At 43.5% G+C, this 72,089-nt stretch overlaps 1 protein-coding gene and 1 pseudogene across 1 annotated transcript; one reads left to right on the top strand and one right to left on the bottom strand.

Annotated features, from left to right (window-relative positions):
* Positions 1 to 7,777: 7,777 nt before the first annotated feature.
* XCR1 (X-C motif chemokine receptor 1) lies at positions 7,778 to 9,338 on the top strand. Its single transcript, XM_030190058.1, has 2 exons — positions 7,778 to 7,811; positions 7,911 to 9,338. The coding sequence occupies exon 2, from the start codon at positions 7,950 to 7,952 to the stop codon at positions 8,952 to 8,954; it is 1,005 nt and encodes a 334-aa protein (XP_030045918.1). The 5' UTR covers positions 7,778 to 7,811; positions 7,911 to 7,949; the 3' UTR covers positions 8,955 to 9,338.
* A 13,959-nt stretch (positions 9,339 to 23,297) lies between these two features.
* LOC115479091 lies at positions 23,298 to 61,385 on the bottom strand (annotated as a pseudogene).
* Between the last annotated feature and the right edge of the window lie 10,704 nt (positions 61,386 to 72,089).

Raw genomic sequence — 72,089 nt, 5'->3', positions numbered from 1 at the left:
GATTTGGGCACCCACAAGAGAAAGACGTCCATCTCCCGATTTAGGTCGGAATTTGGGCGTTTTTCTCTTTCGAAAATAAGCCTCTAGGTTTTTCCCATGATCCTAGAGGGCTCATACTCTAATTTCTTTAATTAAAGCAATGGAAGGTTAAGTGACTTACCCAAGATCACAAGGAGCAGCTGTGGGAGTTGAACCAGGCACCTCTTGAGGGCAAGTCCAGTACTCTAATCACTAGGCTAATCTGTATCACATCCTGTTTTCTAGCAGCTAATTTTATAGCCACAAAAGTGCTCTAATATTGAATAAGCTTTAGGGAAATGCTGCAAGTTTTTTTACAGCTAAATGTTGTATTCAGAAAAATCTGTTGAGATTCTGTGAATTCTCTTTTCCATAAATGTAGGCAGCTATCGGGGCTTCCGGTGACGTCAGCAACCTCGATGGCAGCCTGAACTCATCGCTCCGGCTCAGCCCCGCTAAAATCGCTACTTTTTTGCTATATAACCGGTGAACTTTACCGCGAAACGAAGGCAGGAAGAATATACAAGTGGTACTTACAGGAAAGAAATGTCACAGAAATCGAAAATCGCAGAGGCCAAAGCAGGAGTACGAGGCAGCCTCCGTAATGCTAAAACTGCTAACAGTCATGCGTCATCTCGGGAAGAGGAGGCCTCAGATTTTGATTCGAATCACTCCGACGAAGATACTGGCAACAATAAGGACTCACAGTTCACCAAAGTGCTTTGAGAACCCCGCAAAGACTTAGCTCGCATGAAATCAGACATTGTGGAACGCATTGAAAATTTGCGAGGTGAGATCAAGGAAATTGGTAATCGAGTGGAGGATCTTGAAGGCCGGGTGGACGAACACGTGGATCTGATGAACCAAATGAAAGAGAAGGAGGTGGACTTTGCTAATCAAATGGAGAAATTACAATACAAACTTGATGACATCGAGAACAGAGGGAGACAAAATAATTTAAGGTTTCGAGGCATTTCAGAGGCTGGAGATCAAGAAGATGTTCCCAAACTGGTACATGAACTGTGTAAGCATATTTTGAAGGGAGATCCAGATCAACAGGTCCCGGAAATTGAACGAGCCCATAGAGCGCTAGGCAAGTCGCTCCCTAATGACATTATGGTCCGCTTCTGGAAATACTCAGAGAAAGAACATCTATATGGCCTGGCTAGGCAACAAAAGGATTTGTGCTTTCAAGACACACCTATTTCGGTATTCCAGGACTTATCAGCCTATACTTTACGACAAAATATGAAACCGATACTGGAGGTACTGGGGCAAAATAACATAAAATACCGATGGGCTTTTCCCTTTGCAGTATGCTTTACTATTACTGGAAAGCTACACAAAGTTCGCTCCCCAGAGGTAGCACAGCAGATTCTACAAGCAGCGGGCATGATGGGACCGACTACTGAACTACACTTGGAGACTACTGTTGACAAGAGAGACAAAGTGCGACAATGGCAACAAGTTTTTAATAAGGCAAAAAAACCACGGCTGCGCAACACCTGACTGTAATTGTACTCTAAAGTGAGGTTGCTGAAAGAGTACACGAAGCCTGACATTTTCTGCTTTATTTCCTTAGGATCTACATTTATGGTGGAGATAAGTCTGTCGGGTATATGGAGGATGTCATGCAGGGTTGGGCGGAGGTGGTGTGGTTGGGTTGTATACTGCGGGGGTTGATCTTGCTAGGAAGCGAGTGAGTAGACTCCTCTGGGGAATTCTATTTCCGGTGGAAGTTTGCTACTCTACTTATGAAGGGGAAAGGGGAGGAAGGGAGATGGGAGACTAGGGGGGGATGGGTTCAGGGGAAACGGGAGGGAAGGGTACTACAGTGTCTGCAGATGATATCTAGATATGCAAATGAATGTTCATTATCTTTCTGTTAAGTATACTCTATGGCAGCTACTTTAAAGATTATGACTCTCAATGTCAAAGGCCTAAATGCTCCTAGAAAGCGACAGTTGATTTGGCAAGAGATAAATAGACATAAACCCCAGGTGGTTATGTTGCAAGAAACTCATTTGAAAAGGGAGCATGAATATTTGTTTAGACATGTTTATTACTCTAAGATTTATTTTGCCTCAGACATATCTGATAAGAAACAAAGAGGGGTAGCGATATTGCTCCAGTCTGACCTGCCAATACAAATCCATCAGGTGAAAAGAGATCCAAAGGGCAGATATCTTCTACTCAGGGGGACATTTGAAAATCAGGAGGTTACTCTGGGATCTATATATGGGCCAAATACTAATCAACCATCTTTCTTTCAATTACTTAAGAAACAAATACACACAGTGCTGGGAGGTCAGCTTATACTGGGTGGTGATTTCAATGCCACTCTTTGCCCTGAAGTAGATAAATCGGGACGCAACTCTGGTAATGACAAAGTCTTGGCCAAACATTTTAACACTTTTGTTAGGGATATGGGACTTTTTGACTCTTGGAGAGACATGCACCCCACTGAGTGTGATTACTCTTTTTATTCTCCAGTACATTCTACATACTCACGGATTGACTACTTGTTGATTGATAAGCTATTAGGAGATCAACTCACAAAAGCACATATAAATAATATTACTGTATCTGATCATGCTCCTTGTGTGATACAACTAGATTGGCAGACAGGAAAACAGCGGGTAGGGCACTGGACATTAAATAATGGGCTGTTAAAACAGGAAGCAGTATGTCAGGAATATGTAAAGGTCCTGAAGGAATACCTGTCTTTTAATGTAACCTGAGGGCCCTCAATTGCTGTAGTGTGGGAAGCCCTTAAAGCGGTGTCCAGAGGTCACTTTATTAAGGTTGCTGGAAAGCTTAAGAAACAGAGGTTGCAAGCTACCTTGCAGCTAAGAGAGAAAATTGGGATATTAGAAAGTAAACATAAAGCCACAGGCTCTCTTAAGATATATAGAGCTTTACAAGCTGCCAGAATACAACTAGAAGCCCTGCTAGCTCAAGATCTTGAGTATATTAACGAAAGACTAAAGCTTCACACATATACCACCAAAAATAAGATAAGTAGGCAGTTAGCTATTAAATTGCGAAAACTAAGAGCAGATCGTAATATTTATCGTATTAAGGGATCCAAAGGAGAAGTGCTCCGAACATCTCCAGAGATTAGAATCCGTTTCAATGAATATTATGCTAAGCTTTATGCCGGAGATGGGGGTATACAGGAGGAGAGTATTTGATCATACTTGCAAAAAATGGCTCTACCTTCCTTAACACAAGATCAACAACAAATGCTAGATGCACCTATTGACATGCGTGAGGAACTAGCAGCTATAAAAACTTTGAAAACCGCCAAATCACCGGGATTGGACGGCTATACGGCTGAATTCTACAAAAAATTTGCCCCCTACTTGGCACCTGTATTGACAGATGTGCTTAATGCTGTAGTGAAAGGAGATAATCTCCCGCCAACTATGAAAGAGGCATGGATTGCAGTGATCCTGAAGCCTAAAAAGGAGATGACTGAATGCTCTTCTTACCGCCCCATCTCTGTACTTAATGTGGATGTTCGCATCCTGGCTAAGGTATTAGCAAGTAGATTAACAGAAATTCTGCCAACCTTAATACATCCAGATCAGGTGGGTTTTGTCGCCAATAGACAGGCCTCGGACAATATTAGACGAACTCTGAATGCTATGTATATTGCCCGGCAGAGTAAAACACCGTATTGTCTACTGAGTGTGGACGCTGAAAAAGCATTCGATAGGGTGCATTGGCCATTCCTGCACCAGGTTTTACAACAGTTTGGATTTGGTTCTAATTTTAGGGACTGGATTAAAGAACTATACACTCAGCCGAAAGCAGGGGTAAAAATTAATTGGCAGATATCCGCCTTCTTTGAGCTGAATAGAGGGACACATCAAGGGTGCCCTCTATCGCCACTTTTATTTGCTTTAGTAATGGAACCATTGGCATGGGCTATTAGGAATCATCCAGGGATAAAGGGAGTGAGGGTGAAAGACTGGGAATCAAAGGTGGCATTGTTTGCAGATGATGTCCTTTTGACCCTTACCTCGCCTTTAGATTCTATACCCCAGGTTATAAGTGAATTGGAAACTTATGGGCAGGTGTCAGGATTTAAGATTAATTATGAGAAAACAGAAGCAATGGCAGGGGGTATGACAGAGGAGCAATATCACCGTTGTAAGCAATTATATCCTTTGAGGTGGGTAACTAAGGGTCTTAAATATTTGGGAGTTTTCCTCACTGCTAAATTGCAAGACATTAATGAGGCTAACTATACTCCGTTACTGAAAGACATTAGGGAGGACTTGGAAAGATGGGAGCCCCTTGGTTTATCTTGGTTTGGGAGAATAACCACAGTGAAAATGAATATATTACCGCGATTACTGTATCTTTTCCAGGCTTTGCCACTCCATATTAGTGACCATGTGCTTCACTCCCTGCAGAAACGATTAGAGAAGTTCATCTGGAAAGGAGGCAAATCTAGAATCCACCCCTCCATAATGTATACAGACCGTAAGACCAAAGGTGGTTTAGGGATCCCTAAAGTGGACTTATATCATAGAGCGGCTCAGGTTAAATCCGCAGTGGAATGGTTTCAAGAAGCCCCTCACAGACTTTGGGTAAAGATGGAACAATATATACTACATAGCCCTTTGAAATTAGGCCACTTACTCTGGTTGCCGCCTAAACATCGTCGCTTGGGGGAGGAGGTGAGCCCGATCATTGAGTTCACTTTGTCATGCTGGGATAAAATGGAACGCTTAAAACGAATCTATTGCTCTCGGTTATCACCTATTGTTTGTAATTTAGCATTCCCATTAGGCTGCACACGCTCAGTTTTCACTAGATGGAAAAAGCAAGGGTTAGATCTAAGGGGGAAATTGATTAATAAAGATACCTTCATATCATTCCAGGAATTGGCAGATACATACAGGTTACCCTCTACAGATCAATATGCCTACACTCAATTGATTCATTTTTTGTCATCAGAAGGCAGACGTGCCTATTTAATGGGTGACGTGACCTTTTTAGAAGAACTCTGTGTTCGAGAGCAAGGGACACGTGGCCTTATTACTTTGATCTAAGGGCACTTGCGAGATAACATGTATGTTAGCCATAAGCACAGGGTGCTGTGGGAGAAAGAATTAGGGGTCAGTTACTCAGCTGAGGAGTGGCAGAGAATGGAGAGGCGTTCCGTACGCATTTCTCCAGCTGTTAATGTTCAAGAAAATTTAACAAAAGTACTATACTGTTGGTATCTAACCCCGGTAAGGTTAAATCATATGTTTGGAACAGCTTCCTCGACTTGTTGGCGTAGATGTGGCCAGCGTGGTACATTGGGCCATATTTGGTGGACATGTTACAAAGTAAAAGCCTTCTGGAAAGCTGTCCAAGCCCAGATTAGATACTGGGTGGGAGTTGAGATACCATATGACCCTGCTGTATTTCTGTTTCATAAAACTATCTTGGGGGTAAATGACTTTGGTCAAGTGTTAATCAAACATTGCTTATGTGCGGGAAGATTGCTTATTGCTCGCTCATGGAAGCAAAAAAATAGCCCGTCTGTTGTCCAATGGATGACCCTATTGCGGAACATTGCAGAGAGAGAAAGACTGATGGCAAAAGAGAGACACCAGTTGTCGAAATGGACTAAGATCTGGGAACCTTTGGATATACCGAAGACGTAATGAGCTATAGAGAAACATTTGATATGTTGAATCACTGTTGTTACCTTAGACACTGTAAGGGGAAGGGGGATTTGGAGGGTATTTTGACCAATAACGTGGAAATGTTTTGTTGCAGTTTGTTTAGGGGGAAGAAGGGGGGAAAAAAATATGTAAAACACCAAGAATATTGAATGTTTTATTACTCAATGAATGAGTATTGAAGAAACAAGTTCCAGGTTTTGCAGTATGTACTAAAGCCTGGAAGTTTACTGTTGTGCCTGTATTTACATTTTGTCTTACTTATTCAATAAAGATTCTTGTTTAAATCAAAAAAAAAATGTAGGCAGCTATCATGCTCATTTTCGAAAGAAATGGACGTCCATCTTTTGACATAAATCGGTACTTGGACATCATCTCTCAGAGACGTCCAAATCGGTATAATCGAAACCCGATTTTGGACATCTCTATCAGAAGTCCGTCGCAAGGACGTCCAACTCTCAAGGGGGTGTATCGGAGGCATGGTGGAGGCGGGACTTGGGTGTTCCTAAGACTTGGATATCTTTGAGCCATAATGGAAAAAAGCAAAGACGTCCATGACTAAAACTTGGATGTTTTCACCTGGACCTGTTTTTATTACGGATAAGGCACAAAGAGGCACCCGAAATGACCAGATTACCACTGGAGGGAATCGGGGATGACCTCCCATTACTCCCCCAGTGGTCACTAACCCCCTCCCACCCTCAAAAAACATCATAAAAAATATTACGTGCCAGCCTCAGATGTCATACTCAGGTCCATGACAACGCATGCAGATCCCTGGAGTAGTTTCGTAGTAGGTACAGTGCACTTTAGACAGGCAGACTCAGACCCATACCCCCCCCCCCCTATCTGTTACATTTGTGGAGGAAACAGTGAGCCCTCCAAAACCCACCAGAAACCCTCTGTACCCACATATAGGTGCCCCCTTCACCGGTAAGGGCTATGGTAGTGGTGTACAGTTGGGGGTAGGTGTTTTTGGGGGGCTCAGCACAGAAGGTAAGGGAGATATGTACCTGGGAGCATTTTATGAAGTCTACTGCAGTACCCCCTAGGGTGCCCAATTGCTGTCCTGGCATGTCGGGGGAACCAGTGTACTACAAATGCTGGCTCCTCCCGCATCCAAATGGCTTGCATTTGGACGTTTTAAACTTGGACGTCTTTGGTTTCAAAAATCACCAAAAATCAAAGACATCCAAATCCAAGGACTTCCATGGAGGAGTGGCCTAGTGGTTAGGGTGGTGGACTTTGGTCCTGGGGAACTGAGTTCAATTCCCACTTCAGGCACAGGCAGCTCCTTGTGACTCTGGGCAAGTCACTTAACCCTCCATTGCCCCATGTAAGCCGCATTGAGCCTGCCATGAGTGGGAAAGCGCAGGGTACAAATGTAATAAAAATAAATTTTTGAAACCAAAGATGAGCGTCAATCTTTTTTCGAAAATGACCTTCTCCCCGCCTCTGAATTTGGACGTTTTATAAAGATGTCCGAATTCCAACTTAGATGTTTCGTTCGAAAATGCCCCTCTATGTAAGATAAAACATGGATATGCATTTATGTTCACCTTATTCATCACCTTCAGAAGGGAAATGGAAATGGGACTTGATATACTGCCTTTCTGTGGTATTTTGCAACTACATTCAAAGCGGTTTATATATATTGTACCTGGGGCAATGGAGGGTTACGTGACTTGCCCACAGTCACAAGGAGCTGCAGTGGGAATCAAACCCAGTTCCCCAGGATCAAAATCTGCTGCACTAACCACTAGGCTACTCCTCCACTCATAGTTCCAAAATTGTTTACATTTCTATGGCATCTTTATAGTTTTACTGTTTATGGAATGGTATACAGCATGTCTGGTTAAAACAAATTATATAGAAAAAGGGCAATATCACCTAGATGTATTAAAGAGATGAATATAGTACAACTTTTATACAGTACTGTACAGCTGTCATTTTCAAGACCTCAGGCCTGTGGTTCTCTATCCTCAGTTTCAACCAATATAATTTAGAGAAGTGCAAGTGTATCTGAAGGTATATAGGGAGAAGGGAACTTTAAAGAAAAAACTACTTTCACTGTTTCCTTTGCAACTCCCAGGCTACTAAAATCAGGTGAGAATTCTTCTGTGCTGAAGCATTTCATTCACTATTACTTTTCCTATATGTTTTGAACAAAGCAGATTAACTTTTTAAGAACATTCTTTTCTCCAGGGAGCACACCGATAACAGCGTGCATAGGCCGCAAATGAGATGGCTGACTTCACAAGTTCTAGTCCAGTAAACTACAGTTCATTTGACTATTATGGAGATTTTAGTAAGCCATGCGTCAAAAAGCAGCTCTTTGCCTTTGGTTCTCTCCTTGCAGTCATCTGGAATTCCTTGCTGTTCTTCTTCAGTCTCCTAGGAAACAGCCTGGTTCTGTGGATCCTGATGAAGTATGAGAACCTCTCTTCCTTAACCAACACCTTCATCTTTAATCTCTCCATGAGTGATCTTCTTTTCTCCTGCTTGCTTCCATTTTTTACTGCCCACCATTATATGGGGTGGATTTTTGGGGAGATGCTCTGCAAAGCCATAAGTGCCATGTTCGCCATTGGTTTTTACAGCAGCATTATCTTCATAACCCTGATGACTATCCATCGGTATCGTGCGGTGGTGAACCCCTTGTCTGTTCTGAAAACTCAAAACCACCAATACAATGTCCTTGTGAGCCTGAGCATCTGGATGATCAGTATAGTGGTTACAGTACCTGTGATCACCTCCACTAAGGTCATGTTAGTGGAAGATGAACGCTTCGCATGTGAATTTGATGGCATGACCTGGGAAGCTGTGAACAGCTATCAGCATAACTTGATCTTTCTGATCTCCTTCTCAGTCATTGTGTTCTGTTACTTTAAAATACTAAAGACCCTGTGCAGGTCTAGGTCTCACAGGTTGCACAGGACAGTCAAGCTGATCCTTGTCATTGTGGTGGTATACTTTCTGAGCTGGGCACCCTATAACATTATCATATTTCTGCATTCTTTACCCCATGACTGTGAGGAAAGCAAGCTTCTTGACTATGCTATGTATATCAGTGAAAAGGTGGCATTTTCTCACTGTTGCCTCAACCCCATCTTCTATGCCTTTGTAGGGATTAAATTCAGAAGGCATTTGATGCATATGTTCAATTGCTACCGGCTTTGTCACTATGGTGAGTCAAGCACCAGAATGAGAAATAACTCTCGTGACTATGAAGATGGCTCTCTTTACTAAAGCCTTGTGCATGCCATGCTCAGTTTGGAAGCTGATTATTGATCTCTAACTTTGTGGGAACAGTACAGCTAGAAGAAGATATATATGTCACAACTCAGCAAGAAGTAGTCACCTCTGAGCATGGTATTTTGCTTATAAGAATGAATCACTGAACTTTCTCAGTGTCACTGTCTGAGCTCACTTTAGGGTTAAAGACTTCTCTAAAGACAAAGGAAAAAAATCTTTCAAGCTGACATTCAGCCTGTGGTAGTCAGTATTTTAAGCTGCTGACAGCTATGGGCAGATTTAAGCCCGGATATTCAATGCTGGGCCATATTCCAGGGTCAGGCACATTTTATGTTCAACTTACAAATAAAGGGGTCAATATTCAGTGTGTTAAGTGAGCAAGAGAGGTTCCAGCCTGCTTAAGCCATGCAGAATATCAACTCCTTTATCCGAAGGTTGTATATAAAATGCAAGAAGACGACAGATAAAGTGAATGCAATAGAGGAAAAAAATTAATTTTCAATTGAGCATTTGGAGTGATGTAAAGGATGCATATTATTGAATCTATGTACATTAACATTTACAAAATAATAATTGACATATAGCATTGCTCTGTTGTGGGTGCTCTATATTCTGTACTCTAAATTTACATATTTATAGATAGCTTTGGCATATATTTTGTGGTGAGGAGAAGAAGAGATGTTTCTATGCACTTGTTTCTCATCACCACTGCTGCCTTGAATAACAAAGGTAGCATTTTTCATTTGGCACAAATGCCTTTATATAGCAGATGAACCCTTAGTGGTGGTATAGAGAGTACCACTAGAGGTCATTGGTGCCATATTGAACCCAGAGCAGTGCTGGCATGGGAGCAGAGGGGAACTGCACCCATCCTGGCCCACCAGGCTATCAGGGAAGCCCCTATGTGAGGGTCAAGGTATGGGGGGCAACAGCTCAGAGGGGCTTCCTGTGGGGTCTGTGCTTTGGAGGGGCTTTATTGATGAGGTGTGCCTTGATTAAGAGGGTTGGAATGTGGGGGGCTTTGTAGGGTGGGTTGCTGTTAGGAGTAAATTGTGATGGAGGAAGCTTGATCAGGGAGGCAGGTATATATGTGTGTTTGGGGGGGGGGGATCAGATCAGGAGTGCATTTGTATTGCACTACTGTGGCTGTATCTTCCATTTTTGTTACATACAGTGGCAATGCAAATACACTCAATGCTTCTGCGAATACATGCAATGAAGAGCTGGTGAGGTAAGTGTCTTCCCTTTGTGGTAAATGCAGGCAGATAGTAAGCAAGCCCCCTGCATTTAACACACAAGCTTTGTATTTACCATACTTTACCTTTTGCAATCTGCTCACTGTTCTTACTATTGTCATCTACATGTGTTTTATAATTTAATTATTTTACAAAGATTGCCTATGCAAGCAAATTATCTGATTATCCCATCAGTAGCCACATGAAGAACATAGATCTTGTAGCACAACATTTAGTTGTCTGGCCCCTTCACTCTGGATCTGGACTGCACTTCTAGTAAATTTCCACTTGGAAAGATTGCACAAGAATTTCAAGGTTGGGCTTAAGATTTGGCTTTTTAACCAAGCTTTTGCATTATAATGTATTTTGATTGCTTGGTTTTAACCCTTTGGCTATCATTTGACGGATGTTTAAGTTTTACCCTTGTTACACGTGTTTGTCTCATCATGGGAAAATTGTTGTGTTATACATTTCCTTCATGGGTTGCCTGATGTCCTGTCCTTGCTTTATTATTTACTTTTGCCTTGTGAGATGCTGATTATCTGCTTGCTTGACTGTTTGGTTTCTAAACCATTCTGATGTTGTGTTTAAAAAATGGTCTATTAAATCCTGATAAATAAATAAGTTGTGGTAACTGCAAAAACTTAATGCATTTTATGTAAACAGTCCTCTTAATGTGTCCCCTTTTTTTAGCCTAATTTGGAAGCCTATCTAGCTGATATTCAACCTGTGGAGACAGGCAGAATTAGCCCTGGATATCCAGTGTCAGGCCATGTCTGATACCAGCACTGAATATCCAGGGCTAATTCTAATTACAGTAGCCACCGGAGCTTATAAAAGTCCCAGCCAATATTTAGTCAGAACCCACATAAGACACTTACATGGGCCTGACTGAATATCCTGCAGAACCAAAATTCTAAAAAACAAAACCACTTACAGGGAAAACACAATAAATGAAATAAGGAAAAAAAACATTCTTGTGCTAGATAAGTAGAGGATATAACACTCCTAAACTATAAAATGTTTGTAAAGATAATAATTACTCACAGTTATCTAAACCATGGTGCTCCTATGGGCCTACCATACAGGGCTTTCATTTAGTGCCCAGATATATCCCAGAGCAAACCAGAGCAAATATTTGTGCAAAACAATTATTTAACAAAAAGTGTATACATCCACTACTGTTAATAAAATCTGATGTCCCCAACAAAAATAGAAGACTCTGTTACTCCAATTTATGTTGCAAAAGTCATTCCTGTACATAAAGTAACATTCATTCAAAAGATGACACTTATCTGAAACCAGAACAAAAGTTCATAGCAGGTAACAAAGTCTTGAACCGCTGGCTCTACAGAGCTACGTTTTGGAACTAATCCTTCATCAGGAACCCCGGTGTTAAAGAAAGCAGCAGGAAAGCTGCAACAGGAGGGGTGGGAGGGAGAAAGGGGGGGATCAGAAGGGATACAGGCACACTTAGGCCAGGACCCAGCAGCTATGTGGGTGCTGACACTGAATATTGCTGGCATCTGGCTTTAACTACCAGCTACTCCCCAACAACACTTCCATAGCGCCCCTCTGAGGCCTGGCTCTAAAATGACCATTTAGGGCTGATATTCAACAGCACTGCCAAGTTAAGTGCGCTGAATATCGGTGGCTGGGCTGCAGAGTGTGATTTAAGTGGGCAGGAGCTTCTCTGAAAGTTAGGCTCTTACATTTAGACCTGCCATTCATTGGACCAGATTTAGGAACCTTATTTGTCATGCTAAAAGACAGTTCTAAGCTCCTAACATTTTCCCTTGCTCTAAATTTACCCCTGTTGGCACCTACTTTTTAGGCTCCTAAATTTAGGAGCCTAGTGAAATTCAGAGTATCAACATCGACACCATCATTAGGTTTTATACCACTTTTGCAGACAAATACATTCAAAATGGCTCACATCATAAAATAAAATACAGCTTTACTGAATTTACAAAGAGACCAATTTAGGAGCCTAAACTGTTTGAATATCGACTTCTATAATTTCAAGTGCCAACAGGTAAATAGCAGGTGTAACTTTAAATAGATGCATATGTTATCCATTTTTCAGCAGCAGCACTTATACATTTGGGGGACAGTTCTATAACAGTGAACATTTTTTTAGGTGCCCCCAGGCCACGAAGTAGGAACCTATTTCTGTATTGAAAGCAAGGCACATAGGTTCTGTTATACAATCCTAGCATAACCTGGTATGGATGCACTTAACATGTACGTACTTTCTGTTGTGCCAGTCATAGAGCTGCTGTAAGTGCATGCACCTAAATGTGTTAAAAAATGCACCAGTCAGTGGGAACCCCGCCTATGGCCTGCCCATATTTTGCCCCTGTGTGTGCCCCCTTGCAAATATGCAGCAGGTAAGTTAAGCGGGCATTTGAAGAATAGCACTTAGGTGCCCTAGCACTTATGCAGGTATAAGCACACATTGGCAGCCCTACTATTAGGCCAACTGAGGCTGGGACCTCAGGCAGTATTCTTTGTGGAGTGGCATCCCCTTGGCCCACACCAGCCACAGTCTGGCATCTCCCCCTGTCCTTCTTTTCTCAAACTCCTTTCCCGAATTTACCTTCTTTTAGTTTTCCATAAGTTGGCAGCAGCAGCAGCGATTCCCATAGGCTGCCTTCCACTGGCATGGCCTCCTCTCTACTGTGGCCCACCTCTGAGGAAACAGGAAGTTACGTCAGAGCGGTGGGCCACAGTAGAGAGAAGAGGTCAGTGGCAGGGCAGCCTACCGGAATTGCTGCTGCTGCCAATTTTTGGAAAACAAGAAAAGAAGGTAGATTAGGGGAAGGGGGTTGAGAAAGGAACGGAGGAAATGCCAGATTGTGACCTGAAGGGGGGGGGGGGGGGAGAGGAGGAAGTTGGGAAAGAAAGAGAGAGTGTGAACGGAGAGATGCTGGACTCAGGGGGTTGGGGGTCTGAGAGTGCATCTCATCCCTTGCCTCAGGCACCAGAGCGCCCTGGGCCACCCCTGTATGCGCATATATGCATGAAAGTGCTCGTATTATAAAGATTTACACAAGAACATAAGAGTTGTCATACTGAGGCAGACTGAAGGTCCATCAAGCGCAGTATCCTGTTTTCAACAATGGCTAATCCAGGTTGCAAGTACATAAGTACATAAGTACATAAGTAGTGCCATACTGGGAAAGACCAAAGGTCCATCTAGCCCAGCATCCTGTCACCGACAGTGGCCAATCCAGGTCAAGGGCACCTGGCACGCTCCCCAAACGTAAAAACATTCCAGACAAGTTATACCTAAAACAGTAAAACAGATTTTATGCTGCTTATCCTAGAATATGCAGAGGATATTTTCCAAGTTCATCTTAATAAAGGCTTGTGGACTTTTCTTTTAGGAAAGTAACCAAACCTTTTTAAAACCCTGCTAAGCTAACTGCTTTTAACACAGTATCTAGCAATGAATTCCAGAGTTTAATTACATGTTAAGTGAAGAAATATTTTCTCCAGTTTGTTCTAAATTTACTACTTAGTAGCTTCATTACGTACCCTATAGTCCCTGTAAGGCATTGACATACTGGTCACTATAGCACCGTACTCTTGATGGCTGCTTTACAATCTTTAGCTATATGCTTGAAGAGCAACACTTGTAACAAATTCTGTACTTTTTCAACAGTTCTTTACATTTTCTCAAGGGTTTCTTCCTAAACCCTCGACATTTCCTGAGAGGATGAAGTTTCTTATGTATAGGACAATGTCGGTCTGGATCATCTGCTTTCTCTGTAGTAGGAGGATGATCAGACGGTGGGGTTGCTGTATCAGGTGTACAGCTATAGGCTTCTTGGTGTTGCTGTACTTCTTGACTTCTTTCATTCAGGAAGTAGTCTGTCTTGCCTGCTTCAGGTACATTAAGCCTGAAGATGGGATCATTTCATCTTGGATAAACTTCACAAAGACTGTAAAAGGAGTAAACTTCTCTTGGCTATCTTCTTTGTACTTTTCACCTAATGATGACCATTTTTCACTTATGTCATACAGCAACTTTCATATAATCTCAAGTATGCCCCATACTGTATCCAAATACAGTGGCGTACCTAGCATATTTGACACCCGGGGCTGATCATTTTTTAACACCCCCTCCTCTATATGAAAATATTATTTTTACTAATAATCCATGAGTCACACAAGGGTGTACCTAGGAAAGGCAGCATCTTAAACATTGCAGTGAGCACTAGAACATCAATACACCCATTGTAAAACTAAACCAGACATTAGTAAAAATGATCCTGCGAACAGAAAACCATGTATTTTTCACAAACATAGAACACAGATACATCCTCACCAAGTATAGAATAAGTAACCAAAAATTAAAATAGAAATATGTAGACAAAAATTAAACTGATCCCCCAAGAGGCCAGATTCCACATACAATGCAACACCACAGAAACAGTGATGCATGTCCCCTAGTACTGTGCAAAATATAAAGATAGCAGCAGTAAATTTGAAAAAACTGACAAATACCAATCACCACTTTACAAATTAAAAATTAGAAATAAAACAAAACAGAGAAAATAAGAGAATGCCATTTCATTGGACTAATTTGTAAGCCCTCTCAGGCAGTTCAGATCTGATGAAGTGAATCAGAGCACTTTATATCAGTAGCCGTGCCAGTGACTCTGAATCTCCTGCCAGAGCAGGGTGAGGGATACAAAAAAACTTATCTCCTTACTCACCTTAAGAAGGTAGGGAAGGAAATTAAACTCAATCCTTTTCCAATTTAACTCAGTTCTCCAACTCTTTAAAGGAGCAAGCCTTCAAGGTAACATGTAAAACTTGTTTTTATTTCTATATTCTCAAATAGAGATAAGTATTTAACTATGCTAACTTTAAAACAATTCTTCTCCCCTTAACAAAACTTCTGTTTTTCCTTTACATGTAATTGTACATATTAACCCTTTGTCTGTTCCGTATATCAACAGGTAAATTCTACTTTTCAAACACAGAAAACCCAAATGTCAGATAAGTATTTTCTCTGATATTGTCACTTAGCTGCAACCGCTCAGTCCATGACCAGTTGAAGCCAACTCTTTCTTGCGTGGGGGCCCTTGCAGAAGTCTTTGGAGGCAGGATGTTTCACCGGTTTCTTCTTCCTAAACCTCACTCAAAAGGAAATCAACAGGAAGGCAAAACCCTGAACTCCCTATGCTTGCTCAGGAACTGACCCCTCACTCATGGCATTTAATTAGCTCCAAATACTGTGGCCACTCTTACTAATGAAAACCAATAAATTGTAGGGTTTCTTACTTTAAAGCCTAGTTCTCACTGTTATGTCCTTAGTCTAAAGTATTGCAGAAGGTTGCACTGCATTCACAAACATCACAAAGTACCACATTCTAGATGCAACATTCCACCCATAAACTTCATATGAATACCTAACACCACCCACTATAGCTAGCAGATAAGTTTTGGGAATACAGCATATTTTTGAATAGGCAGTGCTGAATATTCCTGAACCTGCAGTCAGATTCCAATTCCCTATCTCAGATCCCTACCACACAGCACACCTCACATACAGATACAGCTCTCAGACTTCCTTTCCCAAACATCAGACTTCCCTAAATAACCCTCTGGAACCTGTCACATTATTTCCCTGCCATCCTCATGACACATCTCATTTAATATAACTTTGAGCAGAAAACTCAGTCTCTCACACTCCTGCCAGTCACTCACAATCAGCCTCAGCCGTCCTCCTCAGCACTTACACTTTTTCTAAATAAAATCTTCAACTTTTCTCTCTCTTTCTCCCAGCCACCATCAACACATCCTCTCACTCTCAGTGTTTTCCCCTTCTTCTTCTGGCCACTCTCACACCCAAACATACATACGTATATCCTCTTCATCTGGTTTCTTCCAACTTCCAACTGACCAGCCAGCTGTCGCCAAAACAACCAGGTCTCAGCTGCTGACCCAGAGTGATGTCACTTTAGAACCTGTATTTTCTTCCCTGGAGGAGCCCAGTCAAGATTATTTTAACCCTAGAGTTACAAATACTTTTTCAATTAGCTTTCAGAGGCCAGGTCAGTACAGTATACTGCTGTTACAGTTCTGTCCTGACCTAAAGATGGAGGTTTTGGTCTCTGAAAGTTGGTCAAAAATGTATTAAAATTAGTCCAACAAAAAGATCACCTTATTTTCATTTTCTATTAATCTCCACAGCTACAATACTACTTTATTCTAAAGCAAATAATTAAATCAATCTTTTTTTTCTACCTTTGTTGTCTCTGGTTTCTTCTTTCTTTGTCTTCTCTTCACTCTCTCCCTTCCATCCAGCATCTGTTCTCTTTCTCTCTCCCTTTCATCCAGCGTGTCTGCTTTCTCTGCCCCTTCCATCCACTCTGCCAGCTTTCTCTGCCTCCTCAATCCACTGCCTGCCTTTTTCCCTTCTATCCTGCCTGTCTCCCTCTCTCATTTTTACATGATGCATTCCAGTATCTCCCCCCTCTCCATCTTTATCTCTCCTCTCTCTGTACTCCAGCCATATCCATCTTCTGCTTATCTCCTGTCTATTTGACTTTTTTCTCTCCATGTCCACTGTCATTCCCTCTGACTCACTATCTCTCCTATCCATAACCCCCCTCTGTGTCCCTGTCCCTATTCCCCCATGTTCAGCATTTGCTCTCTGTGATCCCTATCCCTGTTCCCCCCCATGTTCAGCATCTGCCCTCTGTGTCCCCTTTCCATGTTCCTCACCCTTCTTTCTTTCTCCCTCTCTCCTGCACTCCCACCCCGGGACCAGTATCTCTCTCCTGCTTCATAGTACTGCATCTCGTTCTTCCCCTCCCCAGATCCAGCTTTTTCCCAGTCTCCTCTCCCTTATGCGTCCCACCTTTCTCTCCCGTCCCCCTCTTGCTTCCCTTTGGCATCACTCTCACTCCTTCCTCCACCCCCCCTTTTTCCCATTCCCCCGTCATTGCTTTCCTTCTTCTCTCCTCCACTCTTTTCCCTTGGGTCTGGCATCCCTCTCTCCACCCCCTCTTCTCTTAGAGCTGGCATCACATCCCATCCTCCTCACTCCTCCCCCCTTTCCCTTTGGTCTGGCTGTAAATCGCTCTCCCTCCATCCCCCCCCCCCCCGCCCAACTAGTGCAGTATTGCAGTCCCCCTCCTCACTTTACGCCCACTCTGCTCCTGCATGCCTCCAAGCTCCAGGCCCGACAGCAGCGTCTCAGCAATGAAAGTGCTGCCTTCTGCCTGCCCCGGAATCCTCCTCTATACAGCTTCCCATGTAGGCAGGATGTTGTATAGAGAATGCTTCCAGGGCTGGCCGAAGGCAGTGCTCACATTGCTGATGCTGCCGGAGGCCTCGAAGTTTAAAGACCAGCAGAGTGGGGTGAGCTAGGAGGTGGGAGAGCGATATCGCACTAGTCAGGGGGGGAAGACTGGACACCCCATGCAGCACCACACCAGTAGGGGGGGGGTGAAGACATATACAGCAACACCACAACAGTTGGATGGCAGCACCCCCTAACGACCTGCACCTGGGGCAGACTGCTCCCACCGCCCTGCCCTTGGTATGCCAGTGTCCAAATAGCACAGGCCTGGAAAGTTCAAATCAACTTTGATGGCTTCCAGTTCCTGGAGAAGATCTCCCAATTCATGTAACTTGTCATTACCCCTATTTGTAACTTATGGGTAACTCCTTATTCTCTTCATCAGTTCCTGTTGGATAGCTTCTGGGCTGCCATAGTGCTGGTCAAGTCTTTTCCATATTTCTTTCAAATCTCTGGAGGGATCGTGCAAAAGGCAAAGAGGGGCTTTGACAAAAAAAGATTGTGTTGAAGGCAAAAACACATAGTAAAATTTTTTTTAGGTATATTAAAAGCAAGAAGCCAGCAAAATAATCGGTTGGACCACTAGATGACCGAGGGGTAAAGGGGGCGATCAGGGAAGACAACGCCATAGCAGAGAGATTAAATAAATTCTTTGCTTTGGTCTTTACCGAGGAAGATTTGAGAGAGATACCTAAACCTAGAAGATGTAATGGAGCAATTTGACAAATTGAAGAGTAGCAAATCTCCTGTACTGGATGGCATCATTCATCCCAGAGTACTGATAGAAATTAAAAATGAACTGGCAGAACTATTGTTAGTAAAATGTAATTTATCTTTAAAATTGAGCGTAGTAATAGAAAATTGGAGGGTAGCCCATGTAACACCAATATTTTAAAAAAGGTTCCAGAGGGGATCCGGGAAATTATAGACCGGCGAGCATGACGTCAGTGCTGGGCAAAATGGTACAGACTATTATAAAGAACAAAATTACAGAGCATATTCAAAAGCATGGATTAATGAGACAAAGCCAACGTGGATTTAGTGAAGGGAAATCTTGCCTCACCAATCTATTACATTTCTTTGATGGGGTGAACAAACATGTGACTAAAGGCAAGCTGGTTGATATTGTGTATCTGGATTTTCAAAAGGTGTTTGACAAAGTAGCTCATGAAAGGCTCCAGAAACAATTGGAGAGTCATGGGATAGGAAGTAGTGTCCTATTGTGGATTAAAAACTGGTTAAAGGATAGAAAACAGACAGTAGGGTTAAATGCTCAGTATTCTCAATGGAGAAGGGTAGATAGTGGGGTTCTTCAGGGGTCTGTGCTGGGACCGCTGCTTTTTAACATATTTATAAATGATCTAGAGATGGAAGTAACTAGTGAGGTAATTAAATTTGCTGATGACACAAAGTTATTCAAAGTTGTTAAATCACGAGAGGATTGTGAAAAATTAAAAGAGAACCTTACAAGACTGGGAGGCTGGGCGTCTAAATGGCAGATGACATTTAATGTGAGCAAGTGCAAAGTGATGCATGTGGGAAAGAGGAACCCGAACTATAGCTACATAATGCAAGGTTCCACGTTAGGAGTCACTGACCAAGAAAGGGATCTCGGCGTCCTTGTTGATGATACGTTGAAATCCTCTGCTCAGTGTGCTGCAGCAGCTAAGAAAGCAAATGGAATGTTAGGTAGTATTAGGAAAGGAATGGAAAACAACAGTGAGGATGTTATAATGCCTTTGTATCGCTCCATAGTGCTACAGCACCTTGAATATTGTGTTCAATTCTGGTCGCCGCATCTCAAAAAAGATGTGGAGGGGCATAATCGAATGGAAATGCCTATCTCCATGGGCGTTTATCTCCGAGAACGGGTCCGTGAAGGGGCGGATCGAACCGTATTTTTGAAAAAATGGACGTTTTTGAGCTGGGCATTTCTTTTTTTTAGCGATAATGGAAACTAAAAAAGCCCAGCTCAAAAACGTCCTAATCCGAGCCATTTGGTCGTGGGAGGGGCCACGATTCGTAGTACACTCACCCCCTGATATGCCAGGACACCAACTGGGCACCCTAGGTCAGTGCGGTGGACTTCAGAAAAAGCTCCCACATGCATAGCTCCCTTACCACGGGTGCTGATCTCCCAACCTCCCTCCCCCAAAACCCACTACCCACAAATGTACAACACTACCATAGCTCTTAGGGGTGAAGGGGGAACCTACATATGGGTACAGTGGGTTTTGGAGGCCTCCCATTTACCAGCACAAGTGTTACAGGTGGGGGGGGATGGGCCTGGGTCCACCTGGCTGAAGTGCACTGCGGTACCCACTAAAAGTGCTCCAGGGACCTGCATACACGCAAGCCTCTAGGACTTGTTACTGCTGTATAACATTGGCACACCAGTTTACACCTGAAGACTAATCTCTCCGAAAACGTCCTTTATTGGAATAAGCACGCTTACTCACAGTTAACTGCAGATCAGAGGTTGTGCCCCACCACTGGCAACGACTCTCCCTGGTAGTGAGATTAGCAGGTCAGAGCTGGCAGAATGTTGTACAATGCCCTCTTTCAGCCACATTCAAGGTAAGAACTAAGTTCTCTATCGTGGCTAACACATGGAAGGGATCTAAAACTGGCTTACAAAAATGGCCACTACCTCATGGACTACCGGAAACACAACAGGGCACACTCTGACCCAGTAGGCAGGGGGAAAAGCACCATGGGAGAAGAGCCTACCAACTACCAACATCGTGAGACTGTAACAGAAGCTAATGAAATCACGGAGCCCAATACCCTACACCCACCACAATGCAATGCTGATGTGACCCTGTAGTGCACCCGAGAGCCACATCTGACCCAGGGAAAGGCTGTGACAGGATCGAACATATTCTGCTGTCATGGAGGTGGGTACGGCATTTGAGGCTGGCATAGAGGCTGGAAAAAAAGTTTTTAAAGTGGGGGGTTTTTTGGTGGGAGGGGGTTAGTGACTACTGGGGGAGTCCGGGGAGGTCATCCTCGATTCCCTCCAGTGGTCACCTGGGCAGTTGGGGCACTTTTTTGGGACTTGTTCATGAAAAAAAAGGGTCCAAAAAAAGTGACCCAAAATCACGGTAAAAACGCCTTTTTTTTCTATTATCAGCTAAAGACGCCCATCTCTCCTTGGCTGATAACCACGCCCCAGTCCCACCTCCACCACGCCTCCGACACGCCCCCGTCAACTTTATTCATTTCCGCGACGGAGTGCAGTTGGAAACGCCCATAATCGGCTTTCGATTATACCGATTTGGGTGCCTTTGCGAGAAAAACGCCCATCTCCCGATTTGGGTCGAAATATAGGCGTTTTTCTCTTTTGATTATAAGCTGGATAGTGTACAGGGAAGGGCAACAAAAAAGATAAAGGAGATGGGACAACTTCCCTATGAGGAAAGGCTGAAGCATCTAGGGCTCTTCAGCTTCAAGAAAAGATGGCTGAGGGGAGATATGATAGAGGTCTATAAAATAATGAGTGGAGTGGAATGGGCAGACGTGAATCATTTGTTTACTCTTTCCAAAAATACTAGGACTAGGGGGCATGCGATGAAGCTACAAAGTAGTAAATTTAATATGAATTAGAGAAATCTTTTTCTTCACTCAACATGTAATTAAACTCTGGAATTTGTTGCCAGAGAATGTGGTAAAGGTGGTTACCTTAGCGGGGTTTAAAAAGTGTCTGGATGGCTTCCTAAAGGAAAAGTCCATAGACCATTATTAGATTGACTTGGGGAAAATCCACTGCTTATTTCTGGGATAAGCAGCATAAAATGTATTGAGCTTTTCTGGGATCTTGCCAGGTATTTGTGACCTGGAATGGCCACTGTTGGAAACAGGATGCTGGACTTGATGGTCCTTTGGTCTGTCCCAGTGTGGCAATCCTTATGTATGTTAATCTCTTTAACATGGTTGGCTGACTCAGTTCCCAGCCATTTTATTATCAAGTTCATCTCTTGCTTTGGAGTGAGCTTCAAAATTGCTGTGGCATCCTTAAAGTCAGATTTCCACCCTCTATACTTTTGGGGGCAGTCATTGAACTGGGTAAGCCCCACATTCATCATCTTTTGCATGCTATATATATTGCCAGATCTCCTCTCTCTGAAGTTTCCAGCATGATGGCAGTAGGTATCTGTGGCTGACGGTTTTTCCTGGAGTTTGTCTAGAGTCAGGCGTGGAGTGTGGCTGGTTGGGTGCCTCTTGCTTAATCACAGTGGGCCTGATATTCAGACCACAGGAGTTAGTCTGGCTGACTCCCATGGTCGGTGCTAAGCATTGTTTCCTCTAAGGAGTGGCCTGGTGTGTGCAATTTTTTCTTCATGTGATCAGCAAGTTTTGAAAGCTAACAATTTTTGAACGCCAGTATTAGCCATGCATTTCTGTATATAGTACAAAAAAAAAATTTTGTGAGTAACCATATAACATCTGTGAGCAACACTCCTAAAATGTATGAGCAATTGCTCATGCACTCCGCTTAGAGGGAACATTGGTGCTGAGCCCAGATATTCAATGTCAGGCCATTTCCGGTGACCAGCAATGAATATCCAGGGGGGTTTTTTTGGCCAGTTTTAACTTAACTGGCCAAACCGATATTCAGTGCTGGCCGGTTAAGTTTAAATCATCCAAAGATAGGCCTGCTATTTAGGCAGTCAAATTTCTCCACTTAACTTTGTGCTGAATATTAGTAGATAGCTGATTATATCATGCGATATAACCAGTTATTGAGTAAGCACTAACCAGCAATATTCAATGGGAGATAACCAGCTATCTCCTGTTGAATATTGCCAGATAGCCGGTTAAGTACCATCTAACTGTCCAGGAGCTGTTCCTGGCCAGTGAAATGGCTTTAAATTTTGGGAGGAGTATGTTTCACTGGGTGTAACTGCTCAACCTTTATCTGAGCCCAGTTTGTTGTTGAAACAAAATGCTTTCACTTTCCAGGTGTGAAAGCCCATGGTAGTGTATGAGTCAGACTGTGAACCTTCATGTGCTGGGGCATTAGCCTTCACATAGGCTGCTGTGTGCTGGGCAGAATCTTCTGTGATAATGTGACTAAGCTGACTCTCCCCACCATCCTGCCTTGTTGCTTCTTCAAGTACCTTAACTGGGGCCTCAATGCCAGCTGCTTCTTTCTCTTTTTAGAGCATCTCCAAGGCAATGTCAAACTCAATTTCTTTGCATGCAGCTTTCTGCTTCTTTTCTTCTAGTTTAAGTTTCTCAGTTTTTATGGCTGCTTCTTTTTTACTATTAAGAACTCATGATTTAGCAGGTTGTGCTTCTATTTGCAATTTAATAGCAATAGAGCCCATAGCGGACTTGCTAGAATGGCTTGACCTGTGTGATTTTGAAGTTCTAAGCCTAAGGCTATGCCTAGAGGTGCCAGAATATTGGGATTCACTCTGTGTGCTTCTGTGCCTTTAATTGGCTCTCTGTTACCATGGCTTGGCATGTGATATCTGTTGCTTTCTCTCTCTCTCTCTCTCTCTCTCTCTATCTGTCTTTGGGCTAAAGCACCTTCTGTGTTTGTGCTTCCTAGAAATTGTTAATATTCTTCTGACTTTTGCTGGTATTGCTTATAGATTGTACTTGTTCTATATGGAGGCTATAAGCTTTGCCTTTTTCTTGAAACCACACTTATCTCCTGCACTACTTTGATCCAGAGTCTTTCCAGGAGAAGGAGGTACCTGTGTACTCCTCTTTCACTGTCAGCATATGTATTCTTTTGGATCTTTCAGAACCTTTATCACTTTCAAGACTGGCTTATGCAGTATTCCCAGTACCATCTGATTCATCATGGATATTCTGTGCAATCAGATCAATCACTTCACTTTCCCCACTGACTTTTGATTGGGCCATAGCCTCTACAATTATACTGGCAGGAATAAAACATTTCTTCCTTTCCAACTGTGTGACTGCAAACTTTGGCTCTGTGTCAAATGCTACTTTGTTGGAACAGCAGGTGGGGGAAGGGTGCAAGCATCTCTTGGTTCCTCTGTTACACACAGCAACTTATATCACTGGACTGAGACTGAAGGGAGCTAGAAAGTGTTTATATGGTTAATTACTTTTTGACTTTTCTCTGAATTTCTTTGCAGGCAGTGTGTGTGCTTTGGGTCAGTACTCAAATGGATACTTTGTTTATCCTATAGCAATAAAGAGGGATGTGCAACAGCTCTGTCCTCTGTTAATGCTCAGCACCTGGTGACTTTAAGTATGCAGCCTGAGCTCTCTGCACACAGGCACTGGCTCCTTGCAGGTGGAATTTATTAACAAATACTTCTGATTGCTACCTTGACCAGAAACAATTCCACAAATGTCAGCTTTCTAATATTCTTATAGCAATGCAATACTCAATGCTATTCCAGATAGTTCACTATAATTTCTTTGACACCTGAGAGGTGCCTGAAGCAATAGAAATGCTTGGAGTAAATGTGCTGAGATTTTATTAAACCAAAGCCCTGTCTAGTTGCACCCTTGAAATTTTACCAAATTTTTCACTGTTCTGCTCTCTCACCAGAGAAAGCAGTCTAAACTAGAGTGTAGAACATCACTAGGATAAGACTCAGAACTCTTGAACCAAAATATTCTTTAATGCAGTAATCAAACAAAGAAAAATAACTTAGAGTTCAGATGTGCTAGACAAGAGTTTTGCCTTGCAAACTGGATTCTGTTTTCAACCCACTCTCTCTCCATGCATGAGAGAAGCTGGGAATAATTCAACAACAAGCTGAGAACGAGGGTATATATACTTTTACACTGTGGTGAAAAACTTGATGGAGTTACAAAGGCACGGTAGGGCTCATGCAACAGACACTAACAGCTAGATCATAGAAGAAGCATGCTAAAGACAGCTTAACAGATCTGGTGGAGAGGGAAGAGAGGGGACTTCTAGCCCAGCATGCTTCGAGAACTAAGCAAACCACTAGGAAGAGTCCCATAAGACACTGGGATCTGGGACATGTGCTCTGAAAGAGCCTATTACAGAGTGAGGCAGCATGGGCAGAGAAATTATATGGTATTTAATTTTTCAGTTTTGCAAGTGGTGGAGGAATGCCATCTGGTTTAGATTATTTAGAAGTCTAACTTTTGCTAGGCTACAGGTTAGAAAGGTCAGAGAGAAATGGAACTTTCACTGTCCCTTTTTGGGGTTAATGTTAGTTCAAAGGTATTATTTACCACATCTGTATACCATTATCAGTAAGGCATACTGAACGGCTTTGTAGGCAGATTAAAGGATTAGTTTAAAGTGCTTAGAAGAAAATAGTTAGATTTTAGAAGTTCTTGATATGTAGATTTTGTCTTATAAGGAATTCTGATTTCTGTTTATTTTAGACTATGTTTTATTCTGTGTAATTAATAAGTTCTATTTCTATGTAGAATATCTTTTCAATTCAGTGTTACATCAGTGTCTGACTTTCAAGTAAGACTGCAGTTGAAAAGGTCATTATCTGGTTTGAATTATCCACAGTCCTAGCGAATTCTGTGAAGGAAGCTAATAGGTGAAAGAGGTTAGGAAAAGTCAACTTACTTCCTTGATGGATTATAGCAAAATGTAGAACTGTATGCCATTAAGCAAGACTGGCCCCTTAGCCCCTAAATGAACCCAGTTTAAGCTATGACTGGGATTATGTGAATAATAATAAAATGCAAGAGATAGGTGCCCTATTGTCTAGTGTGAGAGGCCCCAGGTCATAGGTTAGTTTGGGAAATATCTCAAACCTATGTAACTGATATTTTTGAATATATGTGTAGAGATGATTGGTTCAGACAGGGTAATCAATCTATTCTTTACCATCTGGAAAGTAAGGGGGGCTAGAGGGGTTTAAAACTGTATATAACTGGGAGCAGAAGCAGTTTACGTCAGAAGAGAGCTGAAGAGGACAGACAGAAGCCACAAGACACAGAGAGCTGAGAAAGAGAAGAAGAGAGCTAGAGCTGATGTCCTACTTTGTTTGCTGGCAAATAAAGAAGATTTCTCTCTCATTCTGGTGTGTGGTGTCTGACTTCTGAAGTACCACAGATTCTGCTAACAATAGTGGTAATTCCTGCAACAAGAGACCTACAAGATTACCAGGATTTGTAGTCCAAGGGCACAACTGTCAGTCTTTCTTAAAGATACAGGAATGGAGAACTGCACAGGCAATGCAATCTGGAGTGAACAATGTCTAATACATATACAAAAACAACAACAACCTACTTCATGCAAGGTAAGTGGACACTTATGCTTGTAAGTGACAGCAAAACACCTAAATACCTAAGCGCTATTCAGTAAAATCATGTGTGAATGGCATAGTGCATATGTGCAAGGGGGGGAGCATTCACATGGATGGAGCATGATAGGAGCATGGGCAAGACTGACAATTACACACACAACTTACAGTATACAGTAAGTGGAGCACACCTTTTCTGGGCACTCAAAGTTCACCAGGTCTATGGCTAGTGTCACTGCGTGTGCTTAAATGTAAGACGTGCCAATACTAGGTTATAATAGTGTTCTGTTACTGAATCTGGGCACCCACTACACAGCATCAGGAAACATAACTGCAGGTGCCTACTTGTAGAATTGCCCCCATAGAATTTAGGGATAACTTCATACATCAGCCGTAGATTTAATGTATTTGTACCTAAATGCTAGAAATACGTGAATAACTTATAGTCCCACCCATTCCTTGCCTAAATTCCACCCCTGTGTAGGCCCACTTGTAAAATATGTTCTATGTAAATTCTCCTATATGACCCACTGAAAATTTGCGGTTAGCAGCTAGTCAGTTAAATCACAAGATATAACTGGCTATCCGTCAATTTTCAGCGCAAGTTTGGCAGCCATACTTGCCTGCATGAATGCCAGGCCTATATCTGAACGGTTCAAACGTAACTGGCTAGCGCTGAATATCTGCTTGGCTTGTTAAGTTTGAACTGGCCAAAAATAAACCAGATATTCAGAATATCCAGACTCAGCGCCACAGTCAGAATATCGGGCTCATTGTGCAATTTTGATTTTTGTCAGTGCACACATAGTATTTTTTGGATCCCTCACATTTTATGTTTCAATTTGACATACCAACCTAACAAAAGGAGTTTGATTAATATATATAAAGATAGTTTGGAGGTGTCCCTTTAAATTGGTGGAAAACAAATTCTTTCACCCCATATGCAATTTAAATCTTAACAAATGGAACCTCAAACCTGCTAACAAGGAACAATACCAGAGTATTACCAATCCCTTGTATACACAGGAGTAGGTTAATATCATAGGTTCTATTTAAGGAAGAAAAAGAGAAAAAGAGAAAAAAACCCCAACGCAAAAACTCATGCTACATGAGAAAACCGTATGGGATAAAAAACTCTCCTTCCCTCTTAAAAAATATATATAAATTGTAAATTAAACGGACACCAGAAAACCAAAGCGTTTTTTTCGCCGCTGCAGAAATTTTGTAAGGCTCCGGAGTCCTTTTGGGGGGGATTTTTGATCGAAATTTTCCTGAAGCTGTTATGCCTGGATTAAGTTAAGTAAACTTGGTTTGCTATATATTTTGGTTGGATAGAGAAGGTTCCTCTAAATATTTATCTTAGGCTTTATGTTATCTTTAATTGAACTTCAGGCTTTTCTCCTCCCAGGGGGGCTTCTTTAGGTAGTCTTTTACTGGCTAGGGTCAGTTTTGGGTAGTTTGGTTTTCTGGTGTCTGATTAATTTACAATTTATATATTTTTTTTAAGAGGGAAGGAGAGTTTTTTTATCCCATACGGTTTTCTCATGTAGCATGAGTTTTTGCGTTGGGGTTTTTTTTCTCTTTTTCTTCCTTAAATAGAACCTATGATATTAACCTACTCCTGTGTATACAAGGGATTGGTAATACTCTGGTATTGTTCCTTGTTAGGAGGTTTGAGGTTCCATATGTTAAGATTTAAATTGTATATGGGGTGAAAGAATTTGTTTTCCACCAATTTAAAGGGACACCTCCAAACTATCTTTATATATATTAATCAAACTCCTTTTGTTAGGTTGGTATATTTTCTACAGAGTTTGTATTCTCCTATAGTAGTTAGAGAATGTTTCAATTTGAGTCATTTATTTTATGTAATTTCTGTATTATATGTTTTTCAACTATTGTGTTAGCTACATACCCCTGAGGCAGCCCTTGTTGGGCGAAACGTGAACTATGTTGGGTTCTGTTTTAATAAAGTTGTTGGATCATTATTCTAAACATTTACACACATAATTAGCATGTAAATGTGACCATCTGCTTTATAGAGTTTTCCCCTTAGAGGGCAATTCTATAAGTCGGCACCTCCATTTAGGTGCCCTGATGCCACACAGTAAGAGCCTATTCTATAATGCACTTAGGCACCCAGGCTCCATTATAGAATAATAGCAAAACCCAGTATCAGTGCACCTGGCCAGTTAAATACACTTTAGCCAGCTATCCGCTGATATTCAGTGGGAGATAACTGGCTATCTCCTGCTGACTATCCTGCGTGACATAGAGGGGCATTTTCGATCAGGGACACCCATCTCTAAGGGCACCTATCTCAGAGGACGGCGCTGTGAAGGGGCGGGGCCGACTGTATTTTCGAAACGAGATGGCTGGCCATCTTTTGTTTAAATAATACGGTTGGGGCCACCCAAATGTCAGAGATGGCCGGCCTCGGTTTTCGCCCATAATGGAAACAGAGGCCAGCGATCTCAAACCCGGCCAAATCCAAGGCATTTGGTCATGGAAGGGGCCAGCATTTGTAGTGCACTGGTCCCCCTCACATGCCAGGACACCAACCGGGCACCCTAGGGGGCACTGCAGTGGACTTCAAAAAATTGCTCCCAGATGCATACCTCCCTTACCTTGGGTGCTGAGCCCCCCAAATCCCCCCCAAAATCCACTCCCCACAATTGTACGCCATTACCATAGCCCTTAGGGGTGAAGGGGGGCACCTACATGTGGGTACAGTGGGTACAGTGGGTTTTGGGAGGTTTTGGAGGGCTTAACATTTACCAGCACAAGTGTAACATGTGGTGGGGCTGGGTCCACCTCCCTGAAGTGCACTGCACCCACTAAATACTGCTCCAGGGACCTGCATACTGCTGTCAGGGAGCTGGGTATGACATTTGAGGCTGGCATAGAGTCTGGCAAAAAATATATATTTTTTATTTTCTTTTGGGTGGGAGGGGGTTGGTGACCACTGGGGGAGTAAGGGGAGGTCATCCCCGATTCCCTCTGGTGGTCATCTGGGCAGTTCAGGCACTTTTTTGGGACTTGGACCTAAAAAAAAGGGACCAAATAAAGCGGACCAAATTCTCACCAGGGACGCCCTTCTTTTTTCCATTATCGGGCGAAGCCGACCATCTCAAAGCACGCCCTCGTTCCACCTTCACTACGCTACCAAAACGCCCCCTTGAAGTTTGGCCGGCTCCGCGACGGAAAGCAGTTGGCGCCGCCAAAATCGGCTTTCGATTATACTGATTTGGCCGGTTTCAGGAGATTGCCGGCCATCTCCCGATTTGTGTCGGAAGATGGCCAGCGATCTCCTTTGAAAATAAGCTGGATAGCCAGTTACCACTGAATTTCAGTGGCTGACCAGTTAAGTTTAGCAGCCAGATAGACCCATTTAAATAGCAGATATATCTTTGGCTGCTAGAACTTAGCTGATCAATTGATGAATATCAGCTTAACTGGCTATTTTTGAGGCGCAAAAAATATCCCCCGGAGATTCAATGCTGGTGGCCAAATACGGCCCCGGCATTGAATTTCAGGGTTCTCTGGTGAAAGCAGGAGTTAACCAGTCTAACTTCCGCTGTCTCAATATTGTGATATTTATTTATTTATTAGGATTTATTTACCGCCTTTTTGAAGGAATTCACTCAAGGCGGTGTACAGTAAGAATAGATCAAACATTAGCAGGAGGCAATTAGAACAGTAAAAATATTCAAACATGGTATACTACTTGCAATGAAAACACAATCCAGCTTATTTTCGATGGAGATCGCTGGCCATCTTCCGACACAAATCGGGAGATGGCCGGCGATCTCCTGAACCCGGCCAATTCGGTATAATTGAAAGCCAATTTTGGCCAGCGCCAACTGCTTTCCATTGCGGAGCCGGCCAAACTTCAAGGGGGTGTGTTGGTAGGGTAGCAAAGGCGGGACGGGGGTGTAGTCACGAGATGTCTGGCTTCGCCCGATAATGGAAAAAAGAAAGCCAGCCCTGACGAGCATTTTGCCGGCTTCACTTGGTCCCCTTTTTTTCAGGACCAAACTTCAAAAAGGTGCCCCAACTGACCAAATGGCCACCGGAGGAAATCGGGGATGACCTCCCCTTACTCCCCCAGTGGTCACCAACCCCCTCCCACCCCACACCCCCAATTTCTTTTTTTGCCAGTCTCTATCCAAGCCTCAAATGTCATACCCAGCTCCCTGACAGCAGTATACAGGTCCCTGGAGCAGTTTTTTGTGGGTGCAGTGCACTTCAGGTAGGTAGACCCAGGCCCATCCCCCCTACCTGTTACACTTATGGTGGTAAATGGGAATCCTTCAACCCCCCCCCCCCCCACAAAATAAAAAAACCTGACTGTACCCACATGTAGGTGCCCCCCTTCACCCCTAAGAGCTATGGTAATGGTGTAGAGTTGTATGGAGTGGAGAGTGGGTTTTGGGGGGATTTGGGGGCTCAGCACACAAGGTAAGGGAGGTATGCATCTGGGAGCAATTTTTGAAGTCCAATGCAGTGCTTCCAGGGTGCCAGGTTGGTGTCCTGGCATGTGAGGGGGACCAGTGCACCACAAATGCTGGCCCCCTCCCATGACCAAATGCCTTGGATTTGGCCGGGTTTGAGATGGCCAGCATCGGTTTCCATTATCGGCTAAAACCGATGCTGGCCATCTCAAACCCTTACATCTCTGATATTTGGCCGGCCCCAACCATATTATCGAAACGAAAGATGGCCAGCCATCTTTTTCGATAATACGGTTCGGGACTGCTCTTTGCGGCGCCGGCCATATAGATGGCCGCCCATATTGATGACCGGTGCCGTTTGATTATGCCCCTCAATATGTACTAGAACATTATAATTGGTAGTGAAGGGTAGGGCAAAGTTGTAACATATAGATGAGTAAGAAAATAGGAAGAGTTAGTAAGGTGATTGATTTGAAGAAAGTTGCACATGAGGTCAGAGAGATGGTTAAATATTATCTTAGCTAGGGTAGGAGTGGATAAACATGTCCCGCTGCAGTATGTGCAGCCCGAGTCAATCCTTGTGTGTGTGAGTGCGACTAACAAGTTAGTTACTTCTTCCGTTAAAGGCTTGGTTGAAGAGCCAAGCTTTCACCTGCTTCCTGAAGTAGAAGTAGTCTTGTGTTAAGCAGAGCCTTTCAGGAAATGCATTCCAGAGTGTGGGGGCTACTCCGGAAAAGGCTCGCTTGCGGGTATCACATCATGTAATGTATTTTGGAGAGGGTGTAGTTAGTGAAAGTCCTTTGGATGACCTTAGTGTCCTTGGCGGTGTGTGGAGGATTATCCTATTCTTCAGATACTCGGGGCTATTTCCTTTCAGCGCCTTGAAGATCAGACCGAGAGTTTTAAATTTAGCCCTGTATTGTACTAGTAGCCAATGAAGTTTTTGCAAAAATGGTGTGATGTGGTCATGTCGCTTGCAACCTTCTATGAGTCTTGCTGCTGCATTCTGAATCAAGTGGAGCTGGTGCAGGCCCTTTGTAGTCAGACCATTGTATAGTGCATTGCAGTAATCCAGTTTTGATGTTACCATGGCATGCACAACTGGGATAAGATTTACCTTCTCGGTTTAAGGAGAGAGGCAGCGTAGCTGTCGCAAATAGTAGAAGCAGCTCTTGAAGGTTGATTGGATTTGGGGAATCAGAGTAAGTGTTGAATCCTTGGGGTCATCTTTGACTCTTCTCTCTCCTTCTCTGCTCATATCCAGCAGACCGCCAAGACCTGTCGTTTCTTTCTTTACAACATCCGTAAAATCCGCCCCTTTCTTTCCGAGCACTCTACCAAAACCCTCATCCACACCCTTGTCACCTCTCGTTTAGACTACTGTAATCTGCTTCTTGCTGGCCTCCCACTTAGTCACCTCTCCCCTCTCCAGTCGGTTCAAAACTCTGCTGCCCGTCTCATCTTCCGCCAGGGTCGCTTTACTCATACTACCCCTCTCCTCAAGACCCTTCACTGGCTCCCTATCCGTTTTCGCATCCTGTTCAAACTTCTTCTACTAACCTATAAATGTATTCACTCTGCTGCTCCCCAGTATCTCTCCACACTCGTCCTTCCCTACACCCCTTCTCGTGCACTCCGCTCCATGGATAAATCCTTCTTATCTGTTCCCTTCTCCACTACTGCCAACTCCAGACTTCGCGCCTTCTATCTCGCTGCACCCTACGCCTGGAATAAACTTCCTGAGCCCCTACGTCTTGCCCCATCCTTGGCCACCTTTAAATCTAGACTGAAAGCCCACCTCTTTAACATTGCTTTTGACTCGTAACCACTTGTAACCACTCGCCTCCACCTACCCTCCTCTCTTCCTTCCCGTTCACATTAATTATTTGATTTGCTTACTTTATTTATTTTTTGTCTATTAGATTGTAAGCTCTTTGAGCAGGGACTGTCTTTCTTCTATGTTTGTGCAGCGCTGCGTATGCCTTGTAGCGCTATAGAAATGCTAAATAGTAGTAGTAGTAGTAGTAACTGTATTCCAAGGTTCCTGACTTGTGATTTGAGGTGGAGTTCATATTTCCCAAAAGGGATTTTGATGTCAGGTATGTATCCACTTGTGTTAGGGACCCAGAGAAGCTTGGTTTTACTTGGGTTCAGGCAAAGTTTGTTGTGTTTAGCCCATTCTTGAATTGATGTTAGACAAGTGATCAGTTTATTGAAGGCTGTAGGTAAGTCAGGTTCAATGGGTATGAGTAGCTGCACATCATTCGCATAGATGTAGAACTGAGTGTCCATTGACCGAATCGGCTCAGCTAGTGGCTTGAGGTAGATATTGATAAGAATAGGTGACAGTATCGATCCTTGTGGTACCCCCTAGGTCAGTGTCCAAGGTGGTGATGAGTTGCTGCCAGTCATTATGGATTGTTGCCTGTCTGATAGATAGGATCTGAACCAGGCAAGTACTGTTCCATTGATACCCGTTTCTGTCAGTCGTGCTAGCAAGATATCATGATCCACAGTGTCAAAAGCTGTTGAAAAATCTAGCAGTACTAACATCGAGGCAAATCCCCTGTCTCGGTTTCTGTGAAGATCATCTAGCAGTGACACGAGGACCGTTCCTGTTCCATAACCAGGTCTGAATCCAGATTGACATGGATCTAGCCAGTTACTCTTCTAGCCATTCATTAAGTTGAACACAGACTGTTTGTTCTGTGAGTTTCCCTAGAAACGGGATGTTGGATACTGGCCTGTAACTTTCAAGTTTGTCCTGGTCAAGGTTGTTTTTCTTCAGCAGAGGGCGAACCACTGCCCTTTTTAATGCTGTTGGTAATTGCCCATTAGAAAGAGAGGTGTTCACAATTTTTGTAGCGCCTTCTATAAGGCCCATACTTGCCTGCTGCACTATCTTTGATGGGCAGGGATCGAGGGAGCAGGTAGTTGGTCGAAGGTCTCTTAGGTTTTTGTGAAGGCTCTCCTCTGTCATTAGGTTAAAAGTGTTCCATCTATTATGCCCTTTCCCTAGGGGCGAAAAACTTGAGTGAAGATGTGCAGGATATTCTTTCCACGGCACTCACGTTGGGGTCACAAAATGTGGTACCATTACGCTTTCATCATAGGTACCTCCTTGACTCCAGAGAGGATATTGACTGTCGGAAGATAGCGAAGAGCTGGGCACAGGAGCTGGCAATGGAGTTTACTGAAGATATGTTACAGAGTTTTATGCACTCAATTTTAAACAGATTGCCCTTTGTACGACATTGGGAACAACAATATAAATTTGCTTTGAGGGCCTACATCGCACTGGCTAGAGCGTGGAAAGCAGGCTTTGGCTCAGGGGAGTTCCCAAAATGTGGAACAGACCTGGCAACACTGGGACATATGTTTTGGCTCTGCCCACAAATCAGACAGTTTTGGTCTTCTATCATGGCAGAGATCAGACGATATTGGGGGAGACAGGTGTGTGATAACCCACTGATTCTGTTTGACATTTTTAATAATATAAAGCCTGTCCCCTCAGGATTCTTGGGCTTTCTGCAGAGAGCTTTATTGATTGGGAAGAAAGTAATCCTGCTCAACTGGCGAGAAGCACACGCACCATCCAGAGACCTGTGGAGATCAAAGATGACAGAACTACTACACATAGAGCTGTGTGGAGCAGGTACTTCCAAAGAAAAAGACTCCAGTACTGGAACACATTACAACCGCAGGCGAGAAAGAAAATACTTCACAGACTGAAGTGGAGTGTCCGAAACCCGTCCACCTGAGGATTCTATAATAGTCCTGCCTGGCTGAAAGGACAAATAAGGAAGTGGGGGAGGGGGAGGGGGAGGGGAAAGGGGGTGGAGGTAGGGGCAGAAGTTGTGAAAGGGCGGGAAGAGTAAAATTATGTAATGAGAAAAGTTTTGCTGATGTTTGGCAGCGCAGCTCCCTTTCTCTGGGGAAGTGGCTGATATTTGTCTTTGTCCTTTAATAAAGATGATTTAAACATAAAAGTGTTCCATTTGTCTCTGATAGGAGGGGGTGAGTTTGTGCACCCCTGGTTGACTGGTTGGGCACTGGGTGAGATTGCCTGTAAATCCTGGTGGAGACTTTTAATTTTGTTAGCAAAGTATGCAGCATTGCATAATCATAGTTTTCTGAATCCTGCTTCTTGACTTAGTTCATTCTTTTTAATAGTAGGTTTATTTATTTATTTATAGCATTTATATCCCACAATTTCCCACCCACGGGCAGGCCCAATGTGGCTTACAATAGTCTATATAAACATACATCAAGTCAGCAAACAAACAATCAATGGCTTAGAAGCGTAAGAGAGAGAGGGTAAAAGCAAGGAAGGGAAAAGAGAAAGAGTAGTGGTGATCAATATGACGCCGTGACAGAGACAGTCAAAAGTAAGAGATGCTAGGCAGGTTTTGAGCGTAAGCTTTGCCAAATAAAAAGGTCTTGCGGCACTTTTTGAAGGTTGGGTGATCAGGAGTAAGTTTCACCAATTTAGGCAGACCATTCCACAAATGAGCACTAGTATAGGAGAAGGTGATTGCGTAGGTGGTCTTGTACTTGAGGCCACTATGTGCTGGGTAATGGAGATTTAGGTACGAATGAGCTGATCTGTGAGAGTTCCTAGGTGGCAAGTTGATTAGGGTGTCCACGTATGCTGGGGCTTCACCATAGATGATTTTATGCACTAGCGTGCAAATTTTAAAAGTGATGCGGTCCTTGACAGGAAGCCAGTGCAGTTTCTCACGAAGTGGTCTTGAACTTTCGAATCTTGATGTACCATAAATTAGCCTGGCAGCTGTATTCTGAGCAGTTTGTAGCTCTTTTAGAAGCATATCTTTGCACCCTGAATATATTCCATTGCAGTAATCAAGGCTTATGTATTTCAGCTCCCATGTGTGGGTTTCTTCTTCTTGTTGTTGTTTTTAGGCTTGTGCATATTTCAAATTCCTTTTAATCAAAAATTATGGATGTGTATTTATTGTATACATTTGGTTCTACTTTTAACACATGAAAAAAGAATGCATAATCAATTTAATATGCATAAAGCCTATGAAGAAATGTATACAAAAGTCAGTTTCTGCATAGAAATGCTTTTAATTAGGTTTATGGTTCTGAAACTGTGAATTTATGGTGACTCATTCCTGCACAGGGTTCATTTGACCTCATAATTCCTCTACATTCAATATCATTCAAGCTAAATTTTGTGTAAAATGAGGTATACCACATTTGTTGAGTTGCAAGCAAACTCAGGTGTAGTCACAAAACTTTGTTCTATGATGTTCGTGTGGTGGTTTCAGCACATATGTGGCTGCAGAATTTTGCATTGCTTGAAGTTGCAGGATGCTATTCTTGAGTTGCTTAAGTTTTTTTTTTACTAATGAAAAGTTTATCTTGTTGGGCAGACTGGATGGACCGTGCACGTCTTTTTCTGCCGTCATCTACTATGTTACTATGTATGTAATTAAAAATTTGGTAGGGTTTGGATATTGTATATAGACTGCAATGGGCAATGCAACTAAGATTATCATCGCACAGAGCATGACAGGCAGACCGCACTTTACTAGAGATTATTAACATAGGGGGTAATTTTATAAGGCTTTTATGATTGTAAAACCATAAGGAGAGGGAATCCAAAAGCATAAAGGCAAAAATAGAAAACAGAGAAGCACAAGGAGCCTTCAAGTTAGGAGCATCTCAGCTGTGCTTTATTGATCAGACCCAACACAGTCCATGTTTCGGCAAGAAATGTCTGTGTTAGAGGTCACTCTAGGCAAATAAACATGAATATAAAATATTAGATGTGAACCATAATTACAAACAAATATAAACATATATGATTGATAAAACATATGTAAAAAGAAACAAATGTCATAAACATTTATTAAAAGAACAAAACAATAGTAAATAAATACATTATTGAATAAATGAACCACATTGCTGGGCAAATATAAATAATGTTTAAACATTCAAAATTACAGCTTTACCACATAACTTAAGCATGGAAACAACATTAACATATGAGAATGAAATAAAAACTGTATGTGCTTCATACCTAATATTGGTCGTTGTTGCCAAGGATATCAATCATCCGTTTTTCTATACGCACCTTTAGTCTTGAATAAGACAACTGTGCTGAAAACTAGAGTGACAGAAAAAAATATGAAGTAACAGGAAAAATAATCTTAAGAAATGATAATAGATTAGAGCACCATGCATACGTTATGTGGTTAAAAGATAGAAAAGAGAGTAGGATTAAATGGTCAGTATTCTCAATGGAGAAGGGTAGTTAGAGGGGTACCCCAGGGGTCTGTTCTGGGACCGCTGCTTTTTAACATATTTATAAATGGCCTAGAGATGGGAGTAACTAGTGAAGTCATTAATTTTGCTGATGACACAAAGTTATTCAAAGTTGTTAAATCGTGGAAGGATTGTGAAAAATTACAAGAGGACCTTACGAGACTGGGAGACTGGGCGTCTAAATGGCAGATGACGTTTAATGTGAGCAAGTGCAAAGTGATGCATGTTAGGAGTCACCGACCAAGAAAGGGATCTAGGTGTCATAGTTGATGATACATTGGAACCTTCTGCTCATTGTGCTGCGGCAGCTAAGAAAGCAAATAGAATATTAGGTATTATTAGGAAAGGAATGGAAAACAAAAGTGAGGACATTATAATGCCTTTGTATCGCTCCATTGTGCTACCGCACCTTGAATATTGTGTTAAATTCTGGTCACTGCATCTCAAAAAAGATATAGTGGAATTAGAAAAGGTGCAGAGAAGGGCAACAAAAATGATAAAGGGGATGGGACGACGTCTCTATGAGGAAAGGCTAAAGCGGCTGAGGCTAGATGTGATAGAGGTCTATAAAATAATGAGTGGAGTGGAACGGGTAGATGTGAAGTATCTGTTTACACTTTCCAAAAATACTAGGACTAGGGGGCATGTGATGAAGCTACAAAGTAGTACATTTAAAACAAATCGGAGAAAACCTTTCTTCACTCAACATGTAATTCAACTCTGGAATTCGTTGCCAGAAAATGTGGTAAAGGTTTAGCAGAGTTTAAAAAAGGTTTGGACGGCTTCCTAATGGAAAATTCCATAGACCACTATTAAATTGGACTTGGGGAAAATCCACTATTTCTGGGATAAGCAGCATAAGATGGGTTTTTTTGTACTTTTTGGGGGATCTTGCCAGGTATTTGTGACCTGGATTTGCCACTGTTGGAAACAGGATGTTGGGCTTGATGGACCTTTGGTCTGTCCCAGTATGGCAATATTTATGTACTTATTACCTATTTTAACTTTGAATAAATGGATAATTTTGGTTTAACCAGCTAATTTTCTTTCCTTAAGTCCTCCAGACATTCTAGAACCAACAAGTTATGCCTGTCAGCCAACAGACAGAGATGGAGAAAAATGTCTTGTATGCCCTGTCCTATGAAGGGCACTATTTAGCTGCCACTGACCAGTGTTTCTGTAACAAAGCAAAGAAATAACTCCCCCCTACATCCCTTCGGAAGAGCAGAATCCAGGATATCTAACTGGAATAACCGCAACCTCAAGAGAATCACAGAAGAATTCCCAGAAATGGCTCCATTCCAGTTTAAAACATAATCTCCCTAATTCTTTAAGAAAAAAATTGATGCCCAACGTTGGCACCAATCGGCAATTTTGGTGCCAAAAAGAGGGAAACGCAGTAAGCATAACTTGCCCATCACACCTGTTTTTCTGCGCTGAAACAGGAGAGTGGGCGGAGTAGAGAAAATCAGCATGGAAAATGTATTCTGCAAATGGCATGGATCCTGATGCCTTTAAAGATCTGAGCCAGTTTTTGTACCTGCTATAAATTGTCCAAATCCAGCTACATTTGATTTTTTTGGGACTCAGAGAGTGTGTTGGAATCCTCTACTGTGTTTTTGCGATTTTGGTGAGTGGTTAGACCCTGCCTTATAACCAATTCACCTGCATTCTGTCCTTACTATTCCTGTCTACTCTCTTCTTGCCTATTCTTGCTTCAGCTCTATCCCTTCCCACTGATATGCTGTCCCTTACACCCCGCCCCCTTTGCTGTCTCTTTCCTCCACCCCGGCCCCCTCCCTGATCCAAACAATTCCGCACTGAATTAGTGTTTTATAATATTATGCTTAATTGGAGGGTGACCAGGTGTAGAAATATCACCTGATCACGCACTCAACTTTCGGCAGCAAAATTATCGGAATAAAAAACATAGTTGTGTGATCAACTATGTTCCGTGCCCATAATTGGGCATGGAATATGATGTCACACATCATTTCTCACTTTCTGTAATGTTTCTTTTACAATTTGTTTATTATATTATACAAACACAGTTGTTTCTTATCGTGATCTCTGCTTCTGTAGGATAGTTCACCCTTTTTAGAGGACCTTTAACTGTAGCTGTTCCCTGCAATGAGGGTGAATTTCCTGTCTCACTTGTGCTGGCATGTTCAATTGAGCTGGCAGGTTACGGGTAGAGAATTCCAAGCTTATATGAGTGATGAGCACTATTTCCTGTTCCTATATGCAGCCTCACTAGCTGATGGCGTCTGAGAACAATGTGGGTTCTGATGTATTATGGAACTGGCAGTGCTAATCTCAATCAGGTGATGGGGGCATGTTATAAAAATGTGCTGGACTCTGTATAGCACTTCACATCCCATACCAGGGTGGTTTGTGGTTGGCCAGAGATATTGGATATCTAACCTATGCAGTGCTATGGGTCCCTCATAGTCAAACTTTGAAGCACAGCCTGGACCAGTAGCCAAATGGTTACAGCAGTGACCATGAAGCTGGGGGAACTGCTGACCCACTCACCTAACCCCATACTGTGTTAGCTTTGGCAAAGTTAAGATTCAGTCCACCAGGGGCAGAGATGATCCATTTATAAAAGAATGTCTGGAGACTTTGTACCTTGTACCATAGAAGAATCCCATTGAGAGTGTATGTTTACGTAAAACCAGACAGTTGGATCTGTCTTCTGGCTGTGGGCGATGGGGGACAATTGTGTGCTGAGCATCATTGTCCTTTTCTCAAGCTGGATTCTGTATTAGTGGCCCAGTTGGGCTGTATTGATATAAGCCTTATAACATTTGATGAGCTTCATAGAGTGTCTCGTATCAATGCATGTTCTGTTCAATGTGATCATGCTAATAAAGCCTTTCACTCTTACTCAGTGTCCGCTCTAACATTTTCTGGGAATATGCTATAGGAGGGTGAGAGCCGATTGTAACCAGATATTGTGGCTCGTACGTGACATGGGTTCACAGCAGCCCTCGGAATAGTAGGTGTTGCAAATAAGTCCCCAACTTATACCCTAGTTGCAGGTGACACTTGCATCAGATAGAACATAAGAATAGCCATACTGGATCAGACCAATGGTCCATCTAGCCCAGTTTCCTGCTTCCAACAGTGGCCAATTCCAAGTCTCAAGTACCTGGCAGAAAACTAATAGGTTGCAACATTCCATGATACCAATACCAGGGCAAGCAGTGGCTTCCCCCATGTCCATCTCAATAACAGACTATGGACTTTTCTTCCAGGAACTTGTCCAAACCTGTTTAAACCCAGATATGCTAACCACTGTTACCATATCCTCCAGCAGCGGGTTCCAGAGCTTAACTATTCTTTAAGTGAAAAAATATTTCCTCCTGTTTGTTTTATGGTTTAACATTTTTTATTGATGACAGATCAGAGAAAAACAACATATTCCACAATCTTATTTTACAAAAATTCCAACTTGGAAGTGCACTCCATATAACCAGAGTCTTGCAGTCCATCATCAATCTTTTAACTATTTATCCCACCCCTCCCCGCTACATTCTATTTCAACAATTTTATAATAGTAACTTCAAAATTACACACTTGTCTTTAGGTGTAATAACAATCTCATAGCACTAATTCTTCATTTTAACACTGACATAACGAAACACCCAATCATCCACCTTCTCAGTTTCCCCCTCCCCCCCCCCCCACTGTCTTATAATGTATTATTGACCACCTCCCACCTGTCTTTTAATATATGTCCCCCATCCTCTCCTCCCAACTTCCTCCTCCCCCTCCCTACTCTCCCCTTCCTCCCTTCTCTCCTGTTTGTTTTAAAAGTATTTCCATGTAAATTCATTGAGTCCCCTAGTCTTTGTACTTTTTGAAAGAGTGAAAATTGATTAACTTTTACCTTTTCTACATCACTCAGGATTTTGTAGACCTCAATCATATCTCCCCTCAGCCGTCTCTTTTCCCAGAGAAAGAGCCCTAACCTCTTTAGCCTTTCCTCATATGGGAAGAGTTCCATCCCGTTTATCATTTTGGTCGCTCTTCTTCGAACCTTTTCTAATTCCGCTGTATCTTTTCAAGATACAGCAACCATAATTGAACGCAATACCAGTGGCATAGCTAGGGGGGCGCAGGGGGAGCGGTTGCTCCCCTAAACAATATTTTGAAAAAATGGTGCCTATGCGCCACATACAAAATCTTTCTCCTCCCCCCCCCCCCCCGAGTCTTGCATCTGTTCTCCAGTCTCTTCTCCTGCCCGCTCTCCCGTCCGCAGCGCGTGGTTGTTTTTACTGCCCTGAAGTCTTCTCCCTCCAGCACTGGTGATTGACACAGTCAGCTGTTTGCCAGCATTGGGGCCTCTCCTCAGGCGCATCCCACCTCTGCGGAAAACAGGAAGTTGCTTAGAGTAGGCAGGACGCGCCTGAGGAGAGGCCCCCCGACGCTGGCAAACAGCTGACTGTGAATCGCCAGTGCAGGAGGGAAAAGGCTTCAGGGAAGTAAAAATAACCATGCAGATGGGAGAGAGCGGGCTGAAGAGAGGGAGGTGGGACTGGGGGGTGGAGAAGGGAGGAAAAGCTTAATAGACAGGAGTGGAAGTGAGCCATCTAGTCCACTGTAAACATGGAAGCCATTTGGTTGATATGTTTCCACTCCCCCACGCAGCCGTCATTGCCGTTCACGCGAAACAAAGCAAGCCAAACATATGAGCAGCTGTGTATCCATGTTGTCGTTCTTTATTGTTGGTCCATCTGTCTGTAACAAGTCTAAAGTTGTTTCAGTTGGATATGCAGTGCCTTAAAAGCTGGAAGAGAAATATAGATGTAGTAACAATTGAATATCACTAAAACCGCAATTATAAACTCTATAGTTTGAATTTTCTTTACTGTGCTTCTATACAATACAGGTATCCAGATTTCAGTGAGGATATCCTGTTTTCTGATGGGTTCATCATCTTACCTTTTGTTGTAATCTGCCATGGGAAGATAGAATATATTGAAATTAAATGGAAGTAGAATTAAACTCTCCTTTCATTGTGGCACATGAAATCACATTTTCATCTGTTTTGTAGTTTACCTTTTAGGTACACAAATGGATTATTCTGTTTTGAACATGTTTCAGGGGCAAGTGGTTTTATAAGTCAAAAGAAAAATAAATATTTTGTTTCATGCAGATCTCTTTTGCTTAAACATAAATGGGTTATAAATCCCTAGCGCAGTCCATTGGTTTTCTTATATTTTGTTCTTGTGATGACTTATACTGTGTCAAAACTAAAAACTCTTTATTTGGTCAATCCACCCTAAAAAGTTGTTTTGTGGCTGTACCTGAGGAATTGTGGTATTGCAAAAATAAATGTATGTTTGTGTCCCTAGTCAAGAAATCCAGTTAATCGTTTAACATTAGTGGAACATAGCCACAGAGGCATGGCATGGTCACATTTTTAATATGGTAATACTAGGGCCAAGCTAAGGAACAGGTTATTTTAGTGAGTCTTCACTGGACCAAACTTGCTTCCCTTGTGCCATCACTATCTAGCAGGATACACAGAGGGGCATGATCGAATGGGGCGCCCAAGTTTTCCTGAGGGCGTCCTTGCAGAATGTCCCCGCGAAGGGGCAGGGAAACCCGTATTATCAAAACAAGATGGGCGGCCATCTGTCGTTTCAATAATACGGTCGGGATGCCCAAATCTCAACATTTAGGTCGACTTTAGAGATGGTCGACTTAAATGTTGAGATGGTCGACCTTAGAGATGGTCGTCCCCGGTTTTCAGCGATAATGGAAACCGAGAACGCCCATCTCAAAAACGACCAAATCCAACTCATTTGGTCATGGGAGGAGCCAGCATTCATAGTGCACTGGTCCCCCTGACATGCCAGGACACCAACCGGGCACCCTAGGGGGCACTGAGGTGGACTTCACAAATTGCTCCCAGGTACATAGCTCCCTTACCTTCAGCCAGATGCACTAACTGAACAGAAAAAGCCTTTCCCTTACCGATCCCTTAGCGATTTGGAAAGGAACAGGCATGCATGAAGGAAATTGCATGCAAATGAGCTGCTCGCTGTTAGCTCGTTTGCACACGATTTCCTTCCTAAGGAGGGGAAGCCAGTGCAGAGCAGCCAAGCGTTATGCGTGGCTGCTCTGCGCATGCCAAAGACGGCTTCATACATGCAGACAAGCTGCGTGTGTAATAGCCATCCACAACCTTAAAAAAACACAAGTCCAGGTGAAAACGTCCAAGTGCTCGTCAGGGACATCTTTTTTTATTTTTTTTTACTATGGGTGAAGCTTTAAAGTGTTAGGTGCCTTTGCTATGCCTGTTCCTGTGACAGGCAGTTGCTGTCCAAAATGTGGATGTTTCTGTGAGAAGGATGTCCATGCCTTTGCTATGCCTCTGACACCCCCTTTATTTATTTTGATTTTGGATCACAAGTAGCAGCAGTGGGATTTGAACCAGCCACCTCTGGATTGCAAGACCAGTGCTCTAACCACTAGGCCACTCCTCCGCTCCACGCCCTTGAAATTTGGCCGTCCCTGTGGGGGGGGGGGGGGGCAGTTCAGGACGTCCAAAATGTTTGAAAGAAGGACGTCCATGCCTTCGCTATGCCTCCACTGATACACACACACACACACACACACCTCCCCCCCCCCCCCCCCCAGGGACCTGCATACTGCAGCAGTGGACCTGAGTATGATATTTGAGGCTGGCAAAAAAAGTTTTTAAAGTTGTTTTTTTCAGGGTGGGAGGGGGTTAGTCACCACTGGGGGAGTCAGGGGAGGTCATCCCCGATTCCCTCTGGTGGTCATCTTGAGGGCCATAATCGAACGAGGCCGGCCATCTATAAGGGCGGCCATCTCTAACACCGTCCCCGTCAAGCGGCGTACCCGACTGTATTATCGAAACAAGATGGACGGCCATCTTTCGTTTCGATAATACAGTTGGGGCCGGCCAAATCTCATAGAGATCGCCGGAGTTAGAGATGGCTGCCATTGGTTTTCTCCAATAATGGAAACTAATGGCGGCCATCTCAAACCCGGCCAAATCCAAGGCATTTGGTTATGGGAGGAGCCAGCATTTGTAGTGCACTGGTCCCCCTCACGTGCCAGGACACCAACCGGGCACCCTAGGGGGCACTGCATTGGACTTCACAAAATGATCCCAGGTACATAACTCCCTTACCTTGTGTGCTGAGCCCCCCAAATCCCCCCCAAAACCCACTACCCACAACTATACACCACTACCAAAAGCCCTTAGGGATGAAGGGGGGCACCTACATGTGGGTACAGTGGTTTTGTGGGGGGGGGGTTGGATGACTCCCATTTACCACCACAAGTGTAACAGGTAGGGGGGGATGGGCCTGGGTCCGCCTGGCTGAAGTGCACTGCACCCACTAAAGCTGCTCCAGGGACCTGCATACTGCTGTCAGGGAGCTGGGCTGGCATAGAGGCAGGCAAAAAAATGTTTTTTATATATTTTTTTGGGGTGAGAGGGAGTTGGTGACCACTGGGGGAGTAAGGGGAGGTCATCCCCCATTCCTTCCATTGGTCATCTGATCAGTTGGGGCACCTTTTTAAGGCTTGGTCGTGAACAAAAAGGGACCAAGTAAAGTTGGACAAATGCTCGTCAGGGCCGGCTTTCTTTTTTCCATTATTGGCCGAAGCCGACCATCTCTTAACCACGCCCCTGCCCCGCCTTCGCTACCCTGCTGACACGCCCCCTTGAACTTTGGCCAGCTCTGCAACGGAAAGCAGTTGAAGCCGGCCAAAATTGGCTTTCGATTATACCGATTTGGCCGGGTTTAGGAGAAGGCAGGCCATCTCCCGATTTGCATCGGGAGATGGCCGGCCTTCTCCTTCGAAAATAAGCAGGCTGGTCAGTTCGGGCACCTTTTTGAGGCTTGGTCGTAAGAAAAAATTAACCAAGTAAAGTCGGCCAAGTGCTTGTCAGGGACGCCCTTCTTTTTTCCATTATCTGTTGAGGACGCCCATCTGTTAGACACGCCCCAGTCCTGCCTTTGCTACGCCTCCGATACACAGCTTGTTCCAGTTTCTCAATAGTAGGTTAAAATAAAGCGGTGCTGAGCCTGGGTTCTGTTTGAAGGGAATATAGATGGTGATGTTATGTGCATAGAGAAATGGATTGAGGCCTTGTTTGGATAGAGATTTAGCCAGTGGTATCATCATTAGGTTGAATAATATAGGTGAGAGTGGTGATCCTTGTGGTACTCCACATTCCGCTTTCCAAGGTGGAGATATATCTGAGTTTGATTTGACTTGGTATTTTCTGGATGTCAGAAATCCCCTGATCCAGGAAAGTACTTTTCCTATAATTCCTATCTTGTCGAGGATTCTCAGTAGTATGTGGTGGTCAACCATATCGAATGCACTTGATAGGTCAAATTGGAGTAGGAGGATGTTTTAACCCCTTGCTATTTCCTGCTTGAATCTGGTCAGGAGTGTGGTTAGTATTGTTTCTGTACTGTACTGAGGTCTGAAGCCAGATTGAGATTCGCGCAGTATGTTGAAATCAGTGAGGTATTCTGTTAGTTGTTTGGCAACTATGCCTTCTGTCAATTTGGTTGTTATGGGTATGGATGCTATCGGTCTATAATTCAAGGTGTTTTCTGCTTTTTTTGTGTGTGTCTTTTGGGATGGGAGTTAGTAGGATATTTCCTCTGCCTTGTGGGAATAGACCTTTTGTAATAGATAATTAAGGTGGTCTGTGAGTTCTGTGAAGTATTGATTAGGGGGGGTTTCATTATATAGTTGGGGTAGGTGTCTAGTTGGCAGTGGGTGGAGGAGAATTTTCTGAGTGCGTGAGCTATTATTTCGGTGCTTAGGTGAGTGAAGTTATTCCAAATACGGTCTGCCAGGTATTCCCTTGGGTTTGGATCTACTTGCAGTAAACGTCAACTTTAAATGTGAATGGTCTCAACTCGTTTAGAAAACGTTCATTACTGTTCCATTATTTGTTGAATCAGAAGGCTCAGTTGGTCAGTTGGCTCAGACTCAGATAGATGAAGTGAATCTGACTTTGGCTAATGTTTATGCGCCTAATATTGGGCAGACTGAATTTTTGGCAGATCTTAAGATCCAAATTGCGTGATTCACCCAGAGTCCCTTGATCTGCGCTAGGGATTTTAATGCTTGTTTGAACCCTAAAGTTGATGCTATGGGATCGAGGTCTGTATTGGACAAACCAGTTACGAAAGCTTTTAATCTCTTTGTTCATGAATTGCGGTTATATGATGCTTGGAGAGAGATCAATGGTACTCTGAGGAATTATACTTATTTTTCCTATCCCCATGGACAATACTCCCGCATTGATTATGTATTGTTGGAAGTCACTTTTCGGGGCCATAGGGGGAGGGCCTCTATAGGGAATCTTACTCTTTTTGATCACGCCCCTTGTCATTGAAATTCTAGATATTTGTGCTGAACAGGTGGACCATTTTTGCACCCTTAATACTACTCTTCTGAAAGATTATTCTGTAGTGCGGGAATATAGAGAAGTGTTGAAGGAATATTTGGCTAATAATTTACATTCAGGGCTGTCTCTCTCAGTGGTATGGGATACGTTGAAGGCGGTTATGAGAGGTTTCTTTTTGAAACATGCAGCTTTAAAGAAACAAAAAGGTGCTTCTCTTAAGGAATTTTTTCCCAAATGTATAGCTCAGTTGGAAGAGGAACATCAAAGGAGTGGATCCCCTAAAATCCTAGGGGAATTATGTATGGCTAGGTTGTCCCTTGAGAGCCTGTATCAGGAGGATGTTCAATATGCCTTGGATAGGGTGAAACAGTGTTATTATGAATATTCAGGTAAGGCTAGTTTTTTTTTTGTACCCTGCGCTTTCCCACTCATGGCAGGCTCAATGCGGCTTAGGTACTTATTTGTACCTGGGGCAGTGGCGGGGTTAAGTGACTTGCCTAGAGTCACAAGGAGCTGCCTGTGCCTGCAGCGGGAATTGAACCCACTTCCCCAGGACCAAAGTCCACCACTCTAACCACTAGGCCACTCCTCCACTTTGGCTTGTAAGCTTTGGAAAGCACAGGTGGATAGGACGATAGGGAAGATTAAGGATAAAGAGGGCCATATGCTGCATAAGTCTTCTCTCATTAGGGCTCATTTCAAGGATTTTTTGAAAGGATCATATACTCGTGATGAGGCTATACAAACATAGGCCATAGATTCATATTTGGGGTTGTCAGCATTGCCTTCTCTCTCAGAGCCCCAGAGAGAACATTTGGAAGCATTGGTTTCTCCAGAAGAAGTTGTTAAAGCTATTCGGTTAATGGCTACAGGGAAATCACCTGGGTTGGATCGCCTCCTGCTGGAATTTTATAAAACTTTTGCGGTTGAGCTTTCTCCATTTAAATTAGCAGAGGTTTTCAATAGTATCAGAGATGGGGCCCAGATGCCTTCCTCCATTTTAGAGGCTTGGATTACAGTTTTTTTTTAATTTATTTATTTATAATATTTCAAACCTTATTCACAAGATATATCTTGTACAAGAAACACAGAGATATTATCTGAAGTAACAAAAAAATATTCTAAATATTCTTCTTTTCTTAGACCACTAATTTAGAGGGGGAGGTCAGTAAAGTTGAGGAGAACATATATCATATTAGTTCATAATAGGCAATAAGGCCTGGACCCAAACCACGGGCTATTTTACAATCACTTTACTCAACACTAGTCCCGAAAGTCATTTGGTAATTTTCTTTAAAGCAATAAAGCTTTTCAGCTGATCCGGTTCATAGAAAACATATTTGTTACCCACATATCTTATCATACATTTGCACGGGTATGCCAGTAAAAAACTGGCCCCCAGTGGTTTAGTATCTTCTCTTAATGCAAGAAACTTTCTCCGTTTTTCCTGAGTTGCTCTTGTAACATCCGGGTAAATCCAGATTCGTGCGCCCAAGAATTCTTTTAAAGCATTTTAAAAATATAACTTCATTATTGAGTTCAAGTCTTGCTCGAAGACTAAAGAAACCAACAACGTAGAGCGAGTGTGGATTTCGGTTAAGGATTGCTCTAGGAATGCAGTCAAATTTTGTAATCCGGAAGCTTGTTGCATTTGATTCTCTGATTTTCTCTTTTCCTCTTCTTTCCTTTTTTGCGGTATTGGAAGATAGTAGATTTTGTTTATTGTTTATTGGGGGAATATGGTCAGAGGAGTAATTGAGAATATCAGACAAATATTTTTTAAACAATTCAAGAGCGGGGACTTCTGGTGGTGCTATGAGCTGAGCAGCAGCAAGGTGCAGGAGCTCCGGGACACCCCGCTCAAATAATGATATAAGAGACAAATAACAAAGAAATATACAGACCGACCTGGATCAGATGATTACATGGACCGGTACTTGCGAAGCACACCCGCTGGAAAAGCAAAGACGCCTGCTAAAAACGCAAAAATAAAACCGGCAAGTGGCGAAACCAAGATGGCCAACGGACCAGCTGAAACGCCTATGGCTTTCTCAGCGATGCAATTGGAACAGCTAACGGAGGCTATAATGAAGGCCTTGGTTCCTAAATGGGCAGAATTAGATCGTAAACTGGAAGGCTTTCATACCAGGCTCGACGGCATACAGACCCGTGTAGATGACGCAGAAGTGAGAATCTCCGCTATAGAAGATGATACACGTGGCTACGGCCCTGATTTAATAGATATGCGAAGTCAATTACAGGAGCAAAGTACAAAAATAGAAGATTTGGAAAATCGCGCCCGTCGAAACAACGTGCGAATAGTGGGCCTAGCAGAGACATTACCTGAGCGCAATTTAGAAAATTGGCTGGAAAGATGGCTCAGTAAAGAACTGGCCTTAACGGACTCACTAGGACCATTGATCATTGAGCGGGCTCACCGAGTCGGACGAAAAACGGAGATACAAAATAGGCCACGTGTAGTAGTGGCAAAAATATTAAACTACAGACACAAGTTGGAGATATTACAAGGTTTCCGGATGAAAAGAGAAACACTAAAATACAACGGGAGGAATATCTTGATATTTCAAGACTTCTCTGCAGCAATACAGGAGCAACACAGAAAATGGCACCCAATATGCAAAAGTCTAGTGGAAAAAAAAAATAAGTTTCAATATACAATACCCGGCTAGACTGAGAGTGCAAATACAAGATAATGGCACGTGTTTGATAAAGAAGCGGAGGCAAAGCAATATCTCGCAGATAACAACGTATTGGAGGCCACGTGAGTACCGGCAGAGACAGACTTAATGGACATAAAACCCCAGGCTGGTCTGTATGATTTAAGAATATAAAATGTTGTTAACTTAAAATATTTGTGAGACAGTGAAAGGCGGGAGTCCCAAGCACCTTACGAGGTCTGATTCCGCCATCAAGATATTCGTTGGTGGATGGAAGATGTCAGAAGTAGAGGGGGGAGGGTAAGGACAGGGGAAGGGGGGAGGGAGGGAGGTAGAGACGAGAATAAGACTATGTACATGGGGACAGGAGACCATATATGTTGCACAAACATGATAACATGGATCGGGGGGAAGAAAGATTTGGGAGACCGGCCCCTGCGGGAGATAAGGAAATGTTTTAGATCGGAGAAATGCCAGCACGAGTGATATCTTGGAATGTAGGGAGTATTAGTTCCCCAATAAAAAGAGCCAAAATTCTGCAAGCACTGAAACGCCATAAAGTAGATATCGCATGCCTCCAAGAAACAAGATTAGATGCCACCGAACATGAAAAGTTGCAAAGAACATGGGTGGGAGAATGTCATTATGTAGCTTCACAGGGACGTAAAGGGGGGTTAGCAATATTAATACGAAAAGGACCTCCATGCAAGGCCCAAGTAGTGGCGAAGGGGGGAAAAGGTAGATATATTATATTACATATCTGGCTGCAGGGCCTAGAATTTTTGCTGGTAAACTTATATGGCCCACAAGGACATGAGCCAGGTTTTTATGGACAACTAGCTAATGCCTGCCTGCAACATAAGACAGCGTTATTAATGGTTGTGGGAGATTTTAACTTAGTCTCAAACCTGCATATGGACTCTACAAACCCCACGTCTCCTCATTATCAGGGGCCCAGACTGACAGAGTTTGCCAACTTTAAGAAAATGCTGGATTTGGCAGATGTCTGGAGAGTCTTGCATCCCGACGACAAAGAGTACACTCACAGGTCTCGGGCCCACGGTACTTTAGCAGGACTAGATTATATTTTAACGAACCTATGTTATGTTTAATGTGGTTTACACAGCGGAAGTGGGACCTGAAGAGATATCCAACCACACGTTGATTTGGGTAGACTTAGAGATTCCAGCAGACATCTTAAAGGGGGGAGGGTGGAGATACCCAGCCTACTTACAGGGAGACGTACACTTTCAAAAATATATACGTAAAAAATGGGAAGAATACATGCATCATAACGCAAAACATGCACAGACGCAACCAGAGCTGTTCTGGGATGCCTCTAAGGCAGTGATACGGGGGGAAATAATAGCATACTGTAGTTGGAAGAAGAAACGTAGACTAGCCAGCATATTGCAGTTAGAGAGAAAATTACAGCGGGCTAGACGCACATGTATGCGGAGACCCAGCGCAGCAGGATTGGAAGAGATAAAAACGTTGCAGGCAACGTTAAATACGCTGCTGCATGAAAGAGAGACCAGATCATCGCTGTACTACAAATACAGATTACAGAGATTTGGTAACAAATCAGGGGCACTGTTGGCCAGTTATCAAAAATTGGAGAGGGACACGGGTAATTACGGCTCTGAAAACTAAACAAGGGAAGCTAACTAACTCACGAGAACAAATAGGCCAAATATTCACAGAATACTTCGCGAAACTGTACTCGGCCCCGCAGGCAGGAGATAATAGACAAATAAAAGATTATATAACGAAAACAAGACTAACCAGGTTAACAGCAGAGGAGGTAGCAAAGTTAAATACACCTTTGACAATGAAAGAGTTACAAAAAGTAATAAAGTCGCAAAAGCCTAGGACCGCCCCAGGCCCAGACGGGTTCACGGGAGAGTATTATAGAACACTGCCACCGGAGGCGTTGGCCTCATTGATAGAATACTTCGAGGCAGTGATAGCAAACGGGCGGTTTCCGAGGTATGCAAACACGGCCATGATAACATTGATTCCAAAACCTGGAAAAGATCTAGAAAAAGCAGATTCATACAGGCCTATATCCCTACTCAATGTAGACATTAAAATACTAGCGAAAATGTTGGCAGATCGCCTTGCAGAGTTTTTACCTAAACTTATAGGGAAAGAACAGGATTTGTGCGAAATAGACAATCAATACAAAACGTACGTAAACTGTTACTAGCCATGGCCGCTTGCTATGAAAGAGAGACGCCGGCTATGGTGGTTGGCCTGGATGCTGAAAAGGCCTTTGACCAAGTTCGCTGGGATTACCTATTCACTACACTGGAGTACATAGGATTCGAAGGGTGGTATTTAGAAGCTGTCAAGACCTTATACAGAGAACCACAGGCCGGTGTCTTGGTCAACGGCCTAAAAGAGCAAGAATTCGAGATCCAGAGGGGTACAAGACAGGGCTGTCCCCTATCCCCGCTACTGTTTGTGATTTCCCTAGAGCCATTAATACGTATCATAGCAGAAGATAAGGAGGTAGAGGGAGTGCGATTTGGAGATCATAGTATCAAAGTGCTGGCATATGCAGATGATCTACTACTAATAATGCTACACCCGCAGAGGTCGGTCCCAAAGCTGCTAAAACACATGGAACGGTTTGGGCAGCTCTCTGGGTTTAAATTAAATTTGAACAAGTCATGTGCGATGGCGGTGGGGGAGGGTGACACAAGGGATTGGAAACAATGGGTTCCATTTAAGTGGGCACCGGACCAATTGAAATACCTGGGAATTGAGATTCCAGCTACCTTAGATACAATATACGAAATTAATGTACAAAGATTACTACGAGAAACCAAGGTTAGCTTGAAGGCATGGGGAAAGCTTCCAATATCGTTACTAGGAAGAATAGCACTGTTTAATATGATGATTGTACCTAGGTGGCTATATATAATGCAAATGTTACCGATCAATTTAGCAAGAAGAGATGAACGAAAATTAAATGCTATGATACAAAGCTTTTTGTGGAAGGGACGCAGGGCCAGGCTGCCCATAGCCACGTTATGTATCCCAGTACAATATGGAGGCTTGAGACTTCTGAACATAAAGTATCTAAATATTGCCAGTGGCATGAGAAATATAAATGACTGGTTCCGTAACACGGAAGACTTCTCGGCCACTGCCATTGAAATGAATATCATGAGAGGAGTACACTTACTACTACTACTACTACTTGACATTTCTAGAGCGCTACTAGGGTTACGCAGCGCTGTACAAAATAAACAAAGAAGGACGGTCCCTGCTCAAAGGAGCTTACAATCTAAAGAACGAAATGTCAAGTTGGGGCAGTGTAGATTTCCTGGGTAGAGGTGTAGAGGTTAGGTGCCGAAGGCGACATTGAAGAGGTGGGCTTTAAGCAGAGATTTGAAGATGGGCAGGGAGGGGGCCTGGCGTATGGGCTCGGGGAGTTTGTTCCATGCGTGGGGTGAGGTGAGGCAGAAAGGGCGGAGCCTGGAGTTGGCGGTGGTGGAGAAGGGTACTGAGAGGAGGGATTTGTCTTGAGAGTGGAGGTTACGGGTAGGAACGTAAGGGGAGATGAGGGTTGAGAGATAAGGAGGGGCTGCAGATCGAGTACATTTGTAGGTTAGTAGCAGAAGCTTGAATTGAATGTGGTACCTGATCGGAAGCCAATGAAGTGACTTGAGGAGAGGGGTGATACGAGTGTATCGGTTCAGGCGGAAGATAAGACGTGCAGCAGAGTTCTGAACGGACTGAAGGGGGGATAGGTGGCTAAGTGGGAGACCAGTGAGGAGTAGGTTGCAGTAGTCAAGGCGAGAGGTAACGAGAGAGTGGATGAGAGTTCGGGTGGTGTATACTTACATTCCAATGAAGTACCCATTCTTTATGTGTTACAAAAAAACCAGAATTATGGCGTTTGCAAAATCAGTGTGGAAGTGGATCTGTCGGTTGCACCAGTTTACATCAAAAGTGACACCTTATTTGTCTATCTGTGATAACCCGGCCTTTGCACCAGGAAAGCTGTATGGCATGTTTCGGAGATGGGAAAGGTGCGGAATCAAATACCTGTTGCAGGTGGTAACGAGAGACGGACACATTAAACGGTTTTCTGAATTACAGGCAGAATTCGGGGTGCTGGAGAAAGACCAATTTTTCTATGCACAGCTCAAACATTATGTACACTCTCTGCCTTGGGACTCGCTTGCAGAAGATGTACAGGAGGAGCTATCTGATGCATTTTCAGTAGAATCGCAACAAAAAGTGCTGCTCACTTATTATCATCGACACATAAAAGACCATGCTAGAGAACTGGACTATCAAGACTTGTCCAGAAAGTGGACGGAAGACCTTAAAGTGGAAATAAAAGCAGAACAGATAAAGGCCCATGTCCTCTCGCTCAGGAAGACAACCATCCAAGCAACACATTGGGAACTACAATATAAATTTGCACTTAGGCTGCACATTCCTCCTAGGCGAGCATTCTACATGGGACTATCTCCATGGGGGGAGTGCCCTAAGTGCGGGGCGGAGGGTGCTAGCCTAGGCCATATATTCTGGACATGTAAAAAAATACAAAAATTTTGGAACGACATTATAAAATATGTAAATGGACTTTGGAATCAAAAATGGAGGTCCAACCCGGCATTATTGCTAGGAAACCCAGACTTAGGACGCAGCAAAACAAAAGGATTTATCACATTTGTAAAATATGCCATAATAATGAGCAAACAAGTGATATTGACAGAATGGCTGACCCCTAAAACCCCAACGGTCCAGCAGTGGCGCATGAAAATGTTATGGTTATTACGTATGGAGCGAATAGGTATTAAAGATATTGACTCAGAGAAGGGGAAACAGTTTCAAGCTCAATGGACCCCTTTTTGGAACACATTGACCCCAGCAGCACGTAGTTATTTGTTAAATTTGTAAGAACTGACTGAATAAAGACAGATGGACCATGGATAAGGGGGGGTGGGGAAGGAAAGAAAGGGATTAGTTAAGGGAAGTTGGAGGGGTGGGAGGAGGAAGAGGGAACACTGTTGTTTAAGAAGCTAGGTAAAGATGTAGAAGTTGGGGATGATAGGGGGGAGGGGGGGAAAATTTTGAAAAATGATTGTTGGTATCTGTGAATGGTAACAGGAAACATTTCAAATGTAATGTCATGTATTGTATGCCATCAATAAAAAAAGGAGTTAAACATAAACAATTCAAGAGCACTCAGTTCTACCATTTTAGGAAAATTCAATATTCGCAAATTGAGCCACCTGTTAAAGTTTTCAAGCTGATCGATTTTGTTATGGATAATAACGTAGTAACATAGTAACATAGTAGATGACGGTAGAAAAAGACCTGCACGGTCCATCCAGTCTGCCCAACAAGATAACTCATATTTGCTGCTTTTTGTGTATACCCTACTTTGATTTGTACCTGTGCTCTTCAGAGCACAGACCGTATAAGTCTGCCCAGCACTATCCCCGCCTCCCAACCACCAGCCCCTCCTCCCAACCATCGGCTCTGGCACAGACCGTATAAGTCTGCCCAGCACTATCTTCACCTCCCAACCACCAGCCCTGCCTCCCAACCACCGGCTCTGGCACAGACCGTATAAGTCTGTCCAGCACTATCCCTGCCTCCCAACCACCAGTCCCGCTTCCCACCACCGGCTCTGGCACAGACCGTATAAGTCTGCCCAGCACTATCCCTGCCTCCCGATCTTGACTAAGCTCCTTAATCAGGCACTCAGTTGTAGTTTTTAATGAACTTAGTTCTTGTTGGAAAAGTATTTTCTGGCTATCAGTATCTTGCTTGATTTTTTTCTACAGAGTCAGACAAAAGATCAACTTTAATCACCAAAGAGGCAGTGTCCCAAGCAGTTTTTGTAATTGTCTTATTCAAATGCTGTAACATTATCCAAATGCTTCCTAGGGTTACCTCTGTGGGAGCTAATAGCTCCTGCTGTAAATCATCTGCAGGCTTCTCCAGCGAGGCTCTGTCTGTGGAGGATTCCTCAGCCCCCCCTTCGGAGGCTTCTGAAAACTCTGCCTCACCTCTTGTGCTTGCAGGACACAGAGGAGGGTTAAGATCTGGTGAGGAAAGAGTTGTTACTAGCCCCAGGGGAGTCGTCGCTCCTCCAGATGCTCCCACAGCAGGGCTCCTCGCCTCCTTCTCCAGTGGCGTGCTTGTAGCAAAACTATCGAGGGTCGACTGGACTAACTGGGTGGTTCCTGCCACGGATGGTAAGCTTTTTAACACCCCTTTCCTTTTTGTATGAGGCATCTTTCAGAGAAAACTATTATGTTTAAGATAGAAAAGGAAAAAACATCCAGAGAGCCTCGATGCATGCTAACAGGCAACATCCGCCATTTTGAAACGCCCCGGATTACAGTTTTTTAAAAACAAGGGAAGGATAGTACAGATTGTCAATCATATCGCCCCATTTCAGTATTAAATATGGATGTTAAGCTTCTAGCGAAGGTCTTGGCAGTATGCTTGGGCACGGTGTTATCTACTTTGATACATCCTGATCAGGCAGGGTTTGTCTCTAAGAGGCAAGCAGCTGATAATATTTGTAAAATCATTAATTTAAATGATATACCATCTAAGTCCGATTGGTGTATACTTCTGACACCTCTGGGACAGAAGTAACCTTCTGAAGGTCTCCTGAGGGGGGTGGAGGGGGGTTGGATCTTCGAGTAAATCATTACTCCCCCAGGCAGAATGCCAGGCAAGAAAAACTCTGGCTACTAAATATTAGATATAATAAATGTTTATTTATGTCAAAGAAGCCAATCAGTAATTATTTAAATAGTAACAAATAAACTCCCAATACAGTATAATATGTAGCAAATTAAAACAGAGTTTTCCCTGGGAGCTGTCAATATGTTCACCTGCTAGTGTAGGCACATTTAGGCTCGCCATCCTCAGTTCTGTTTCCTCTTAAAAATACTTTTTTCTTCCTTTCTTCATTATCTTAATTATAATTACCCTTCCTACCTAATGAATATGCATCTTTCCAGAATATTCTGTTTCCTGTTATGAATCAAATTCTATAATTTATTCTCTTATTATATTGGCAATTAGGGCCTCTCATGCATATAAGCATAAGTTTTCATTAGATAATGGGTATGTTACCAAGTTACTACCCCCACCCTCGTGCTAAGGCTATAGTTTTGCCCACACCCACTTACTTCTCCTTCTGATTGTTTATCTGGATATAGCAGGTAGCTTCTTTTTTTCCCAATTATTTTTATTAAAGATTTAAATTCAAATAGTTATCACTCATCATACATTTACAGCAACAGCTGATCATCAACAGTAACATCTAATCTCTCCCCCCCCCCCCCCCTTCCCAACTTACAAATCAAATACTATAAACAATGACCATCATTGAGGAGTCTTAGAGTGTATTAGCACGCCAGGCCATCACAACGGTGCAACTACCAGCCTGGGGGCATCCAGATCAACCCCAGCGTAAGATCTCCATGTGACATATTTGTTCCATTGTTTATAAAATTGTATGGTATGTCCAGCCCGAATTGCCGTCATTTTAGACATATGATACAAATAGTCCATTTTGTGGATGACTAGCTCAGCTTCTAACCAGCAACTTATCACAAGTTAGCATAGGTCAAATGTCAGACCACAGCCTTAGAAAGGTATTTACCAGAAAAAGCACATTTATAATTCTCTTGCAACTCAAGTCTGCTCCCAGCTCAAGGATAGCAAAATAGTTTATATTAAAATAAAAACTAGAAATATGTATGGTTTGTACCCTTTCATGGCCTTTATGATATACATCAGCAAGCCTTTTTGTTGGGCATAGATGCTGAGAAAGCTTTTGACAGGGTCCATTGGGGCTTTTTAAACAGTGTTTTAGTAACCATGGGTATTGGCCCCTCATTGCAGAACCGGATCCTAGAGCTGTATTCCAACCCGGTGGCTCGTGTTTGTATTAATGGGGGAAACTCGGCCAGGTTTCCCCTCACCAGAGGTACAAGACAAGGATGTCCATGTCGCCCTTGTTATTTGCCCTGGTGATGGAACCTCTGGCATTGGCAGTGAGGGGTAATCCTGATGTTAGAAGAGTTATGGTGGGGGATATGGAACATAAAATGAATCTGTTTGCTGATGATATATTGTTATTTATATCGAACCCTATTACTACTTTGCCTAACCTGCTTTCTGTTCTACAGGCCTATTCTCGAGTCTCAGGTTTTAAAGTAAAGTAAAACGGAGCCGGTGGGGGGAAGAGGGGTTGGTGGTTGGGAGGCGAAGATAGTGGTGGGCAGACTTATATGGTCTGTGCCAGATCCGGTGGTGGGAGGTGGGACTGGTGGTTGGGAGGCAGGGAATAGTGCTGGGCAGACTTATACGGTCTGTGCCAGAGCCGGTGGTGGGAGGCGGGGCTGGTGGTTGGGAGGAGGGGATAGTGCTAGGCAGACTTATACGGTCTGTGCCAGAGCCGGTGGTGGGAGGCGGGGCTGGTGGTTGGGAGGAGGGGATAGTGCTAGGCAGACTTATACGGTCTGTGCCCTGAAAAAGACAGGTACAAATCAAGGTAAGGTATACACATATGGGTTTATCTTGTTGGGCAGACTGGATGGACCGTGCAGGTCTTTTTCTGCCGTCATCTACTATGTTACTATGTTACTAACTGTACTCCATCCTATATTGTTGCAAATACAGCAATCTTTCCCATTTCGGTGGGCGAAGGAGGGATTACGATATTTAGGGGTGTGGGTGACATCTGATTACTCTCAATTATATTCAGCTAATTACCCTAAACTGCTGTTGACTATTAAAAATGATTTAGAGCGATGGAAACATCAGAATTTGTCATGGTTTGACCATATTTTCACTATCAAAATGAATGTGTTACCTAGATTGCTGTATCTGTTTCAAGTGCTGCCAGTTAAGGTACCCCCGTAAGGTTATTTCTTCATTTCAAGAGGCAGTGATCAAATTTATTTGGGGGGGGGGGGGGGTAAGAAGCCTGGGCTTTCCCATAGGGTTCTTTTTTGGGATGCCGCTTGTGGGTTCCAGATTTGTGGAATTATTACCAAGCTGCTCAAGGGTGCTCGGTGACTGAATGGTTTCAAACAATCCTACTAAATTGTGGGTACAAATTGAACAAGATCAGGTGGGTCCTGTGCTTTTGAAATATTTACTATGGCTTCCCCATAGACATAGATTTTTACAACCGAGTATTTCCCCTATAATTTTGCATACTTTTCAGGTTTGGGACTCTGAGTCCAGTAGGAGATTTTCCGTTCTCTCACTACTCACTCACCTGTTATAATCCTGAATTTCCTCTAGGAATGGTTCCTTCAATTTATAGAATATGGGAGCAGCAGGGATTAACTAGGTGGGGACAACTCTATAGTGAGGATGCATTGATCTCTTTCCCAGTATTGGCTAGGGCTTTTGACCTACCCCAATCTCATTATTATGCTTATGTTCAGCTGGTTCATTTGTTATCCTCCACTCGTTTTAAAGATAGGCTTACAGGGGATTACACCTTTTTGGAGGATACATGTGAAGATTTTAGGTCTACAAAATTTTTGGTTAGTGCACTTTATGGATACTTACGGGATCTTAGGGTCACTGAGAAGAGACATAGAGCTCGATGGGAGACTGAGTTGGATGTTACATATACTTCTAAGGAATGGGATGATATTGAAAAATCAGTGGTAAAGGTAGCAATTGCTTCCAATGTTCGGGAGAATAATGTTACAATTATTTATAGGTGATATCTTATGCCTGACCGCCTTCATCGTTGGTTTCCTCAGACTTCTGCTTTGTGTTGGAGGAGATGTAGGGCCCAGGGGACCATGGGACAAATTTGGTGGTCATGTCCTAAGGTGGTAGCCTTTTGGAAGACTATTCGCTTTCAGATACTGTGGATAACTGGCTTGAAGGTTCCGTGGGACCCCAGAATTTTCCTTTTGAACAGAGCTATTCCTGGATTTAAGAAACATCAGACCCTCCTGGTCTGTCAATTGCTTAATGTGACTAAGATTACCATGGCGACAGCTTGGAAGACTCGGAGAGTCCCACCTTTGTCTAAGTGGAAATCATGATTGTATACAGTGTATAAATTGGAAAAATTGACAGCTATCAGATGCAAATCCTTTAAAACTTGGGAAAAGACTTGGGGGTCGGTACGTAATCTGTGTTATGTGGGCAAGTGAGATCTGGATTGCATTTTCATTTGTGGATTTACCTTTCTGAGCTCTGGGGAGTGTGTGCTTTTTTGGGGGAGGGAGGTGTTTTGGGGGGGGTTTCTTTTACAATAAAAAAATTCTCTGTTATTACAAATTAGAGGTATTTTGAGCATTGTAAGTGTATGGTCTTTAAATGTTTAAGAAATGGACATTTTTCTGGTTGTAAATTGTTTAGTGTTTTAATAAAGACCTCATTAAATTTTTTTTTTAAAAAGGAAAGAGCCAGAGGCACTGGTAATAGGAGGCACAGGACATCGGTGCTGGCTGGTGGGGAGAGATCTTTAAGGGCCCCTTGAGTGACTCTAACGTTTAGTATGTGCTAATCATTAGCACGCGCTAAAAGTGCTAGCATACCTTTGTAAAAGACCCCCTGAGTGCTGGGGCCACCACAAATGTTCTGCAGGTTTTGCTATTGTTTGTATATTAGCTTAAGCAATAAATCACATTGACTTTCATTACTATTTCATCTCCTTCATATCCCCCATCCTTATCTTCTAGTCTGCATGTAAGACATTAATTTCTAATGGCCTGAATGAATTCTGAAAGTAGAATGGTCAAATGCCTATATGCTACCACACAAGGCCTTGCCTTTAATATGCCAGATAACTGACTTTGAGACACTTCTGCTCTGCAATGGAGGAAAGATCTGACTCTGGAAATCAAAGTGAATTCCTTTCAAATACAATCTTAAGTGGTCTGTGTGTATCTCAACTTGATAATGTCTCTTCTAACAACACTCATTCTTTTCATTATTGCAAAGTAAAAAAAAAAATAATAATAAAACTAGGTTGGAACTTTGTTGTAATTTTGGAAAAGAAACTACACCATTTTTTTTTTTGTTCTTGAAAGATATTTGTTAATACAAGTTCCAGTTAGTTATATGAAGCTTGTTGACAATCTGCTTCAGTTTAATTCCTCTTTCATGTTTTGTCAGAATGCAGCTGTTTTATCTCACCTCCAAACAGAAGGGAAGTGATCCAATTGCAGTTTTATGTACTCTCTGACTGCAGTTGAAAAGCATTGCCAATGTCAATGAAACACGAGAGGCGTGGTGCATCTTTCACATTCAACTTTCTTCCAATTTTCTTCCTCATTCTCTGCTTATCCCTTTCTGCACTCTCCCCACCCCCACCCCAGTCCAAGTTCTGTGGTGGTCACCTTCCTTTCAGTTTTCACTCATCCCTCTAGTTAGCTTTCTGGTTTGAAGAGAATAAGAAGGGATTCTGTTGTGGCTGCTATGGGCCTAGGCTGAACTTAACTTGGCATGTTAGGACTACACCTACTTTCCATCAGTGGTGTATACAGGACTAGGGGTGTAATAAAAAGGATTTTAGAGATTGCTTTTTAACTCTACCTGCCTTGACCAACAAGTGCACTCAAGGTCTGTATCTTTAATTAGAAGTAATGTGTTTAACTTTGATTGTGTGAAAATAAGTTGGAATGTAGAAGATAAGACACAGCGCTAATTAATTTGGTATGTGAAGAGGAGGATGGTGCTTCTTTTTCAGTTCAGACTGGTCACCTAGACTTTGAAACATGTGACCACATTCCCACAGTACGGCTTGTTTACCTATTCTCAAGCATTCTGTAATTTTCCTTAGCTCTGAACATAAGTTCTAAGCCTAATAAAAAGGGGAGTTTCTTTCAGTGAAATTGGGAGCTCATCTGTGAGTAATGTACGAACTTCGCAGAGAACCTTGTTTCCTGGTCAAAGAAGCTCCTGGCTTTCGCTGTGAACAGGGCCACCCCAGCTAATGATAAGAGCCTGGATGATGTAAGGACCAGTGATGATTGTATATAGTGTATTATTGATTCTTTTTCTGGTCTAGGAACTCTTAGCGTTGCTTAGATGTAGAGACCAGTGATGTAATGATTGTTTATAGATAGGTATTGTTTCTTTTTAGTTATATAGCTCATCATTGTGTGTATATAGCTAATCATCTTATATGTCATAATCATTGTAGATTTTAGCACCTCTAATAAAGGTCTCATTTACCTAATATGAATCCAAAAGAATCCACAGTAATTGCTGAGTAGTCTGTGTTAGTGAAGCAGGCTGTAAATCCATAGCAGTACAAGGGCTGTGCTCTCTTGGGTACACTACTTTCCTCTTCATCTCGGATCTGTGCCTCCAAATCCTCAGGGTCCACATATTTGTAGGAATTATCCTCAAGGTGTTTGCAGTGCCCAAAGCAGAAGAAGAAGAAGCAGCAGCAGCAGCAGCACATGAGAAAGCCACAGGAGATCACCAGGCCTTGCACCACTTGGACATCAGGAAGTAGTACTTGACACTATCCTCACCAAACTGGTCAGCCACATACAGCCCCATAGAGACATACTCATCATAAATCTTGTTCTTGCTGTTCAGGGTGGCTTTGGCATTGTTCATCTCTTTAAATTTCTCTGCTGCCTCAGGATGTCTGGATTTTTGTCTGGATGATACTTCAGTGCAAGTTTTCTGTATGCCTTCTTGATATCATCCTGTGAAGCCCCTTTCTCTAGCCCTAGCACTAGGTACAGACTATTTCCCATCTGGAACATTTTGCTCTGTGGTCTGCTGGGTTCAGCCATCTTGTCTCTAGGGCTGGCTTTATCCAATCTCTGTACAGGCCGCTTCCTCCTCCTTCCAACAACTCAGACAGCCACAGCCTCTAGCTCTTCTTGGAACCAAATGCGCAGTTTCAATAATTGCTGGCAAGCTGAGCCAAGCCGGGAGACAGCACTGCTGCAGCGTTCTCCTACACCTGTCCCTCCCGGCCCTCCAACATTGCCTTTAGCACAGCGGCGCTAAAAGCAGGCTACTTCTCTTACCCGCCCGATGCCTCTCTGTAGTGTCCCGCCCAGAAACAGGAAGTTCTGTCTGAGAAGGTGGAACGCTATAGAAAGGCTTTCGGCAGGTGAGAGAAGTAGTCTGCCTTCAGCAGAACAATGCCATTAACATGCGTTAAATTTTTTAATGCATATTAAGCATTTAAAGCTTTAATCGCATTATTAATGCGTTAAATGTGCAGACCTAATACACTGATATTTGACTGAATAAGAATTATATTGTCTTAATTTTTATTAATTAGTGTGAAAATTTATTTATTTATTATTTATTTATTGTGAACATTTATATCCCACATAATCCCACCAAGGCAGGCTCTTTGTGGCTTACAACGTTGAAGGAAGAGTACAATACTATAAGTCATATGCAAGATGGAGTAGAGAGTAGAGGAGGGGAAGAGAGGGGGACAACAGGGGGGAGGAATGAGGGAATGCAGGGGATCAAGCAGGAGTGGAATAAGAACGATAACACAGATAAGTCTTGAGAGATTTCTTAAATAGGCTGTGGTCGGCTGTCTCTTTTAACGGTGATGGTAGAGCGTTCCAGAAACAGGGGCAGGTGTAGCTGAACGACGAGGCAAAGAGCAGCTTATATCTCAAGTTCATGCAGCTAGGAAAGCGGAGAGTCAAATAGGTGCGGGAGGACTTCATGGAATTCCTGGGTGGGAGGTCGATAAGGCTAAACATATAGGTTGGGGCCTCCCCGTAGACAATCTTGTGAACAAGAACACAGACTTTGAATTCAATTCTTTCTTTGATCGGTAGCCAGTGGAGCTTTTCACGAAGGGGCTTTGCTGCCTCAAACGGTGATTTGCCAAATAGCAGTCGCGCCGCTGTGTTCTGTGCAGTCTGAAGTTTCTTAAGGACGTGCTCCTTGCAACCAGTATAAATTCCATTGCAATAGTCAAAATGGCTTAAGATGAGTGAGTGGATTAGCGTCCTGAGCAGGTCAAAAGGAAGATACTGCTTAATACGCTTGAGGGACCTCATGGAAAGGAACATGCGCTTCGTGACGGACAAGACTTGGAGCTCAAGGGTCAGGTGGGGGTCTAGAATGACCCCAAGGAGTCTCATACTGGCAGCGACAGGAATGGAGACGTTCTGCACAGCGACCAAGGCCGGGATAGACTTGTTAAACTGGGAGGAGAGGATAAGGCACTGCGTTTTGTCCTGGTTGAGTTTAAACTTAAATGTACTAGCCCAGTTAGACATGAAATAAAAAATAAATAAATAAATAAATAAATAAATTAGTAAAGTTAAGTACCCTGCATGGTGTCAAGCTTACTGGGAAATCCATTATCATCAGCCTTGACTTGTTAACGTCCATTTTCTTAAATTGTAATACCATAGCTTCACCAGCAGGGGCTTATAGTACCACTATTGTTATTAAGTGTTTGCTAATTTATAAGTGCTATGAGGATATAGCCTGAAGTTAAGTCTGCAAGTAATAGTATACTGAGTCATTCTATATTTTATTTACCATGGAGTAATGAGTGGATTTTATATTCTGTTTGAGGAATTATGACTCCTGATTTTTCAATGACAGCAAACCCTCTATTACTTTAGTTTTTATTAATATGTGCCCCAGCAAGATCTAAGAGATTCAGATCATACTCAAAATACCCTAGCTTAAAAAGTGATCTTTGTTCCTGTCGTTATGAGGGTCTTTTACAAAGCCGGCAGTAAGCCCAAAGTGGACTTACCGCTCACTAAAATGGAACTACCGTCAGCCCAACGTGGCTGCCGGCAGCACTTCCTGCTGGAGCATGTTGTCGCGTCGCTCACCAGTTTGGGCTCTCCTCGCAGGCAGTCCACTCCCCGGCCCTGCGGCAATGAAGACGAGCATCGGCCATGTTGGCTAGGCCGACGCTCTGACATCCCTCGCCCTGCTCCGTTAGCTCTTCGACCGTCGGGGTAGGGTCTTCGCCCTGCGCTTGCCCTACAGCAATTCAGAACGCCGGCCATTTTGGCGCACCGGCGTTCCTGAGGTAGCTCTTCCAGGTACGGGACCCAGTAGCGCCGGAAGGTCTTGCTCCGCCTCCAGCTGCCGGGATTGGGCCCCCACACCTCGGCTCCGCCCCCTCAACCACCAGCTATCCCAGAGCCTCTCTCCCTAGCTGACTCCTGTTGCTTCTGATGGTGGGGACTATTTAGGAGTGTCTGCTCCTTCTCTCAGAGCTTCGGCTTCTACTTAGGTGGATTTACATGTGCCTCAGTGTGACTTTGCTTACTACTGCTTGCTGCCTGACCTGACTTCTGCTGGTATCCTGACTACTCTCTGCTTGCTGCCTGACCTGACCTCTGCTGGAATCCCAACTACTCTCTGCTTGCTGCCTGACCTGACATCTGCTGGCATCCTGACTACTCTCTGCTTTTCTGCCTGACCTGACCTCTGCTGGAATCCCGACTACTCTCTGCTTTTCTGCCTGACCTGACCTCTGCTGGAATCCCGACTACTCTCTTCTTGCTGCCTGACCTGACCTCTGCTGGTATCCTGACTACTCTCTGTTTGCTGCCTGACCTGACCTCTGCTGGCATCCTGACTACTCTCTGCTTGCTGCCTGACCTACTACTACTACTTAACATTTCTAGAACGCTACTAGGGTTACGCAGCGCTGTACAGTTTAACAGAGAAGAACAGTCCCTGCTCAAAGGAGCTTACAATCTAAAGGACGAAATGTCAAGTTGGGGCAGTCTAGATTTCCTGAATAGAGGTATGGTGGTTAGGTGCTGAAGGCGACATTGAAGAGGTGGGCTTTGAGCAAGGATTTGAAGATGGGCAGGGAGGGGGGCCTGGCGAATGGGCTCAGGGAGTTTATTCCAAGCATGGGGTGAGGCGAGGCAGAAAGGGCGGAGCCTGGAGTTGGCGGTGGTGGAGAAGGGTACTGAAAGGAGGGATTTGTCTTGAGAGCGGAGGTTACGGGTAGGAATGTAGGGGGAGATGAGGGTAGAGAGGTAGGGAGGGGCTGCAGATCGAGTGCATTTGTAGGTTAGTAGGAGAAGCTTGAACTGTATGCGGTACCTAATCGGAAGCCAGTGCAGTGACTTGAGGAGAGGGGTGATATGAGTATATCGGCCCAGGCGGAAGATAAGACGTGCAGCAGAGTTCTGAACGGACTGAAGGGGGGATAGATGGCTAAGTGGGAGGCCAGTGAGGAGTAGGTTGCAGTAGTCAAGGCGAGAGGTAATGAGAGAGTGGATGAATGTTCGGGTGGTGTGATCAGAGAGGAAAGGGCGAATTTTGCTAATGTTATAGAGGAAGAAGCGACAGGTCTTGGCTATCTGCTGGATATGCGCAGAGAAGGAGAGGGAGGAGTCGAAGATGACTCTGACCTGACCTCTGCTGGAATACCGACTACTCTCTGCTTGCTGCCTGACCTGACCTCTGCTGGAATCTCGACTACTCTCTGCTTGCTGCCTGACCTGACCTCCGCTGGAATCCTGACTGCTACTTGTACTCGGACCTCTTTCTGTTGGCTTCTGCCTGCCTTGGCTCACTACTTGAACTCAGATCTCTCTCTGCCTGCTGTCAGCTGCCGCCTGGCCTCTTTTCGTATCCTGAAGCCCTGTCGGCTGCCTGCACCTGGGAGCTCAACCTTCGGGGAACGGTAGTCATTACAGGTGAAGTCTTGGGGTTGCTCGGCTGCCCTACAGAGCGCAGGTGCGACTCTTCGTCCCAGTGCTCCGTCTGGGCACAAGGACTCACGACCACGACACATGTGCCATTTCTGGTGCTCCAGAAAATTTTTACCTAGCACAGTGCTAACCTGATGGTAATCAGGCATCACTGTGCACCGGGTTACTACGGGAGCCCTTACTGCCACCTCAATGGGTGGCAGTAAGTGCTCCCCACTGCATGGTCACATGATAAGGGTTATCTTAACACGTAGCCATTTTTGGGGGAACTTTTTACCTGCTATGGTAAAAAGGGCCCTGGTGCATGGGAAAAACAGCCCCCACCGCTACCGCAGAACTCTTTTTCACGCAGCTTAGTAAAAGGACCCCAATATGCCCAAGAAAAACCTAATATAAATCCTCAGTAATGTAAATAATATAGCCACAGAGTAAGAAAATCAGAGATTGGGGAAGTATAGGGAGGGCAGATGCGAGGTAGACAGAATCTAGAATGGGTAGAAGAGGATAAGGAGAAAGGAAGAAAATATTTCAAGAGGAAGGGGAAATCCAGATTGGAATGAGAGAGGTACGTAGGTGTCACTACCTGTACTTTGGTCCTGCTTCCTCTGTCATCTCTACCTCTTCCATCTTTTTCTCCCTCAGTTCCCAGCCAGTCTGTCTGCCTCTGGTTTGCCACCCTTTCTCCAGCAAGCCAACCAGCCTGTCTACCTCTGGTTTGCCTCCCTTTCTCCAGCAAGCCAGCCAGCCAGCCTGTCTGCTTCCATAACCACAGCACTGCAGGACATCCCGACCCTACTCACTCATGTCTTCCATTTTGTCTTCTGAACAGCTGATGCCAGCACTGCACAGCACAGCTCTCTATGAATTTGAGCTACATGGGTACCTGCATTCTCCCATTGGGTTCGCAGTCTCAGTCATGCGAGATAAGCATGAAAATACACTTGCACTTGGTTTGCAAGACTGCAACTGCAAGCTCAGTGGGAGAATGCAGATACCTGTGTAACTCAAATTCATAGAGTCATGCCAGCATCAACTATTTTGAGAGAGATGAAAGAGATGCGGCAGGAAAATTGGTGGAGCCAGGGCCTCAGTGGCCCATCCCACTCAGATCCCTATGGAGGTTCGGCAATGAAATCATTCAAAGAGGTTAGATCGAGAACAGGAGATGGTACAAGGCTATCTAGCCCATTATGTGGGTTGAAGCCAGTATGCAGAGTCACAAATACACCCAAAACAATAGCAAATGCTATTGAAAGCAATAGTAAAAGATTATTAGAAATAATGAACTGCCTATGTGTGGTCAATCTGTAAAGTCAAAAGCTGTGCCAGTTGGATAGACAGTGCCTTAAAAAGTGGAGGACAAAAGATTTTTTATTTTTTTTATTTTTACTTACTTGACAGCTTTTTAAGTTATTTGAAAGCTTCCCATATATACAGTAGCGTAGCAAGGGGGGGAGGCGGTCCGCCCCGGGTGTCAGCTCAAGGGGGTTGCTCCTTGCCAGCTCCCCCCCGGGTGCAGCACGATGACACCCCCCCTCGGCGCATCAACACCCCCAGACCCAGTGCCTACCCTCAGCTCTGTCCAACCAGCTCTCGCACCCTACCTTTAAAGAACTCTCGGAAGGCGAGGCGCAGCGCCTCGCGCCTGCATGTAAAAGAAGTGTGGATCGTCTCATTGGGCTTTCCCTCACTCTGTCTGTCCCACCCTCCGCTGACGCAACTTCCTATTTCCACAAGGGCGGGACAGACAGAGTGAGGGAAGGCCCGATGAGACGATCCACACTTCTTTTACATGCAGGCGCGAGGTGCTGCGCCTTGCCTCGCCACAGCTTCTGAGATTTCTTTAAAGGTAGGGTGTGGGAGCTGGTTAGACGGAGTTGAGGAGGGTAGGCACTGGGTCGGGGGGGTGTTGATGTGCCGGGGGGGGGGGGTATGCCATCGTGCTGCACCCGGGGGGGGGGGTACAATGCCGAGGGGGGGATGTCATCGTGCTGCACCCGGGGGGGGGGGGGGTGCAACGGCGAACCGCTCCGGGTGGCAGCCCCCCTTGCTACGCCACTGCATATATAGCTATAAATATCATAAAATCAAAAATGAATATCACTAAAACAGTTTCAAAAATGATTGTAGCTAGTGGAAATAGTACTTATATTGTCCAGATAGTTATCTGAATATCTGGATAACTTTGGGGTCTGCCCCAACTCCACCCCTGGACCACCCTAACCAGATAGTGCCATGGTGGTCAAAGTAGACATTCAATGGCAGTATCTGGTTAAGTGTCACTGAATATCTGCTCCAGGGCTGGTCAGTGGGATTTAACCTGGTAGGAGCCTTTCTATCTGGTTAAATCCCACTGAATATCAACCCCTATATATTTACCAGCAGAACCTTCTCCACATATTACTGTTGCTGAGATTTGTTCTTTCCAAACATATATGGGCACTTCTCCCTCCATACCATTTAGTCTGTTGAGGTTTCAGTTTTTCTTTTACCAGTGGACGGTCCTCTAAGAAATCTTTGTGTAATGGATCCCTGTAGAGATGCTCTAATAGTTCCTTCTCAACCCATCAGTCTTTGTTATGTCAGTATAATATATTAGTTTTATGGGTACATAGAGATATTGATGAGAGCAGTTTCCTCTTATAGATTGTCAGAAGACAACAAGGCAGGTAGTCTGCCAAATCCAATGTTGAACATAAAAACAAAGAGGCAGAACTTATAAAAAGCGCTGTCTTTTATTTGGTAAAAGACTCCTAGGTTAACAATCATCTATGCCCTACATGGGCATGTTTCACCAGGAATATTGACTGCCATCCACTCTACCTAATTGGTAAGCCAGTTCCCGCCCTGGATTTGAGCCTAGGCAACAAATAGGCAACTGCCTCTGGTTGCTGCCAAATTTTGATAAGTGCCAGAGAATCACCACCATTGGCATGCCTCAAAATCAGCCCTGAGACTACAGCCCTCCTGTTCTGCATGGTGGTGGTTTGATTCAAGCAGAAGTAGCAACTTCTAACCAGAATTCACCATGTCACCTACAAGTCTCCTGTGCTGACAACTACTACTACTACTTATCATTTCTATAGCGCTACTAGACGTACACAGCGCTGTACACTTGAACATGAAGAGACAGTCCCTGCTTGACAGAGTTTACAATCTAAATAGGACAGACAAACAGGACAAATAAGAGATAAATCCTGTGTCCCCCTGTTTCCTCAGCTCACATGAGCTCCTTGTTACTATTGCAACGCATGTGAGCATAGAGGGATGAGAGGCTGCAGCGTCCTATCAGCATAGGAGAGCTAGCAGGCCTTCAGATGAATTCTGGTTTAGGAGTTGCTGCTTCTGTTCAGTAGCCAACATTGCTGTGCAGGACAAAAGGCAAAGGTGAAGGAAAAATCTGTACAGGGCAATCAAGGACGGGAGGTCTCCCCCCCCCCCCCCCCCCCTTACCTGAGGGCATCCCTGCTTAAAATGCAACTCTAACTGGCCCTACTATTAGGTCACAGGGTTCCTTATAGGCAGTTTAGTATGGATTCACAATCTGTTGGGTGAGAGGCTTCTTTAATCACCTTTTGTGACCCTGCTATAATGGCTATTGGTTACTTAAATTCCACTTTATGACAACCTTTGTTTCTGCTACGTCAAAACTTACATGAAGAGTTTGCTATAGGATAATTTTTTTTGTACCCTGTGCTTTTCCACTCATGGCAGGCTCAATGTGGCTTAGGTACTTATTTGAACCTGGGGCAATGGAGGGTTAAGTGACTTGCGCAGCTTCACAAGGAGCTGCCTGTGCCTGCAGTGGAATCGAACCCAGTTCCCCAGGACCAAAGTCTACCACTCTAACCACTAGGCCACTCCTCCACATTTGGTACAATTTGACTATTGTACCAAATATTGTAATAGAATTGTGCTTGGTGGGGGGGGGGGGGGGGGGAGGCAAGGATTTATGACTAGATTTATTTACTGAATGCCTCATTTTTATGTAGCAGGAGCTATTTACTAATAATAAAAGTTACATGCATTAGTACACACAAATGTGGCAGTGTAAATATAGCCACTATATGAAAATACTGGGATGTGGTAAAACAAAAGTTTTTTTTCCTATCATGCTGTACAAATTAAAAGGTAATTGACATTGCATTTGAAAGTAATTTTAAGCAAAAAGGACTTAAGTACTATTTGGACTTGGTTTTGTCAAACAGGATATATTTTTCTAAAATACATCCTTCAACAAATAAAACAAGTGCTAGAAAAGCAATAGTGCCACCCTGTGGCATGGAGCCACTAATTCAGCTCTTCAGTTTCAGCACATTCAGCAAATAGCCCAGCCAGAGTTTGGAATTATTTTTCAGAAAGCTTTCCCTGCTAGTGCCAATCAGGGAAAAAATTAAATATTTCTGCAGTTTGGAGAACAAGAATTAATGTTTAAAGTTTGCTGCAGTCTCCTAAACAATGGGACAGTGCTCAAGAGTTTCCAGTGCTCAGAACCTGTTGACAATCTTTTCTTTAGCAAGATCTAAACCAGGCGTACAAGCTTGCAAAGCAGAAGAGGCTCGGCACAAACACCCTAATGCTTGCTCCAAGCTGGTCTTATATTTGCAGCGGTAAGGCAGCTTTGTTTTGTGCGCTATTCTTCTGAGCATTGAGAGGGAAGAGGAAATGGCCTCATCTGATTACATTAGCAAGCTATTTGCACTAATATTTGGTGCGTGCATTGTTCCCCATGCTAGAGCCTTCTGAGCATTCTTCGCTAGTTAATGCGGGTGCTAATCCAGCACTAATGGCCTCTAGTGCCTGCAGTTGCTTCTGAGCATCAGGGCCTGATATCCATCTTGAAATTAATTTCACGCTTTCAAAGATGTGGAGTTCCTGCATGGGCTCCTCAGTTCGACTAGGCATGTGCACAAGAGCTGTGCTTACCACACAGCTCTTGTATGCATGTGCCAAGCATGTTCCCCCTCCTTAACTTCCCAGTTACTACTAGCACTGAGCATTGGGAAGTTCTTTTTTTGGTGCTGTTCTGGCAGTATTTTCCAGTTCTGTTCTGTACAGCGCCGGAGTTTTGAGCATTGGGGCCTAAGTGCGATAGCATCTCCAAACAGAAATAATTAAGAGTATAAAGGGGGCTTATCCTATGGCACAGTTCCTTCTGCAGACAGTGCACCATAGATTATGAAGTCTGGAACATATGGTCTATTTCATAATACTGTTTTGTAGTGGCGTGAGGTGGTTTTCTTAGTAGGGGATTAAGTAAATGTGAAAAAAACAAGACGGGCTCAGTGGCATCAATTTTGAACTTCCAACCCTTATAAAAATGGAAGGGGCTTGGCTGCTAGGACATAACAGCTTCCACCCCCACAGAAACAACAAGAGAACAACTCCAACACCATACTTTCCTCACTACCTTCTCTTCCCCTTCATTCTTGTTGCCATATCTCCTCGCTTCCCATCCTGATCCAATCTTTTTCCCCTTCCAGTGCCCTGAACTTCCATCACTCTGCCCCATCTCTTTTTCTATCCTGACCAACTCTATCCTTTTTCTCTTCCTCTTTTGCCACTCCAAATTCTTTCCTGTACCTCAGCCCTTCCTGCCCCTACCATCCCCCTCCTTCCTTTTGCCCCTCACTGCTTCTCTTTTATCATTCTAAGACCAACCCCATCCCAACTCACACTCCTCTCTTTGTAGACTTTATCCTTTCTCTTTACCCTCTGGCTCTCTAAACAGGGTTGCTAAATGGCCAGTATTTGGTTGGCCTGGTCAGTTTTCATCTGGACAAGCCAGCAGTTGACAGGAAAAAAAAAATTGGTAAATTTAAGTGCAGTTTTCTGCCAGCTGCTAAACTCCAGACCAGACCCACCAATGAGAAATGGTATCCCGTGGAGCTTCATTTTTAATGGTGACTCACATAATTCCCCCCCCCCCCCCCGCCCTGCAGTTTGCCCTCCTGCCCTGTTTAGGAATTTTTAAATAAAAAAAATTAAAGTAGGGGATTGAACTAAAATGAAGTTGCATATGCAGTGAAAATGATGAGCTTCATTGATGAAACTTCTACTCATAATAAAATTGATATGTGAAATAATGAAAGTAAAACCTGAGAAACGTAACTATTCATTGAATGAAAAAATATTTCCTCCTATTTGTTTTAAAAGTATTTTCGTGTAACTTCTTTGAGTGTCCCCTAGTCTTTGTACTTTTAGAACGAGTAAAAAATCAATTTACTTCTACCTGTTCTACACCACTCAGGATTTTGTAGACCTCAATCATATGTCCCCTCATCCGTCTCTTTTCCAAGCTGAAGAGCCCTAACCTTTTTAGCTTTTCCTCATACGAGAACAGTTCCATCCCCTTTATCATTTGGTTGCTCTTCTTTGAACCTTTTCTAATTCCGCTGTATCTTTTTTGAGATACAGCAACCAGAACTGAACGCAATACTCAAGAAAGAGAAGAAAAAAGGAAGAAAAGAGAAAGGGGGAGCAGAGGGAGAGGAGAGGGAAAGAGCGAGAAGGAAGAGGGGCAAAGAAGGGGGGTTGGGAAAAGAAAGATAGAAAGGAAAAGGAGGAGGAGAAACAAAAGGAGAAAAGGGAAGGAAATGGGGGAAGGGGAGGAAGGGGAAAAGGAAAGGAGGGGGAAAGAAAGAAGAGGCAGAAGGGGAGGGAGGGGAAGGAGAAGAAGGAAGGGAGGGGAGGAGATGGGAAAAAGGAGAAAGGCATGGAAAAAGGGGGAGAGAAAGGAAGAGGAGTGGGGAAAGGAGGAGGAGAGTGGAGGAAATGTAAGGAAAAGGGGGAGGATAGGGGAGGGGAGGGAAG

The sequence above is a fragment of the Microcaecilia unicolor genome, chromosome 1, assembly GCF_901765095.1.
Source record: "Microcaecilia unicolor chromosome 1, aMicUni1.1, whole genome shotgun sequence".
NCBI lineage: Eukaryota > Metazoa > Chordata > Amphibia > Gymnophiona > Siphonopidae > Microcaecilia > Microcaecilia unicolor.
Note: the sequence above shows the minus strand (reverse complement) of the source record. Positions and strands in the feature narration are given on the sequence as shown.

What these genes read in the sequence shown, in the direction of transcription:
- XCR1 (XM_030190058.1), top strand. Translation starts at nt 7,950, where the DNA reads ATGGCTGACTTCACAAGTTCTAGTCCAGTAAACTACAGTTCATTTGAC.